The 72,089-nt window shown below is 34.5% G+C and overlaps 1 protein-coding gene and 1 non-coding gene across 2 annotated transcripts; one reads left to right on the top strand and one right to left on the bottom strand.

The window, feature by feature from the left end:
• Nucleotides 1-21,627: 21,627 nt before the first annotated feature.
• On the top strand, nt 21,628-21,735 carry LOC130959683 (small nucleolar RNA R71). Its single transcript, XR_009078752.1, has one exon. It is a non-coding gene; the product is annotated as a small nucleolar RNA R71 (small nucleolar RNA).
• A 16,415-nt stretch (nt 21,736-38,150) lies between these two features.
• On the bottom strand, nt 38,151-44,881 carry LOC130956008 (GDSL esterase/lipase At5g03610-like). Its single transcript, XM_057883027.1, has 4 exons — nt 44,682-44,881; nt 44,380-44,592; nt 41,782-42,053; nt 38,151-38,917 (listed from the first exon to the last, which is right to left on the bottom strand). Exons 1-4 carry the CDS (start codon nt 44,749-44,751, stop codon nt 38,405-38,407), a joined length of 1,068 nt encoding a protein of 355 aa, XP_057739010.1. The 5' UTR covers nt 44,752-44,881; the 3' UTR covers nt 38,151-38,404.
• Between the last annotated feature and the right edge of the window lie 27,208 nt (nt 44,882-72,089).

Here is a 72,089-nt window from a genome sequence, read left to right as displayed (position 1 = left end):
AGCCATATCCATCATCTTCTCAGCAACAGACAGAGAATTCTGAACAAAACACTTCTAATTTAGCCAATATAGTCTCTGATCTGTCAAAGGCCACTTTCAGTTTCATGAGTGAAACAAGATCCTCCATTAGAAATCTGGAGGCACAAGTGGGCCAGCTGAGTAAGAAAGTCAGTGAAACTCCTCCCAGTACTCTCCCAAGCAATACAGAAGAGAACCCAAAAGGAAAGTGCAAGGCCATTGATATACTCAACATGGCTGAATGCACAAGGGAGGAGGAGGACGAAAATCCTAGTGAGGAAGACCTCCTGGGACGCCCCTCAAGCAAAAAGGAGTCTCCTATTAAGGATCCAAAGGAATCTGAGGCTCATATAGAGACCATAGAGATTCCATTAAATCTCCTTCTGCCATTCATGAGCTCTGAAGACTATTCTTCCTCTGAAGAGGATGAAGATGTGACTGGAGAGCAAGTTGCTCAATATTTAGGAGCTATCATGAAGCTGAATGCCAAGTTATTTGGTAATGAGACTTGGGAAAGTGAACCTCCCTTGCTCATTAGTGAATTAGATACTTGGATTCAGAAAATTTTACCTCAAAAGAGACAAGATCCTGGCAAGTTCTTAATACCTTGTACCATAGGCACCATGAGCTTTGAAAAAGCTCTGTGTGATCTAGGGTCAGGGATAAATCTTATGCCACTCTTTGTAATGGAGAAGCTGGGGATCATTGAGGTACAACCTGCCTTGTTCTCATTACAATTGGCAGACAAGTCATTGAGACAAGCTTATGGGTTAGTAGAGGACGTGCTAGTAAAGGTTGAAGGCCTTTACATCCCTGCTGATTTCATAATCTTAGACACTAGGAAGGAAGATGATGAATGCATCATCCTTGGAAGACCTTTCCTAGCCACAGCAGAAGTTGTGATAGATGTCAACAGAGGTGAATTAGTCCTTCAATTGAATGGGGACTACCTTGTGTTTAAGGCACATGGCCATCCCTCTGTGACAAAAGAGAGTAAGCATGAAGAGCTTCTCTCAGTTCAGAGTCAAGAAGAGCCCCCACAGTCAAACTCTAAGTTTGGTGTTGGGAGGCCACAACCAAACTCTAAGTTTGGTGTTAAGATCCCATATCCAAACTCTAAGTTTGGTGTTGGCAACTATACAACATTGACTTGATCACCTTGTGGCTCCATGAGAGCCACTGTCAAGCTATTGACATTAAAGAAGCGCTTGTTGGGAGGCAACCCAATTTTATTTATCTAATTTTTATTTTATTGTTATTTTGTGTTTTATTAGGTACATGATCATGAGGAGTCACGAAAAAATCATAAAAATAAAAAACAGAATCAAAAACAGCAGAAGAAAAAAAAATCACACCCTGGAGGACGCACAGGCTGGCGTTCAACGCCAGTAAGATGCATCTGGCCGGCGTTCAACGCCAGAACAGAGCACCATTCTGGCGCTGAACGCCAGAAACAAGCAACATTCTGGCGCTGAACGCCAGGAATGTGCCTAGAGAAGGAAAGCTGGCGCTGAACGCCAGTAACAAGCATGAAACTGGCGTTCAACGCCATAAACATGCTTTACATGGGCGTTGAACGCCCAGAACGTGCACCAATGGGCGTTTAAACGCCAGAATGGTGTGCCAAGGCATTTTACATGCCTATTTGGTGCAGGGATGGAATCCCTTGACACCTCAGATCCTGTGGACCCCACAGGATCACCTCAGGATCTGTGGACCCCACAGGATCCCCACCTACCATATTCCCACCTTACCTCCTAATCCTAGTTTTGTGATTACTCTTCCCCATGTCACACTTCCCAACAACTTTCACCAATCACCTCAATTCATCTTCCCAATCAACCCATTCACCACTCACATCCATTCACTCTTCCCCATAAACCCCACCTACCTTCAAAAATTCAAAAACATTTTCCCACCCATTCCCACCCTCAATGGCCGAATACACACTACCCCCTCTCCCTATAAATACCCTTCCATTCTACTTCATTTTCACACAACACAAACCCCTCTTCTCCCACTTAGCCGAACCTACATCTCTCCCTCTCTACCATATTCTCTTCTTCTTCTTCTTCTCTTCTTTCTTCTATTGCTCGAAGGCGAGCAATATTTTAAGTTTGGTGTGGTAAAAGCATAAGCTTTTTTTGTTTTTCCATTACCATCAACGGCACCTAAGGCCGGAGTATCCTCTAGAAAAGGAAAAGGGAAGACAAAAGCTTCCACCTCCGAGTCATGGGAGATGGAAAGATTCATCTCTAAGAGCCATCAAGACCACTTCTATGATGTTGTGGCAAAGAAGAAGGTGATCCCCGAGGTCCCTTTCAAGCTCAAAAAGAATGAGTATCCGGAAATCCGACATGAAATCCGAAGAAGAGGTTGGGAAGTCCTAACCAACCCCATGCAACAAGTCGGAATCTTAATGGTTCAAGAGTTCTATGCCAATGCATGGATCACTAGGAACCATGATCAAAGTATGAACCCGAGTCCAAAGAATTATCTCACAATGGTTCGGGGGAAATACTTAGATTTTAGTCCGGAAAATGTGAGGTTGGCGTTTCACTTGCCCATGATGCAAGAAGATGAACGCCCCTACACTAGAAGGGTCAACTTTAATCAAAGGTTGGACCAAGTCCTTATGGACATATGTGTGGAAGGAGCTCAGTGGAAGAGAGACTCCAAAGGCAAGCCAGTCCAACTAAGAAGACTGGACCTCAAGCCTGTGGCTAGAGGATGGTTGGAGTTCATTCAACGCTCCATCATTCCTACTAGCAACCGATCTGAAGTTACTGTGGATCGGGCCATCATGATTCATGGCATCATGATTGGAGAGGAAGTAGAAGTTCATGAGGTCATCTCCAATGAAATCTACAAAATAGCCGACAAGCCCTCCAATATAGCACGGCTAGCTTTCCCTCACCTTATTTGCCATCTATGTTACTCAGCTGGAGTTATCATAGAAGGAGACATCCTCATTGAAGAGGATAAGCCCATCACCAAGAAAAGGATGGAGCAAGCAAGAGAGACCCCTCACGGTTCTCAAGAGATGCATGAGGAAGCTCATCATCAAGAAATCCCTAAGATGCCTCAAGGGATGCACTTTCCTCCCAACAACTATTGGGAGCAACTCAACACCTCCTTAGAAGATTTGAGCCACAATGTGGAACAATTAAGGGTGGAACATCATGAGCACTCCATCATTCTCCAAGAAATAAGAGAAGATCAAAGAGCAATGAGGGAGGAGCAACAAAGGCAAGGAAGGGACATAGAAGAACTTAAGAACATCATTGGTCCTTCAAGAAGAAGACGCCACTAAAGGTGGATTCATTCCTTGTTCTTTATTTCTTTCTGTTTTCGGTTTTTAATGTTGTGTTTATCTATGTTTTGTGTCTTTATTTCATGATCATTAGTATGTAGTAACCATGTCTTAAAGCTATGAATAAATTCCATTAATCCTTCACCTCTCTTAAATGAAAAATGTTTTAATTCAAAAAAACAAGAAGTACATGAATTTCGAATTTATCCTTGAATTTAATTTAATTATATTGATGTGGTGACAATACTTTTTGTTTTCTGAATGAATGCTTAAATAGTGCATATTTTTGATCTTGTTGTTTATGAATGTTAAAACTATTGGCTCTTGAAAGAATGATGAACAAAGAGAAATGTTATTGATGATCTGAAAAATCATGAAATTGATTCTTGAAGCAAGAAAAAGCAGTGAACAAGAAGAAGCTTGCGAAAAAAAATAGAAAGAAAAAGAAAAAAAGCAAGCAGAAAAAGCCAATAGCCCTTAAAACCAAAAGGCAAGGGTAAAAAGGATCCAAGGCTTTGAGCATCAATGGATAGGAGGGCCCAAGGAAATAAAATCCAGGCCTAAGCGGCTAAATCAAGCTGTCCCTAACCATGTGCTTGTGTCATGAAGGTCCAAGTGAAAAGCTTGAGACTGAGTGGTTAAAGTCGTGATCCAAAGCAAAAAGAGTGTGCTTAAGAGCTCTGGACACCACTAACTGGGGACTCTAGCAAAGCTGAGTCACAATCTGAAAAGGTTCACCCAGTTATGTGTCTGTGGCATTTATGTATCCGGTGGTAATAGTGGAAAACAAACTGCTTAAGGCCACGGCCAAGACTCATAAGTAGCTGTGTTCAAGAATCAACATACTTAACTAGGAGAATCAATAACACTATCCAAAATTCTAAGTTCCTAGAGAAGCCAATCATTCTAAACTTCAAAGGAAAAAGTGAGATGCCAAAACTGTTCAGAAGCAAAAAGCTACAAGTCCCGCTCATCTAATTATAATTAATATTCATTGATATTCTGGAATTTATAGTATATTCTCTTCTTTTTATCCTAATTGATTTTCAGTTTCTTGGGGACAAGCAACAATTTAAGTTTGGTGTTGTGATGAGCGGAAAATTTATACGCTTTTTGGCATTGTTTTTAGGTAGTTTTTAGTAAGTTCAGGCTACTTTTAGGGACGTTTTCATTAGTTTTTATGTTAAATTCACATTTCTGGACTTTACTATAAGTTTGTGTGTTTTTTCTGTGATTTCAGGTAATTTCTAGCTGAACTTGAGGGACTTGAGCAAAACTCTGAAAAAGGCTGACAAAAGGACTGCTGATGCTGTTGGAATCTGACCTCCCTGCACTCGAAATAGATTTTTTGGAGCTACAGAACTCCAATTGGCGCGCTCTTAACGGCGTTGGAAAGTAGACATCCAGGGCTTTCCAGCAATATATAATAGTCCTTACTTTATTTGGAAATTAATGACGTAACTTGACGTTGAACGCCAAGTACATGCTGCTGTCTGAAGTTAAACGCCAGAAAAACGTCATGATTCGGAGTTGAACGCCCAAAACACGTCATAACTTGGAGTTCAACTCCAAGAGAAGCCTCAGCTCGTGGATAGATCAAGCTCAGCCTAAACATACACCAAGTGGGCCCCGGAAGTGGATTTATGCATCAATTACTTACTCATGTAAACCCTAGGAGCTAGTTTATTATAAATAGAACATTTAACTATTGTATTAGACATCTCTGGACGCCTAGTCCTTAGACCATGGGGGTTGGCCATTCGGCCATGCCTGAACCTTTCACTTATGTATTTTTAACGGTGGAGTTTCTGCACACCATAGATTAAGGGTGTGGAGCTCTGCTGTACCTCAAGTTTCAATACAATTACTATTACTTTCTATTCAATTCTCTTTTATTCTTATTCCAAGATATACGTTGCACAACACTTTGAAGAATGTGATGATCCGTGACACTCATCATCATTCTCACTTATGAACGCGCGTGATTGACAACCACTTCCGTTCTACTTTAGGCCGGGCGCATATCTCTTAGATTCTCCAACAGAATCTTCGTGGTATAAGCTAGATAGATGGCGGCATTCATGGGGATCCGGAAAGTCTAACCTTGTCTGTGGTATTCCGAGTAGGATCCCGGGAATCCGGAAAGTCTAACCTTGTCTGTGGTATTCCGAGTAGGATTCCGGTATTGAATGACTGTGACGAGCTTCAAACTCCTGAAGGCTGGGCATTAGTGACAGACGCAAAAGAATCAATGGATTCTACTCCAACCTGATTGAGAACCGACAGATGATTAGCCGTGCTATGACAGAGCATTTGGACCATTTTCACTGAGAGGATGGGATGTAGCTATCAACAATGGTGATGCCTCCAGACGATTAGCCATTGATGATGGCGATGCCCTACATACAGCTTGCCATGGAAAGGAGTAAGAAGGATTGGAAGAGAGAGTAGTGAAGTAGAGTTTCAAGAGGAGCACAGCATCTCCATACGCTTATCTGAAATTCCCACTCTTGATTTACATAAGTATTTCTATCCTTTTTATTTTCTTTTTATTATTAATTTTCGAAATCCATAAACCAATTTAATCTGCCTAACTGAGATTTACAAGGTGACCATAGCTTGCTTCATACCAACAATATCTGTGGGATCGACCCTTACTCACGTAAGGTATTACTTGGATGACCCAGTACACTTGCTGGTTAAGTTGAACGGAGTTGTGGAAAGAAAGTGCTGAGTTAGTTTTTTGGCACAAGCCAAAGAGCCATTATTGCTGATCACAATTTTGTCCACCAAAACTCCACCGTTGAAAATACATAAGTGATGAAGGTTCAGGCATGGCCGAATGGCCAGCCCCCTGAATGATCAAAAGACCGAATGGCCAAAAGATGACTAATACACTAGTAAAAAGTCCTATTTATAATAAACTAGCTACTAGGGTTTACAGAAGTAAGTAATTGATGCATAAATCCACTTCCAGGGCCCACTTGGTGTATGTTTGGGCTGAGCTTGATCTATCCACGAGCTGAGGCTTCTTTTGGAGTTGAACGCCAAGTTGTAACGTGTTTTGGGCGTTCAACTCTGGGTCGTGACGTGTTTCTGGCGTTTGACTCTAGACAGCAACATGGAACTGGCGTTGAGCGCCAGTTTACGTCGTCAATTCCCGAATAAAGTATGGACTATTATATATTTCTGGAAAGCTCTGGATGTCTAATTTCCAATGCCGTTGAGAGCGCGCCATTTGGAGTTCTGTAACTCCAGAAAATCTATTTTGAGTACAGGGAGGTCAGAATCCAACAGCATCAATAGTCCTTTGTCAGCCTTACTTTTAGAGTTTTGCTCAGGTCCCTCAATTTCAGCCAGAATTTACCTGAAATCATAGAAAATCACACAAACTCCTAGTAAAGTCCAGAAATGTGAATTTAACATAAAAACTAATGAAAACATCCCTAAAAGTAACTAGATCATACTAAAAATTACCTAAAAATAATGCCAAAAAGCGTATAAATTATCCGCTCATCACAACACCAAACTTAAATTGTTGCTTGTCCCCAAGCAACTGAAAATCAAATAGGATAAAAAGAAGAGAATATACTATAAATTCCAAAATATCAATGAATATTAATTCTAATTAGATGAGCGGGACTTGTAGCTTTTTGCTTCTGAACAGTTTTGGCATCTCACTTTTTCCCTTGAAGTTTAGAGTGATTGGCATCTCTAGGAACTCAGAGTTCAGATAGTGTTATTGATTTTCCTAGTTAAGTATGTTGATTCTTGAACACAGCTACTTTTATGAGTCTTGGCCGTGGCCCTAAGCACTTTGTTTTCCAGTATTACCACCAGATACATAAATGCCACAGACACATAACTGGGTGAACCTTTTCAGATTATGACTTAGCTTTGCTAAAGTCCCCAGTTAGAGGTGTCCAGAGCTCTTAAGCACACTCTTTTTGCTTTGGATCACGACTTTAACCACTCAGTCTCAAGCTTTTCACTTGGACCTGCATGCCACAAGCACATGGTTAGGGACAGCTTGAATTAGCCGCTTAGGCCTGGATTTTATTTCCTTGGGCCCTCCTATCCATTGATGCTCAAAGCCTTGGATCCTTTTTACCCTTGCCTTTGGTTTTAAGGGCTATTGGCTTTTTCTGCTTGCTTTTTCTTTCTTTCTTTCTATTTTTTTCGCCAATTATTTTTTTATTTTTTTTTCGCCATTCACTGCTTTTTCTTGCTTCAAGAATCAAATTTATGATTTTTCAGATTGTCAATAACATTTCTCTTTGTTCATCATTCTTTCAAGAGCCAACAATTTTAACATTCATAAACAACAAGATCAAAATTTATGCACTGTTCAAGCATTCATTCAGAAAACAAAAAGTATTGTCACCACATCAATATAATTAAACTAAATTCAAGGATAAATTCGAAATTCATGTACTTCTTGTTCTTTTGAATTAAAAACATTTTTCATTTAAGAGAGGTGAAGGATTCATAGAATTATTCATAGCCTTAAGACATAGTTACTAAATAATAATAATCATGTAATAAAGACATAAACATAGATAAATATATAACATATATAAAAAACGAAAAGCAGAAAAAAATTTAAGAACAAGGAACGAGTCCACCTTAGTGAGAGTGGTGCCTTCTTGAAGGACCATTGATGCTTTTTGGGCTCCTTTATGTCTCTTCCTTGCCTCTGTTGCTTGATCCCTAGTGATTTTAGTGCTCTTATCTTTATTTGCTCCCAATAGTTGTGTGGAGGATAATTTATCCCCTTAGGTATCTCAAGGATCTCTTCATTTGTAGTCAAATATTCTACCACTGAGCTATAAACCCTTTAGATGAGTCTTTCCAGCTCCCATGACTCGGAGGTGGAAGCTTATTGTCTTCCCTTTTCTCTTTTTTTTTCTTTTTTTTTTTTTTTGAGGTTTCTCTGAATTGTTGATTTTTAGTTTCTCTTGACTTCCTCTTCAGATTCCTTTCAGGTTCAGGATCTGCTTCAATAAGAATGTTCTTGTCCTTGCTCCTGCTCATATGAAAAAGAAGAGAACAGAAAATAATAATAGGGATCCTCTTTGTCCAGATATAGAGGTTCCTTTATGTGAGTAGAAAAGAAGAAGAATAAGAAGGAGAAGAAGGAAATTCGAACTCAGAGAGAAGGGGGTTCGAATTTTAGGATGAAGAGAAGTCTTAGTAAATAAATAAAATAAATATAAAGAGATGAGGGGGAGAGAAATTCAAAAATAATTTTGAAAAATGGGTTAGTAATTTCGAAAATTAAAGGAAGAAATAAAATTAAAATTAAAATTTGAAACAATTAGTTAATTAAAAAGAATTTTGAAAAAGAGGTGAGATATTTTCAAAAATTGAAGAGGGAAAAGTAGTTAGCTGGTTTTGAAAAAGATAAAAGATAAAACAAACAAATAAATCAATTAGTTAGTTGAAAAATATTTGAAAATTAATTTTGAAAAGATAAGGAGTTAGAAAAGATTTTTGAAATTAAAGTTTGAAAAAGATATGATTAAAAAAGATATGATTTTGGAAAGATAAGATTTGAAAATATATTTTTGAAAAGATATGATTTTAAAAGATATGGTTTTAAAAAGATATGATTGAAATTTGTTTTGAAAAAGATTTGAATTTTAAAATCACAATTAATGACTTGACTCACAAGAAATCACAAGATATGATTCTAGAACTTAAAATTTGAATCTTTCTTAACAAGAAAGTAACAAACTTGAAATTTTTGAATCAAAACATTAATTTTTGATGCAATTTTCGAAAATATGATGTAAAGATAAGAAAAATATTTTGAAAATTTTTTGAAAAAGATTTTTGAAATTTTCGAATATGAAAAAAAATGGAAAAGATATGATTTTTGAAAAAGATTTTAAAAAGATAAGATTTAAAAAGATAAGATATTTTTTATTTTTTGATTTTTTTTTTGAATTTTTTTATGATGAGAGAGAAAAATACTGAAAATACTCAATGCATGAAAATTTTGGATCAAAACACATGATGCATGCAAGAACACTATGAATGTCAAGATGAACACCAATAACACTTTGAAGATCATGATGAACATCAAGAATATATTTTTGAAAAATTTTCAATGTAAAGAAAACATGCAAGACACCAAACTTAGAAATTTTTCATGTTTAGACTCTGTGAATGCAAGAATGCATATGAAAAACACCATACAACACAAAACAAGAAAATATGAAGATCAAACAAGAGAACAACTTATGAAGATCAAACACAGAACAACTTGAAGATCATGAAGAACACCATGAATGCATTAATTTTTCGAAAATTTTATGCAAGAAAAAGATGAACATACAATTGACACCAAACTTATGACTTGACACAAGACTCAAACAAGTAACACAAAATATTTTTTATTTTTATGATTTTCTAATTTTTTTTGTATTTTATTTGATTTTTTTCAAAAAACATATAAGAAAAAGAAAATAAGAAATTCAAAATTTTTAATAAGGATTCCAGGAATCTTCGCAATGTTAGTCTAAAGCTCCGGTCCAGGAATTAGACATGGCTTAATAGCCAGCCAAGCTTTCAATGAAAGCTCCAGTCCAAAACACTAGACATGGCCAATGGCCAGCCAAGCTTTAGCATACAGCTAATATTCAAATTAGTTTGCCTCTATGAAGATGGTTTTGAAGCCTCAGTCCAAAAGAATTTAGACATGGCTTTACAGCCAGCCAAGCTTCAACATGCTTCATGAAACTCTAGAATCCATTCTTAAAAATTCTGAAGAACAGGATAAGTAATATAATTTTTTTCGAAATTTAAGAATAATAATAAAAATAAAATAAAATAAAATTACCCAATCTGAGCAACAAGATGAGCCGTCAGTTGTCCATACTCGAACAATCCCCGGCAACGGTGCCAAAAACTTGGTGCACAAAATTGTGATTCATATGTTATTGCATTTTGTAAAATTCATTGCATTTTCTTTCCCTGGCAATGGCGCCAAAAACTTGGTGTCAATGCCATTGTTCACAACTTCGCACAACTAACCAGCAAGTGCAATGGGTCGTCCAAGTAATACCTTACGTGAGTAAGGGTCGATCCCACGGAGATTGTTGGTATGAAGCAAGCTATGGTCATCTTGTAAATCTCAGTCAGGCTTATCCATGTGGTTATGGGAGATTAGATAATTAAAAGATGAATAAAATAGGATAGAAATACTTATGTAAATTAATGGTGGGAATTTCAGATAACTGCATGGAGATGAATTGTCCCTTTTGGATCTCTGCTTTCCTACTGCCTTCCTTCAATCCTTCTTACTCCTTTCCATGGCAAGCTGTATGTAGGGCATCACCGTTGTCAATGGCTACATCCCATCCTCTCAGTGAAAAAGGTCCAAATGCTCTGTCACAGCACGGCTAATCATCTGTCGGTTCTCAATCAAGTTGGAATAGAATTCCTTGATTCTTTTGCGTCTGTCACTAACGCCCAGCCTTCAGGAGTTTGAAGCTCGTCACAGTCATTCAATCCCAGAATCCTACTCGGAATACCACAGACAAGGTTTAGACTTTCCGGATTCTCATGAATGCCGCCATCAATTCTAGCTTATACCACGAAGATTCTAATTAAGGAATCCAAGAGATATGCGCCCGGTCTAAGGTAAAACGGAAGTGGTTGTAAGTCACGCACGTTCATAGGTGAGAATGATGATGAGTGTCACGGATCATCACATTCGTCAAGTTGAAGTGCAACGAATATCTTAGAATAGGAATAAAGAGAATTGAATAGAAAATAGTAGTAATTGCATTAAAACTTGAGGTACAGCAGAGCTCCACACCCTTAATCTATGGTGTGTAGAAACTCCACCGTTGAAAATACATAAGTGATGAAGGTTCAGGCATGGCCGAATGGCCAGCCCCCTGAATGATCAAAAGACCGAATGGCCAAAAGATGACTAATACACTAGTAAAAAGTCCTATTTATAATAAACTAGCTACTAGGGTTTACAGAAGTAAGTAATTGATGCATAAATCCACTTCCAGGGCCCACTTGGTGTATGTTTGGGATGAACTTGATCTATCCACGAGCTGAGGCTTCTTTTGGAGTTGAACGCCAAGTTGTAACGTGTTTTGGGCGTTCAACTCTGGGTCGTGACGTGTTTCTGGCGTTTGACTCCAGACAGCAACATGGAACTGGCGTTGAGCGCCAGTTTACATCATCAATTCCCGAATAAAGTATGGACTATTATATATTGCTGGAAAGCTCTGGATGTCTACTTTCCAACGCCGTTGAGAGCGCGCCATTTGAAGTTCTGTAACTCCAGAAAATCCATTTTGAGTGCAGGGAGGTCAGAATCCAACAGCATCAACAGTCCTTTGTCAGCCTTGCTTTTAGAGTTTTGCTCAGGTCCCTCAATTTCAGCCAGAATTTACCTGAAATCATAGAAAAACACACAAACTTCTAGTAAAGTCCAGAAATGTGAATTTAACATAAAAACTAATGAAAACATCCCTAAAAGTAACTAGATCATACTAAAAATTACCTAAAAACAATGCCAAAAAGCGTATAAATTATCCGCTCATCACAAACCGAGCTTTGTGATAATAGATGCAGGTATTAGGTTGATACTTGCCCTAAGATCACATAGAGCTTTCTTGGTACAATTACCCTCTAATGTGCATGGTATCATAAAGCTCCTGGATCTTTAAGCTTCTCAGGTAAGCTTTTCAGAATGACTGCACTGCATTCTTCAGTGAGGTAAACTTTTTCAGTTTCCCTCCAATCCTTCTTATGACTTAAGATCTCTTTCATGAACTTAGCATAAGAGGGTATTTGCTCAAGTGCTTCTGCAAACGGAATCTTTATTTCAAGAGTCCTGAGATAGTCTGCAAAGCGGGCAAATTGCTTATCCTGTTCCGCTTGGCGGAGTTTTTGAGGATAAGGCATTTTGGCTTTGTATTCCTCAACCTTAGTTGCTGCAGGTTTATTACCTACAGAAGTGGGTTGGGAAGCCTTTTTAGAAGGGTTGTTATCAGCACTTGTATGTGACTGATCCCCCACTGGCGTTTGAATGCCAAGGGTGGAAGCTGGAGTGGCATTAGACGCCAACTCCTTATCCGTTCCTGGCATCTGAACGCCAGAACTGTGCTCCCTTTGGGCGTTCAATGCCAAATCCTTGCTTGTTTCTGGCGTTGAACGCCAGGAATGAGCATGGTTTGGGCGTTCAGCGCCAGCATTATTCCTCTCTGGGCTCTGGTTGTCCTCAGAGGGATTTTGAGTAGCCATTTGTTCATTTCTTGGCTTCCTGCTGCTTTGAAGTGAGGTATTTAATGTTTTCCCACTTCTTAATTGAACTGCTTGGCATTCTTTTGTTATTTGTTTTGACAGTTGCTTTTCTATTTGCTTTAACTGTACTTCCATATTCCTGTTAGCCATTCTTGTTTCTTGTAGTATTTCCTTGAATTCGGCTAGCTGCTGGGTTAGAAAGTCTAATTGCTGATTGAATTCATTAGCCTGATCCACAGGACTGAGTTCAGCAGTTACTGTTTTAGCTTCTTCTTTCATGGAAGATTCACTGCTTAGGTACAGATGCTGATTTCTGGCAACTGTATCAATAAGCTCTTGAGCTTCTTCAATTGTTTTTCTCATATGTATAGATCCACCAGCTGAGTGGTCTAGAGAAATCTGAGCTTTTTTCTGTAAGCCCATAGTAGAAGATGTCTAATTGCACCCACTCTGAAAACATTTCAGAGGGGCATTTTCTTAGCATCTCTCTGTATCTCTCCCAGGCATCATAAAGGGATTCATTATCTCCTTGTTTGAAGCCTTGGATGCTTAGCCTTAGCTGTGTCATCCGTTTTGGAGGGAAATAGTGATTCAGAAATTGTTCTGATAGCTGTTTCCATGTTTTTATGCTGTTCTTAGGCTGGTTATTTAATCACCTCTTAGCTTGATCTTTTACAGCAAATGAAAACAGTAATAATCTGTAGACATCCTGATCTACTTCCTTATCATGTACTGTGTCAGCAATTTGTAAAAATTGTGCCAGAAACTCTGTAGGTTCTTCCTGTGGAAGACCGAAATACTGGCAGTTTTGCTGCACCATGATAATGAGCTGAGGATTCAACTCAAAGCTACTAACTCCAATGGAGGGTATACAGATACTACTCCCATATGAAGCAGTAGTGGGGTTAGCATATGACCCCAAAGTCCTCCTAGACTGTTCATTTCCACTTAATTCCATGATGGAACAAGGGAGATGATATGTATGTTGATATTATTTATTTTATAAAAATAAAATAAAAATGGAATAAATAAAAACGAAATAAATAAAATAAAAAAAGAAATTAAAAATATTTTGTGAAGATTCTCGAAAAAATTTTGAAATTGAAATCTGGAATTTTTAAATAAAAATTTTGAAATTATAGTTTAAAATTAGTTAGAAAAGATTTTTTTTTTTTTGAATTTTGAATTTTATGATGAAAGAGAAAAACACACAAAAGACACAAGACTTAAAATTTTTAGATCTAATGCTCCTTATTTTCGAAAATTTTGGAGGGAAAACACCAAGGAACACCAAACTTAAAAATTTTAAGATCAAGACACAAGAAAAACTCAAGAACACCTTGAAGATTCACAAGAACACCAAGAACAAAAGAAAGAACACCAAACTTAAAATTTTTAGAAAACCAAGATAAATTTTCAAAAATTAAAGAAAAATCAACAAGAAAACACCAAACTTAAAGTTTGGCACAAGATTAAATCAAGCAAAATTATTTTTTAAAAAAAAGATTTTCAAAAGAACTGGTGCCCACTCATCAAGAATATAAACCAATGCTCTAGCCAATTGGGCAGTAAATGTAACACTTGTTTTGAAGATGTACTATTTTTATGGATAAAATAAAAAAAATTTGAAAACTAATGTTTTGAAAAAATTACAAGAAAAACATGAAAACACAGAGAACAAGAAAAATCACAGATCAAACAAGAAAAATTGACAAGAACAATTTGAAGATCAAGGAAGAGCAAAGAACACTAATACGAAAATTTTAAAGAAAAATATAAAATATGCAATTGACACCAAACTTAGAACAAGACACTAAACTCACGAAAAAATTAAAAATTGATAAAGAAAAATAAAATTTTTGAAAATTTTTTGAAAAGGGACTAAAGGAGGACTCAGAATTTAATGACTCTATAACAACAAAAATAAATTATTCCTAATCTAAGCAACAAAATAAACCTTTAGTTGTTCAAACTCGAATAATCCCCGGCAACGGCGCCAAAAACTTGGTGCACGAATTTGCAATCCGTACAACTAACAAGCAAGTGCACTGGGTCGTCCAAGTAATACCTTACGTGAGTAAAGGTCGATCCCACGGAGATTATTGGTTTGAAGCAAGCTATGTTTATTTTATTAATCGTAGTCAGGATGTCAATAAGGTTATTTGGATTTAATTGTAAGAAGTAAAAGTGTTTGGAATAAGGAATTGTTACTGTATTAATGGAGAATATGTTGGAGTTTTGGAGATGCTTTGTCCTCTGAATTTCTGCAATGTAATATTCAACTCAATTGTTTGTAAAGTTCCATCCATGGCAAGCTGTATGTAGGGTGTCACCATCGTCAGTGGCTACTTCCCATCCTCTCAGTGAAAACGGTCCAGATGCTCTGTCACAACATGGCTAATAAGTTGTTGGTTCTCGATCATGTTGGAATAGGATCCATTGATCCTTTTGCGTTTGTCATCACGCCCAGCAATCGCGAGTTTGAAGCTCGTCAAAGCCATTCAATCCTTGAATCCTACTCGGAATACCACAGACAAGGTTTAGACTTTTCGGATCCTCAAGAGTGGCCGCCATCAGTTCTAGCTTATACCACGAAGATTCTGATTAAGGAAGCTAAGAGATGCTCATTCAATCTGATGTAGAACGAAGGTGTTCGTCAGGCACACGTTCATGGATTGAGGAAGGTGATGAGTGTCACGGATCATCACCTCCTTCACAATTAAGCGCGAATGAACATCTTAGATAGGAACACACACACGTTTGAATGAAATAGAAACAATCGTATTAATTCATTGAGACGCTGCAGAGCTCCTCACCCCCAACAATGGAATTTAGAGACTCATGCCATCAAAGTGTATAAATTTTAGATCTGAAAATGTCATGAGGTTCAAAATAAGTCTCTAAAAGTTGTTTAAATAGTAAACTAATAACCTAGGTTTACAGAAAATGAGTAAACTATGATAGATAGTGCAGAAATCTACTTCTGGGGCCCACTTGGTGTGTGCTGGGGCTGAGACTTAAGCTTCTCACGTGCCTGGGCTGTTTTGGGCATTCAACGTCAGGTTGTGACGTGTTTTGGGCGTTGAACTCCAACTTGTAACCTGTTTCTGGCGCTGGACGCCAGACAACAGCATGATACTGGCGTTGAATGCCAGTTTATGTCATCTATCTTTGCGCAAAGTATGGACTATTATATATTTCTGGAAAGCCCTGGATGTCTACTTTCCAATGCCGTTGAGAGCGCGCCAATTGGACTCCAGTAGCTCCAGAAAATCCATTTCGAGTGCAGGGAGGTCAGAATCCAACAGCATCAGCAGTCCTTTTTCAGCCTAAATCAGATTTTTGTTCAGCTCCCTCAATTTCAGCCAGAAATTACCTGAAATCACAGAAATATGATTTTTGCTTAAAAACTAATAAAATTCTTTTAAAAACTAATTAAAACATACTAAAATCTACATGAATTTACCCCCAAAAAACGTATAAAATATCTGCTCATCACATGTCTTTATCTTTCCTTTAAAAAAAAAAAATTCGCCGCACGACGCGATTGCACCAGCGACGCGTCCGCGTGGCAGGGGGAGTAAAGAAAAATAAAAATGAACAGAAAGTTACGCAGGAACAGCGCTGGAGTCGTGCCAAAGGCACAAATTATCCCACGCGACCGCGTCGCATGGAAATCATGGCCTCCCACGCGACCGCGTGCTCCACGCGGCCGTGTGCCCTGCATTTTCGACGTAAAAGGGTGCACAATGCCATATTGTGCGAGAGTGGTTCTGGATTGGTGCTGGAAGCACAATCCTTGTCACGCGACCGCGTTGCCGACACGGCCGCGTCAATTATTTTCTGACGCACACTCACGCGATCGCGTGACCCACGTGATCGCGTCACCCAATTTTGGCAATTAAAATGAATCGAACAGAGAGTTGTGCTGGAGCGAGGCTGCACTTGCGCCAGCAGCGTAACACGGGTCACGCGACCGCGTGACTGACGCGATTACGTCGTCTTACCTGGCCCGCACCCACACGAACGCGTGCCTTCCGCGGCCGCGTCGCATGCGCCGCACAGCTCAACCCAATAGCCAAATTATCTTATCTTTCTCTCCTCCAAATCCTACTTTTTCTTTTCCCCCCTTCTTTCTTCTTTCTCCCTTCCCCCTTCTACCTCACCTTTCACACTCTCTCTCTCTCCCCTCCATTAACAAGGTTTTACCTTCTTCTCTTTTCCATCATCCTTATTATATTATGTATATATATTATTATTCTTTTTCTTTTCTTTTTCTTTTCAAATAATTCTTTTTCTTTCTTCTTCTTCTTTTCTTTTTACATGGTGTTAGAAACCTTTTGAGTCATTATCTATCATTATATGCTTGTGGATTATTGTAAATTGTTTGACAATTATTTTTCTCCTATTTAAGGGATTGCTTGCATGTTTCTCTTCATATTTTCTATACCCTATTCACCATGCATACTATATGTTTGTGAAAAAGCTCATGTGGCATTATGCACTTCTCTATGTTGCTATACTATTCAATGCTTGCTTTTCACAACTTTCTCTTGTTATTTTATTAATTAGATTTAATTGTCAATACAAACGTGATAGTTTGTTACAAATGGTAATCTAAACTGGACATTGTATGTTTGATATATGCTACTCATGCCTTTGCCTGCATGCCAATAAACCTCTTGCATTCCATTGTCCTACATGCACTTGCTATATTTCCATTAATGTGCTTTTCACATGTAATCCGGACCATGTGTTAATGCCATTTATCTTTATTGTGCATTGACTATCACTTACAATACCCTCTTCCTTGCTCTATCTCTTTGAATTTAATTTCCTTTCTCTTCCCTTCTTTCAGGATGGCCACTAAGAACGGAAAAGAGAAAGCTACTTCCAAACCACCAGCACGAAGAGGAACTAAAAGAGCATTAGTGGCAGAGCCTTCTTCAACCGCAGTCAAGCCCTCAACAAAAAGAGTTACGAGGATAATAAAGGTTGACGACAAGGAGAAAGCCTTTCCAGCAAAGGACACTGCGCGATTTCCCAATCGCTACTGTGAGCAGATGTTCCCTATCCTAGCAGAAAGAAACTATAACAATGAATACCTTCTTATCCTCCCGTCCAATATTGCCATCTTTGTTGAGCCGCAAATTGAGCGAAGACAATGGGGTTTCCTACGGAGACAGCCAAGGCAGGTCAATCTTTCTTGGGTAGTTGAGTTCTACTCCAACTTCTACATACCGACCCTGCAGTCTGTTTATGTCCGGCAGAAGTAAGTCCCCATCACAGAAGAGGCCATTCAGCAAGTTCTGAGTCTTCCCCCTATTCCAGCAGGAATGGACGCTTTTCAAGAAGCCACCCTTCAGCGCCAGAGATACCAATTTGACTGGGACTCCGTTCTCAGAGTCATCGCTTTACCTGGCAGCCGTTGGATCTACGGATACCACCGCAACCGCCCTAAGGGAATCTTGGCTTCTGCACTTACCTTGGAGGCTCGTGTATGGGCACAGATCATGTCCCATTACGTCTTTCCGAGCACTCATAAGTCCTCCTTCACTGCGGACATGGCTATTCTACTATGGTGCATCCTTATAGACCAACCTCTGAATCTCTCAAGACACATCCGGAATGCTATGGAGCATGTACAAATCGCGGGCAACTTACCTTTCCCCGCCTTGGTCTCAAATCTTGTCTCAACAGCCGGAGTCTCCTGCAGAGCTGGGGACACCAAAGCCAGGCTTCCACGGGATGATCAATATGTCCCTAACGGGAAATACCTTAGATTTTCAGCAGCCACTACAAGCCAGCCTACTGAGCCGGTTGAAGATATTCCTTCTTCAACACCACAAGCATCTACCACTGAGAAATTGCTCCAGCAGATACTTGAAAAGTTGGATCGGCATGAACAGAAAGCAAAGATGAGAGAGCGTCGTAACGAGCGCCGATTCAAACACCTCAAGGAGCTACTCAAGGGACGCTTCAGAGACTCAGACACCCCGGACTCCACTTCTTTTACCAGCACCGGGAGCTATGATGGTCCCGACTATGGAGATACTGCCACCAGCCCACCCCTGTTCCTAACAGATGGCACCGAGGACGGTGCAAAGCCTTAAGTGTGGGGAGGTCGGTCAGTACCTGACTTCCGGAGGTAAATTCTCTTCTCTGACACCAATAATTAGGATATTTTAGTTAGATTTTTCTTTCTTTTATAGAATAGAATAAATTGCATAGGTTAGGATAGTTGCATGCATGTTCTACTTGATTGAAAAGACAATAAGTTTCTTTTAAAAATCTATCTTTGGAACAAAATTTCACTAATTTTTCAAAATTTTTATGATAAATCTGCTTGAGTTGTATTTGGAACATGATGTTTGAGCTAAAGAACACACAACCTGTGAAAGATTTGAGCCTTTATGTATGGTTACATTATTTAACCATAATTATTTTATTCTTGTGTGTTTACTTCTCTATGATTGTAATATATATTTTGTTTTATCTTATATGTCCAATATTTATTATATTTACATGCTTGCACATGATTGAGGCCATTATTTGTTTAAACTCACTTATCCAAATCAAGCCTACCCTTTTCAATTACCCTTGTTAACCACTTTGAGCCTTTAAAACCCCATTTGTTCTATATTTTACCACATTACTAACCTTAAGCTGAAAAACAATTGCATATCCCAAATTGAATCTTTGGTTAGCTTAAGATAGAATTGTGTGTGCTAGTTAAGTATGGGAAATTGTGGGAACAAAAGTTGTTAAGGGAATGTGTCATGAAAATTTAAAGGAAATTTGGATACACATTCATGTGAAACTATAAGAATCAAAAATCTATGTGCATTGATAAGCTTTATTTATTTCAATTCAAAAAAAAAGTGATAAACAAATAAATAAGGGGACAAAATTACCCCAATGTTAAATTTAGAATTCAAAGATCAATGCACATATGATAAAATTAAAATACAAGGTTGAAACATGAGTATAGGTTGAAAAAGGGAATTATGGGTAGCTAGGCATGAATTTAAAAGTATATAGAATATATGTATATTAGGTGAGAGCTTAGGTTAATTAAAGATTCAATTTATAAAGCTCACTTAGCCATATATATATACCCTTACCTGCACCTTGGCCCCATTACAACCCTGAAAAGACCTCATGATGTTTGCATTGGTATATTAACTATTGTTGATTGGTTAGGAGAAAAGTTAGAAATATGACTAGAGAAGAGTGATTACCATACACTAGAGATTAGAGCGTACATACATTATTAGTGAGGGTTCAATGCTTGAATTTCATGTTTCCGGCCTTCATAAGCTATCTTCTTGCACTTTTATCGGTTTTATTATGATGATAGAATTAGTGAAATTTGATTTGTAATTGTTTGAAGGGCTTATTACTTTTGATTAAATGGACAATAATCATATAGTATTTATTATATATGTAGGATTGCATTGCATTTCATGAGTTTGCATGTTCATACTTATTTCCTTGTCTCCTTCAATTTAGCATGAGGACATGCTAATGTTTAAGTGTGGGAGGTTGATAAACCACTATTTATAGTTTATAGTGTTTAATTGTGTTTGTCATGATCCTTACCCACTTATTCATCAATTTAGCATGCACTTAGATTCCTTCCTAAATTATTACATGTTTGAAAATTGCTTCCTAGAGACTTAATTATTTAATTTTAATTCTCCTTTATTCCATTCGATGTCGTAATCTGTGTGTCAAGTGTTTCAGGCTTTATAGGGCATGAATGAGACGGAGATTGGAGAGGAAGCTAGCAAAAATGGAAGGAACACAAGAATTTGAGGAGATAACCAGCGAAAAGTGACGCGGTCGCATGGCTCACGCGACCGCGCGAAGGAGCGCAAATCGCGGTGACGCGGCCGCATAGCTTGCGCGGCCGCGCGGATTGGAAAGCACAAGCAACGCGGTAGCTTGGATAACGCAAACGCGTGAAGAGGAAAAGCGCAAGCGATGCGTCCGCATGGACGACGCGATCGCGTGACATGCGCGATCTGCATAATCTGCAGAATCTGAAACCAGCGATTTTGGACCCTATTTCGGCCCAGTTTTCGGCCCGGAACAGTAGACTAGAGTCGGAGAATATGCAGAAACAACGGAGACACATTCATTCAGTAGTTTTATTTTTTCACTCTCTTAGGTTTTCTCTCTATAGCTTTTAGAATTTTAACTTTCAATTGGTCTTAGCATTGGAACATTGAGAAGAGTTATTTCCTCATCAAGACTTCATCACTCTAGTTTGTTCTCTTAACTTGGTTTTATTCTTCCATGTTCTTTGTTATGTTCAATTTTGTCATTCAGATACTTTTATGATTAATTAATGCAAGGATATTTCTTTTTAATTTAATTTCAATTCCATAATCATGTCTCTTTTAATTCCCTTTCATGTGCCATGGATTCTTTATTACAATGCGTGAGTAGTTCATTACTTGATGAGGAATTGATTAAAAGGAACTCTTGAGTTGGAATGATGAAGAAAAAATTTGTAGTTGGGTTAATTGTTGGATTGCTATCCTGTCACCAACGCCAATCCCTTTGAACTAAGTGGGTTGTAACTCGTGGACAGATCTGGCATTCCAACTTGTTTGACTTTCCCTTACCTAGTAAGGGATAACCAAACAGAGTAACCATTAATTATAATCAATCTTAAAAATCATTCCATCAATGATAGATTCTAACCAATCAATTCCCAGTCAAGGCTTTTTTATTATTTAAAATTCCTCACTTAAATCCCAATTTACTTAGCTCAACTTTTTGGAATATCTGATTAATAAAACACACTTTTTTGCAACTCGTTGGAAGACGACCTGGGACTTAAAACTCCCAGTAATTTTAATTTAAACTTTCTGTGACATATTTCTAAATTGATAGGCAGATTTTTGGTGAGTTAAGAACTATACTTGCAACGTAACCATTTTAATAAATTTTAATTCACCAGCTTCTGCACTCCATCAACCATCATAGAAGATACCTATGATGCTCCATTCTGAAAGCATGTTAGAAGGACACCTTCTAATCAATTGCTTGTATCTTTCCCAAGCTTCATAGAGGGATTCACCTTCCTTTTGTTTAAAGGTTTGAACTTCCACTCTAAGCTTACTCATCTTTTGAGGTGGAAGAAATTTAGCTAAGAAGGCATTGACCAGCTTTTCCCAAGAGTTCAGGCTGTCTCTAGGTTGTGAGTTCAACCATATACTAGCTCTGTCTCTTACAGCAAAAGGGAAAAGTATAAGTCTGTAGACCTCAGGATCAACTCCATTGGTCTTAACCGTGTCACAGAATTTCAAAAATTCAGCCAAGAACCGATGAGGATCTTCCAATGGAAGTCCATGAAACTTGGAATTCTGTTGCATCAAAGAAACTAATTAAAGCTTAAGCTCAAAGTTGTTTGCTCCAATGGCAGGAATAGAGATGCTTCTCCCATGGAAATCGGGAGTTGGTGCAGTAAAGTCACCAAGCACCTTCCTTACATTGTTGGCATTGTTGTTATTTTCGGCTACCATGTCTTCTTCTTTTTCAAAAATTTCTGTTAGGTCCTCTCCAGAGGTTGTGCTTTAACTTCTCTTAGCTCCCTCTTCAGAGTCCTTTCAGGTTCAGGATCAGCTTCAATAAGAATGCCTTTATCTTTGTTCCTACTCATATGAAAGAGAAGAAAACAAAGAAAGTATGGAATCCTCTATGTCACAGTATAGAGATTCCTTGATGTATCAGAGGAAAAGAAGAATAGAAGGATGAGGTAGAGAGAAAAATTCAAACTTATAGAGAGGGAGGGGGTCCGAATTATTAAGAGATGAGGAGTGTTAGTGATTAAATAGAAAGAGATGAGAGAGGGAGTTTTTGAAAATTTTTAAATAAAATAAAATTAGAGTTTAAAATAGTTAGTTAATTAGAAAGATTTTTTAAAAATTTGTTAATGGTTTTCGAAAATTAGAGAGAGAAGTAGTTAGGTGGTTTTGAAAAAGATATGATTTAAAAAGATATGATTGAAAAAATATGATTGAAAAAGATTTGTTTTTTAAAATTGATGACTTAACTAACAAGAAATTAAAATATATGATTCTAAAATTCAAATATTGAACCTTTCTTAATAAGAAAGTAACAAACTTGAAATTTTTGAATCACAACATTAATTGTTAGCAAGGATTTTCAAAAATATTAAAAGAAAAATAAAAAAGATTTGATTTTGAAAAAGATATGATTGATATGAGATGATATGAAAAAGATAAGATTTTGAAAAATTAGTTTTAAAATTTGAAAAGATGAAAAAGATTTGGATTGAAAACAAAATTTCCTCCATGGTGTTATCCTTGCGTTAAACGCCCAGAATGGTATCCATTCTGGAGTTTAACGCCCACTTGGCTACCTCCTTGGGCGTTAAATGCCCAGCCAAGGTACCTGGCTGGCGTTTAAACGCCAGAAATCCTTCCTTACTAGGCATTTTGAACGCCCATCTTTTTCTCTGTTATTCCTCTACTGTATGTTCTGAATTTTCAATTCTCTGTATTATTGACTTGAAAAGACATAATTTTGAATTTTTTTTTTGAAAAAAAAATTTATGAGAGGGAAAAACAACAGAATGAAATTAAACATGAAAAACTAAGATCAAAACAAGGAATGCATGCAAGAACAATTTGAATGTCAAGATAAACATCAAGAACATATTTTTTTGAAAAAATTTTTTAAGAAAAGAAAGACATGCAAGACAGCAAAATTAAAAATTGACACTAGACTCAAACAAGAAACACAAAATTTTTTGTTTTTATGATTTTATTAATTTTTTTGTTTTTTTTTTTTTGAAAATTATTTTGAAAAAGAAAATAAGAAACTCAAAATTTTTAATAAGAATTCCAGGAATCATGCAATGTTAGTCTAAAGCTTCAGTCTAAAAAAGATTAGACATGGCCAGCCAAGCTTTAGCAAGACATTACATACAACAGCCAAATTGATGGGAATCAACTAGCTCCTGTGATGATAAAAGCATCATCTGAAACTCTAGAATTCGTTCTTAAAAATTATGAAGAACGAATTAAAAAGAAAATTACCTAATCTAAGCAACAAGATAAACCGTCAGTTGTCCAAACTTGAACAATCCCCGGCAATGGCGCCAAAAACTTGGTACACAAAATCATGATACACAACTTCGTGCAGCTGACCAACAAGTGCACTGGGTCGTCCAAGTAATACCTTATGTGAGTAAGGGTCGATCCTACGGAGATTGTCGGCTTGAAGCAAGCTATGGTCATCTTATAAATCTTAGTCAGGCGGATTCAAATGGTTAGGGGGTTTTGATAATTAAAAGAACGAAATAGAACATAAAATAGGATAGAAACACTTATGCAATTTATTGGTGAGAATTTCAGATAAGCGTATGAAGATGCTTTGTTCCCTCTGAGCCTCTGCTTTCCTATTGCCTTCATCCAGTCATTCATACTCCTTTCCATGGCAAGATGTATGTAGGTGGATCACCATTGTCAATGGCTACCATCCATCCTCTCAGTGAAAATGGTCCTCTACGGTTTCCCGCATGGCTAATCAGCTGTCGATTCCCGATCGTGTCGGAATAAGATCCATTGATCTCTTTGCGCACTGTCACTGCACCCCACAGTCGCGAGTTTGAAGCTCATCACAGTCATCCCATCCCAGATCCTACTCGGAATACCACAGACAAGGTTTAGACTTGTTTGGATCTCAAGAATACTGCCCATTTGATTCTAGCTTATACCACGAAGACTCTGATTGAACGGAATGGAAGCTCTGTTGTTAGGAGAGGCAACCATGCGTCGTGAACTAGGAGGCCAAGAGATATGCATTCATTCTTGTTTTCAAGTAGATCGGAAGTGGTTGTCAGGCACGCGTTCATAAGTGAGAATGGTGATGTGTGTCACTTGATCATCACATTCATCAAGTTGAGATGCGAATGGATATATTAGAACAAGAATAAGCTTGAATTGAATAGAAAACAGTAGTAATTGCATTAATTCATGAGGAGCAGCAGAGCTCCACACCTTAATCTATAGTGTGTAGAAACTCCACCGTTGAAAATACATAAGAACAAGGTTTAGACATGGCCGAATGGCCATGCCTCCCAAATAACATGCAACAATCGAAAAAGGGTTCAAAGATCTGATCCCAAGATCAAAGATGATCAAAAGATCACAGATGATCCAAAAGATGAAAATACAATAGTAAAAGGTCATATTTATAGAGAACTAGTAACCTAGGGTTTACAAAAATAAGTAAATGATGCAGAAATCCACTTCCAGGGCCCACTTGGTGTGTGCTTGGGCTGAGCATTGAAGCTTTCACGTGCATAGGCTTCTCTTGGAGTTAAACGCCAGCTTTGGTGCCAGTTTGGGCGTTTAACTCCAATTCTGGTGCCAGTTTGGGCGTTTTACGCCAGAATTTTTATGCTGACTTAGAACGCCAGTTTGGGCCATCAAATCTCAGGTAAAGTATAGACTATTATATATTGTTGGAAAGCCCAAGATGTCTACTTTCCAACTCAATTAAAAGCGTGCCAATTGAGCTTCTGTAGCTCTAGAAAATCTATTTTGAGTACAGGGAGGTCAGAATCCAATAGCATCTGCAGTCCTTTTTCAGCCTCTGAATCGGATTTTTGCTCAGGTCCCTCAATTTCAACCAGAAAATACCTAAAATCACAGAAAAATACACAAACTCATAGTAAAGTCTAGAAATGTGATTTTTTCATAAAAACTAATAATTATATACTAACTAAAAACTAACTAAATCATACTAAAAACTACCTAAAAACAATGCCAAAAAGCGTATAAATTATCCGCTCATCAACGACCTGCATCTAAAAAACAACAGCAACATATGGTTTGAGAACTAGAGGTTCTCAGTATGGTAACAGTTTCCAGTATATAAGATGTAAGGTTCTGGGACGCCAAAAGAAATCCTAGAACTTCACATCGATACAGATATTCAAGCTTAAAACAAATAATTAACTTAAACTGTAAATAGGGTATTCTAACTTAAGAGATTTCTAACTAACATAGCACTGCTATCCCATGGCCTTTGTCAGCTTAACCTCCATGCAATCCCATTGCCAGCGCCTACCGAACCTCATCAATCCCAGCAGAAAACACAGGTAATGCAGACAACTAAGCACAAGTAATATACATATACAGTAAGTAAACAAATAGCAAGTAGACATGTGATTCATTTAGGCATAACTAAAGTTAAGCAAAGCAAACAAGCATAGAGAAGATGCATATGATGAATGCCTATCATATTGGCTTGTGATATCACTTGTCGGTCTATAAATGCCAACCCGACACATCCTCCCAGATGTAGCCTTCCTGCCACACCAGGGATATAGGCCCTGCACACTCATGCAACAGAAAAATCTGCCATGCCATGGATATAGGCCCTGCACACGATTGCAGCAGAGAAGGAAACAACAACTTTCTCACCATAATTCATTCCAAGGATATAGTGCCTGGCACACTCTTGCAACAGAAAAACTGCCACGCCAGGGATATAGGCCCAACACACTCTTGCAACAGAAAAACTACCACACCAGGGATATAGGCCCTGCACACTCTCATATAATCCAATAATTTATCATTCCTTTCCAAGTTCTCAATCATCATAACCATCACCAGTTTCTAATTTCTCAAATTCATCATAAGCATTCCCATTTCACAACTCAACATTCACCAATTCAAGCTAGAAATTACACAAACCTTCCAAAACCTATATCATCGACTCTAAACTCAACTAAGATACCCTTTTTATTCACTTATTATTTTCTCCCTTAATTCAAAGCCTAAAATACTAGCAAAAGGGTTTTAAATAAGTATTACGAAAGTTTACAAGCTTGCCAAAAAGGTAAAACAGTTAAAAACAAGGTTTTAGGTGAAAAACAGGGCTTGTGCCTACGCACAAACCAGAAGGATTTCTCAATTTGTGCATATGCACAACTTGAAACACCCACTCTGTTCCGTGCATACGCACAGAGGTGTACGTGGGCACATATGACAGATTTTCAAATTTTTTACAACATCATAGAATTCAGATTTTTGACACCAACTTCTAACGATTATATATTTCTCTACAAAATTTTGATTTTTACAAAATCTATACCATTTTAAAGCTCTTTAAATTATCTTTAATTTGATATAAAATTCAATCAATTTCAAAAACTGTAGCTCAAGATATGATCCACCAAAGTTGGCCCAAATCCTCAAATTTACCAAATCCTCAACCCTAAACTAAGAGTTCATTACCCAAAATAGTATTCAAGCCATTCCACACATATCCACACACTTTCATTTATCTCAACAACATATCACCTCCCTACACCATCCAAGTATTCTACAATATAGCATCAAAACCCATAATCATCATCAACCAACAATAACATCAACAACCAATACAAATCCTCATCAACATCAATAATCATCACCAAATAATATCTAACATTAACCAGATCCATCATAATCTTTATTCCTCAAATTTATCCTTATAAAACTCACATCCTTCACCAATTGTCATCAACATCGATATTTATACTTCTCATCCATTAACCTCAACATTAGCAATCATTATCAACATTCATATTACCACAATCATCATAAACACTCATCAACATCAACCAACATCATAATATATCATTAACACCAATAATCCTCATACCTCTTATCAACATCAGAATCATCATCAATTATCATTAATTCAATTCTATCCTAAGGGGTCCATTAGCCTAAGTGTCTAGAAATATTACATATTACATAAAGAAAATTGAAACCATACCTTGGCCGATTTCCAAAATTCACCAAACACCAAACACCAAATGAAGCCACCAAGCTTGATCCAAAAGCCTCAAACCAACTCCAACAAACACCAAAATTCAATCTAACATCATACAACATACCAACATCAAACCTAGGGTTCACAAAAATAACTAAACACAAGGATTTAATGAGACCTTACCTTATCCAACGAGATTAAGAGCAAAACCCAACAATATTCCAATGCTAGATCACCCCTAAACAAAAAAAATCACAAAATCTACTCAAAAACCAAATATAAAAATGCGAAATTACTTAGGACAGAAAAATGGAGTAGGAGATGCGAGTTTCTACCAAAAAGGCTTAGTTAGAAATGACAGGCTCAGAAAGAGCGATGCGTGACCGCAAACGGCTCATCAATCGGAGCTCCGTAGTTCAAGTTATAAGCGAATCAAGATGAATGTGAATAGTAAACCCTTCCTCTCTTCTCTCAACTCAACAGTGCCCCTTTTCTTATTTGTGGGTGGAAATGAGCTGAATTGGCTTTTAAGTGAGGTATATATATGTTGAGTTTGGGCCCAACTTGGGTCCGGTCCAACCTGTTAGCGTTTTAGGTCCGTTTGGTCCACTTTGGGCCAAAATCTTAAAGATTAGTGCCTGGTTTTCAATTCTAAATTATTTTTGTCCTTTCAAAATAATAAATTCAATTTTTAAAATCTTGTTTTTCTCAATACGCGGTTCCGGTCAGACTAGAGCCCGTACTGCTGGCTTAAGTGCCGGTACGCATTTTTACAAAAATTCTCCGTAAAAGATATATTTTTCCACTTAGAAATATTCATTGAATTCAAATGTCACCTTTATATTTTTAAAAGAATACTTCTATATTTTTGAACCTATTTTGGACAATTAAATTATTATTTTATTAAAACATTTATTTTGGTTCTTACATGGTGTGATGAATTTTCTCCACCACTTTACTATTGGACATATCTTCTCCAAAGACTCTCATCTTATCAGTAAAATTTATAACACGAATAAATTATTACTCAACAGTTTTTAAGTTAGACATCTCGTACCTTTCATATTTTTTTGAAAAGACTGTACTTTGTCTTTTGGGCCTTATCTACACTTTTATATGACAACTTCAATGTGTTCCAAGTTTTTTTCACATTTTTGGCATTTGTTATTTTGTCAAATATTGTATAATCTACACTTTGATAAATTTAAGATAGGGTCAATTGATCTTTCTTGTATTTAGTAGCATTAGCTCCTTGCAAATCAAATTCAATAAAGTTCCATATATTTTGAGTCTTCAAATGAATAGATATTAAAATTTTCTATAATCAAAATTTTCATCTAATTTAAGACTGGACCACAAAACATTAAAAATATTTGTCATACTAACTCTGTAAAAAAACAAAGAACTCTTCCATATCTCATAACCTCACAAACACTTGCCATTGGATTAAACTAGCTATAATATTAAATATAAGTATAAATTTCATATTTAACCAACTCTAGGATCACTCACTTATGTAAATAACACTATTAATTTTGTTTTTCTCAAACTCACTAACAACACGCTCAAAAAAAATTAACAACTTAATATATTTTCATGCAAGAGAACCACTTATTTATACAATTAATAAACTAACATTAATCATTGGCGACAGAAACATATGGAATTACTAACTTGAATTAACACTTGGTTGATGGCATCTTCTTCGAGTCTTCATAACCTTGTGACTTGGTGAAAGCAATATGCCATGGCTAGTTAATAACTCTGACTTTTAAAATTATGCAACTATATAGGAATATTTCTTAACAAAAGCCAACATCTTTGTCTACTTGGAATTTCTTTAAACTTCCAATATCTTTTGGTAAAGGGTGAAAAGTTTGCAAGTTGATTTAATAATTATTACCAACACATTTATATATGTATCTTATTTGGACGACTCTGTTTTAATTCCAAGGAATGAGGCTGAGAGATCTTGGGACTTTGGTAAGAGTTTGAGTCTTACCACCTGATTCTGTCGGTTTAGTTATGTCTATAAATTAGAATTTAAATACAATAACAAATGTATTTATTTTTAGTTAAAGAAAATTTCGCTAATAACAACCCACTCATAAATAAATTAAAATAGTTATTGAAAGATCAGACAAATTTCTCAACTTCTCTGAAGAGGATAATATTCTATAAATACTAAATTCTAATTACGTAAACTACTCACTCTGAATAATATTATGTCATTTTTTATTCTTATTAACTTCGGTGTTAGAGTGTCTTTGCAGGTGTCTATCATTATCTTTTTTTTTCTTGAAGCCAGCATACACCTCTTCACTTCAGACAGAGGAGAACTCAATCCCTAAATAGGACGAACTATACCTCTACAAAACTTACCACACAGGAACATCACTGATGATGATGAAATAATTAAGGCTTTGGCAAATACAAGTATCATGGCTTTACCACCGACGATACACAGCGTATTTTGGGTAGTGTAATTTGAATCTATAAAGATCATGGAGCATCTCATTTTGTTCTCTGAGTGTTATGAGTGTTATTAGTATAAGGGGTCGTTTGAAAAACTTTAAAAGTTTTTTTTTTTTATTTTTTGACTTATGAAAAATAGAAATATTAATATCTGGTGCAATTTTTAAAACCAAATTATAACTTTCTAAGAAGCTATTTAAGTGTTTATAGAAAAGTTAAAAAAATGTCTTCTCTCGTAATAAAAATTTTTTATTTTTTTTAAAATAAGCATTTTTATTAGAACTAAAAAAAATACAAAATAACTTATTTATAATTTACTTTTAATATAAATATTTACACAACTAGAAAATAGATTAATACAGACAGATTTACAGACAGATTTAGTCTTTATTACAAACGAATTTTTGGTTACCGATGAAATTACCGACGGATTTTGCCTTCCGTAAAAGTCTCGTCGAAAATTATTTACCGACGAATTTTTTTCGTCGAAAAATTATCGATGGATTTTACCAGTTACTGACGGATTTTTTCTCTGTAAATTCTCCATCCATTTTCCGAAGACAATGAATTTTCCAACGGATTTTTTGTCTGTAATTACAGACGGATTTTTCGACGAATTTTTCTTCTGTAATTACAGATGAATTTTTCGACAGATTTTTTGTCTGTAATTTGAACTTTGGAAAATCATCCCACAATCTGAATATAGACAGAAAATTCGTCTATAAATCCGTCAGTAAGGTAAAATAGAATGTTTTTTTTTTAATTTTTCATTGTAAAATAAATACTTTAGATTTGTTTTCTAAATTTATTCCATCAAACACTCTGTAAATTGAAAAAAAGAAAGCAAAAAATCACATAAATAAACATAATATTCATTACATAATACCTATAAAATTAGATGTTATTTTTCAACACCATTAGCCAATATTTCACTGTCTCAATAAAAAGATGCTCCAAAAAAATAAGATGACCATCCCAATAAACAAGTTCCTCATTATAGTTACATTCCTATGAATGTAATCATATCATTAAATTAATCCCTAAAGTGCTACTTCAGGATGCTAAAATTCAACTCCACTCCACAATTAGGAGAGGGTTCTTATCAGAGTTTTCAACAGATCAAACAAGTTACAAATCAAAAGTTAATTTTCCTCATTCAAGCATGATGCTGTTGTTGTGACTTGTGAGAGGAGCCACTCCTGCAGTTGCACTTTGTTTATTCAGTTTACTTGTTGTTGGTGGCCTCCATAGATAGGGTAAGCAGCGTAGGCAGCAGCATATATGCTTGGATCATGAGGAGGAGGCAGTGCATATCCATAACCATCATAAACAGGGGCTTCGTAATAAGTGCCACTCTAGTGGTTGCCACCAAAGTCCATTCTAAACTGTTCTCCAAAAAAATACCCGTTGAGAATCATCACAAATGCAATTTAAAGATATACAACATGAAGAAAATTCAGTCAGTACTATTCTATCACTAATGTTCTAATAACATTTTTAAAAATGAATTCAGAAAACTTCAAATTTATTGATATAAGCAGCCAAGGACCAAAAAGGTTCACATCCCTTAAGTTAGGTGCGATAAATGGTACCCCTAGATAGATAATCATAAAAAATACTTGTTCTTACAGACTAAGGCCACATTTGGAGATTGTCTCCAGGATAGAAATACGAGAGACAAAACCTGTCTCGAAAAAGATATAGGTAGAGAGACAGATAAAATGTCTGTCTTAGAACAACTTTTTCTCTGTCCCTATTTTTTTAGTGTCTTTATATTTTGCATCTTTCATCTTTTTTGCATCTTCCACTTATAATGAAATACATAAAAATGAAGCTAAGCAAGAAGAAGGGAACTTAGGTTGTCGGAAAGGTTTCTCTTTTTCTTTGATGGTGGCTGTGTAGAAGTGTTAAATGATGTTGGTGGTGGAGTCATGAAAGTTCTAATTTTAGTCTGTTATTAAAATGCTTGATAGTTAAAGAAGTCATGTACAGTAATAAAATTGTATTATATTAAAATTTAAATTCTTAATATTCTTTAAACAAAAAAATGAACTGATTATTGAATTAAATTGGTTTAAAATAATCATATAGTATTGAATCTAATATAAAGAACAAAGTATACAAATTATCACGTTGACATCATTATTATATATAAGAAACAAATGAAGCTAAGCCAAATAGCTAATTAGATAGCAGGGTTGCCTTGAGTTCTTTTCTTAATATCTTGCCAATTGAAGATTTTGGAATTGCGTCAATGAAAATTACTTTATATAGCCTCTTGTAAAATACTACCTGTTCACAACAATTAAATTAAAAAATGTCATGCATTGTCTTATTAATTAATTATCTTCTTATCAAATACAATCAAATTAATCAAGTATAAATCATTTACCTGTTTAGCTATAAAGTCCTTGACAGCATCTTCAGTAATAGGATCATTTGATGACCTCACCACAAAAGCAACTGGAACTTCACCAGCTACATCATCTTTTTGCCTACATATGCATGTGTGGTCAACAACCATTTAATTACTTATTATTACTCAATAATTATTATTAGTTAATAACTAGCTTAATTAATTTCAAAGATACATATAAGATGAATTCTACTATGTAAAAAAGGATATCATTCTATATGTGTAGAAATATGGTGTATGATATGACTGTGACAAGTGTCCTACTAAAAAACAAAATCTATCTTTATTCAGTCTATTTACAAACTTAGTACAGTATAGTTTCACGTAATGAAACTATAAACAACTATGATAATGTGAGGTTTAGTAATAATTATGTTAGCATAAAATTATGGGCTTGTAAATTAAGCTTTTTTAATTTTTTGGACAAAAAGGTGAATTTATATTTTATAATAAAGATATACGTAGATACAATAAAAGTCTAAGCATACTGGCTCTCATAGATTATTTATTATTTTTTTTTCTTTTTTTTCCTTAATTCTCTCTGTAATAATATAGGACCATAAAATTCGAGAAACAAAATCTCTCTCTTCATGGTTAATTTAATCAATTAATTAACATATATATATTTATTTAAATATTATCTATATAATAAAAATAATTATTTAAGATAATAAAATTTTTAAACTTAATAAATTGTAAACAAAATTTGTGATAGATATATATAACAAAATATTTTAGGAACAAAATTATTACACCAAAGTAATTTTTATTTTGGTATATATATAATAGATTCTTTATCTACCTTTTCAAACAAAAAAAATATCTCAAAAAGTAAAAAAAAAAATAAGAATTCCTAATTCATTTTCATTATTTTTTTCATTCTAATATAAAATTACATGAAATGTTTTCTTCTTTTCAATGACATACAACTATAAAAATTGTAGCGTAAATTATAATATGATCTCTTATGTCTTAACTTTAATTTACAAATAATTTACTTACTAAATTTTTAAAATAATAAACAATTTCACTGAGTTATCAAATACTCTTGTATAATGTATTTTTTATATTTATGTTTTTTATAATTTAGTTTTAATCTAATAAAATTTAAAAATAGAAAAAAATATTTTAGAGAGACTAAAATGGCATAAATAAATATCCAAGAAGTAAACTTTCCAACACTTTTTATTTTTAATATGGAGGAGAGGTTGGTGTGTTGCAGTCTTATGGAGAGTACAGGAGCTTTACCTGCATGTGGTATTAGGGGAGTACAACTCGGACTGAGGGAGTTGAGTACAGGAACACGGAGGGTCCGTTTTCTTTTATACCAACTCATGTGTTCGAAAAATATATTTTATATACCAATTCGGATGGTCCGTTTTCTTTGTGTTGAAAAACAAAAAATACTAATCGGACAGTCCGATTTGTTAATGATAAATTTTAAATTTTTTCTCTCTCACAACTCGGACCATCCGATTTGGTAATTCAATTTTTTTTAAACAGAATTCGGATGGTCCGATTTCTTCTATCCCACATCCATGTATAGCACCCCATCCTCCATAGCAATGCATAACACACACACGTATGGCATATCTAAATTTTTTAGCCACTTTCCAAAAACATTAGCAACTTTTACAGTAAAACCACTCTTTTGTCTTTAAAAAAGAAATTAACTTATAAGCCCATAGGCCCACAATTATGCTAACATATTACTACTAATAATATATTTGTTTATCAACCTCATCACGTGATACTATAGTATCCCTATGCAGATAGACCAAGTCAAGACAGATTCTGTCCCTTTAGTGGGACACTTGTCGCATAGTTAATACACTGCATTTCTATACATGTAGAAAAATAATTCTTTCTACACCGAAGAATTCACCAAGAATTATATATGTATACTTACAGAACAACAGCTGCATCTTCAATGGAAGGGTGGCTCATGAGAATTCCTTCAAGTTTTGCCGGAGCCAATGCATCAATAAAAGATGCTAGAAAAAAAATATACATAAGCATATTATTTGTGCTACTCTATTTAATGGTAGAATGGTTCAAGTTAGATGACTTTATGAATCTTTTCTTAAATTAACAATAGATGCAAAAATCAGTCCACAGATCAAGATAAAGAGACTCAAAATATAAGTTTTGCTTTCATGTTATCTGACTCTAAAGAAGGGTTAGTATGAATGTGTCGTAGGTAAGGTTAGTTTGAATTTGGCAAGAAGCTGATTTTACAACCAAAACTTCGAATGTTAACTACTAACCTTTGCACCATGGCTCCAAATTTAAGAGTTTTGGTAGTATTGCAAGTCTGTCTCATCTAAAAATAATCTTAGACCTTGTAAAATAGAAAAAACCATGAACATACCTGATTTAGTTTCCCCTTTGTAAGAATCTTCTATAAGTCTTCCCTTATCTCCACAAGACTTAAGAAAACTTCATAAACACTTTCATATGCATGCATGATGAAAGCACAAGACAGATCAAGTCCCATTAAAAATATATCACAAGAATATATTTGCTTTCAATATCATATGCTAAGGAGCAATGTACATTACATTGCACTAGAGGTCCATATTTTCCTGCTTTAAAATATTAAAAATAAAATTAACAAATCAAATAAAAATAAATCCTTCAAAATAATAATAATAATAAAGAAAAAATATGCATCAACAGGTTCAAAAATGTCTTTTAAGTCCAAATTATACATTAGAAATGCACCGCAGCTTCAGCAATTGTTTGACCGAAAAACATGGTCTCTGCTTGAAGGTCTTTGATCCTGACTTCCAGAGAATCAAGCTGTGACTCTAATCCCATCCCTCTTTGTTTCAATATCTCAGCGGTCTCTTTGGAAGTTCTCTCTGCATAATATCCTTCTCTCAAAAGAACCTACGAATCAAAATAAAACAAAACAAAACCACTTCTCAAACATGGAAAGCAAAAATGTAGGAATTGAACAAGGCAACAACAAAACCTACCTGAATAAAATACAAGGCACCATTTATTGAAATATAAACTATATGACACATAAAATAAGTATCAAACACAATGCTTTGAAAAGTTAGAATTTGTAATATAAGTAACTTACAAATAATTCAGGTTCTTGAGGCCTCCCAAAGAATTCGGTATCTCACCACTAAAATTGTTATTGGAGAGATCAAGTGTCTGAAGCTTTTCTATGCTTCCAATTGCTGTAGCAATCTGATCGGAAATTGCATTGTTCTGAAGCAACCTGTACCAATTAAGCATCACTGTAACTGCATCTACTTTGAGTGAATATAAGTTTATAATAAATCAATGCACCAAAGAATTTGAAAATAAAGATTCATTCAATCAATAAGAGCAAAGGCAACTGATTCAGAACTGAACCAACATCCAAAGCAAGAACTACACAAGAGACTTAAACGAAAATCCGAAAAACTTACACAGATTGTAAGTTAGTAAGTTTCCAATCCAAGGAGATAGAGTACCAGACAAGTTCTGACTAGGCATTCCCCTGATATAAAAATAAAAGATCTTTAGAAGAAAGAAAAAATAATTCAAACTACTCAAATTTGTTTGGTTCATTTTCCTATATAAATATCTTAAAACTTGTTTGCTACTTTCATAAAACACTTCAAAATCTAAACCTACAATACTGAAACAGAGCCATCAAGGTTACAAGTAATCATCCTCCAACTGCAAGGATCAATAGAATTACTATCCCAATTCTCCAGGACATTGTGAGGATCATTCAATTCATTCTTTATCGCCATCAAAGTTAGAACTGTTCAGTGAAAAAATAGAAAGAAGTGTAAGAACTAAAACCTCCCATCAATTGATTCACTTGAGAATATGCCACTATGTAACAGGTAATTAGGAAGTACTTAAGAGTTAAGATTCTCAAGGCAAAAAAGAAAAGGAAATAACAAGTCACAGAATAGCATCATCATCAATCTTTCAGCTATCATTCCTAGTAATTTCCAGCATAATTAACTTGACCAAAGATCAAAATGAAAAAGGGAAGTGGGGATGAAAATTAAAGAAAAGGTTAACCTTTATAATTTATGCCAGAAGGAGAAAGAACAGCAGCAAAAATCTCCATCATCAACAGAAGAAGTGAACATAATAGCCATGAAACCAATCTGCTTTGTTCCATGCTGTATTCTCAATTCAGTAACAATGTTTTCCTCCACACACAACAAAAAAAAAAACGCACGATTATAATTTTTTTAACTATATGGACTTATTTGAAAATTGGTTACTATCCAAACTGAATATTATTCTATCGTATATATGCAGGAGGATTTAAGTAGAGACAAGCTTACCTTGGTTAGCTTTATCATCAGTAACAAAATTTGCGCTTTCTTCTGATGGCTTTATCACCAATAGAAAAACTGCAGGTGATTCATTAGTAAGACATATGGAATAGAAGAATTGCAGCTAACAGAGCTCTAAGCAGGTCACTAAGTTCAACCCTTGTAAAGCATAATTCTTAATTATATTCTTTTAGAAGGATCACTAACACACTGCAGAAAGAAGCAGCAGCAAAAGAAAAAAGATAGTGCAGTGAAAGGAAACACCAAAAATTGAAAAACCATGAGAAAAAAAGTTTCAACAACAAATTTTAAATCAAACTAATTACTAAAATAAAAAAAAACAAATCTAACTAAAACTAATCTAATCAAAACCTAAAAATTCACTAATCAGAAAATAAATCTAACTAAACTAATTACTAAAATCAAACTAACTAAACAAAATTTAATTGAACTTAACAGAAATGAAAAGAATTTTGAAACCAAAACCTGGAAGCATTGATTAGAGGAGATGATGGCTGCGGCGCTGAGAATATATGCGAACCAGAACTGAGTGGGGATAAAAGGAGAGAGAGAGGTGCGGTGGTGGGGACAGACGCTGCTACAGGTGGCGCCGGCGTGCTGGAACTCACCTGAGACGAAGAGAACAAGAGCTTGAGCTTGATTTGTTTTGCGAACGAGAAAGAACGAGAGAGACAGGGGCTGTGTTCTACTGGTTCAGTGTTTAAAAGAGAGGAGAAGAAGGAGAAGGTAGCTGCGGTGGTTAGGGTGGCGGCGGTGGCGCCGTGATTGAGGAAAGAAGAAGAAGAAGTTCATGCGACGGAGAAGCTCGTTGAAGGAGAGAGGAATAACTCGTTTGATCTGTGATTTTGTGTGTGTGAAAGGAGCTCGATAGGACGGGATGAAGTTAGGTTTAAATTAAATTACAGATGAATTTTTTGTCTGTAATAATTTAATAAAACGCAGCGTTTTGTCCACTTAATTATAGACGGATTTTCCGTCTATAATCATTTCCCACGAAAAAATTAATTTTTCGACAGAATTATCGACGGATTTCTTTTTCCCTTTGTAATTTATGCTAATTCATTTTTTTTATTTTTCAACAAAAAATCTCTCTAAAATTCCGTCTGTATTTTTATGGGATAAAATCTGTCGAAAATATCTGTCTGTAATAACTAATATTCTAATAGTATTATTGTTTAAATAATTTTTTTAAAATGAGCTTAATTAAACTGTTTATCTAAATTGAGTTTAAGTCTTATTGTTAGTTTATATTTTGCTTTTAAGTCTTATAAAATGTATAGTATGCTCATTATGTCTATGCTTATAGGTTTTGGAAGTTTGATGTAGTATACCCAGGCTGGAAATGACACAATTACCCTAATAATAATTGATGAAACCAAACGGTGATAATATATATAGACTTTAGATTCATGACTAGTCAAACCTAACCTTATTAATTTTACATTTCTTATGGACACCGTACCGATGAAGATCAGATAGCATGGCACTATAGTACAGTGTGTGCATAACTCTTAACAACGTATTCATTTTAAATCAATTTTGTTAGTTTGGAACAATAAAATGATGAACATTCTATTTGCACATTGCAGAATTAACATAAAACACTAACTTAGCTTGAAGAGACAATCAACAAGTACAACTGAAAGGGCACATGTGTTGACGTAACATAAAGAACAGGCCAAGCTAAGCTAAACTTAATTTAATTGAGCTTACATGTACCAATTAAGCAACAACGCAAGCATGGATGCAGTCCGTCAGTTCTCCTCTATCTATGTAATTCTAGAACTGAATTCCTTGAAGAGCATTCATGGTTCTTAACTTGTTATACACGGCATGCCACCCGGCCTGCGTGGGGTGCACCAGATCCCAAAAGAAGGCTGATTTGGGATCGTCGCAAACCCTATACATCTTCACGTTATTCTCATCCACACTCCCACATGAATACTTGCTGTTTACGCCAACGCAGCACGGCCGCAACTGGTTCTGGATGTTGTGCGTCGTAGGGTGGTTTAGGACGGACATGAAGCTGTCGTAGAGGTTGAGAACCGCGAAGGACGACGACCACGATTGGTTCAAATTGGTAACTGCTTGGTTCAAGAGGTTGTTGTGGAAAGCCACCAAGGTGTTGGAAGAGGCGTTGCATTGTTGGAAGGACGAGAAGGCTGTGACCTGAGGGAGGCATCCAAGGGGTTGGAGGCTGCCAACTATGATCTTCTTTACCCCCAATGCTTTGATCCGCATCAGATTCCTTGTTGTTTGATTCACCACTGACGCCACGAAATATGGTAGACCCTGGAACAAGTGCCAGTGTCCCCAAATCAGATTATGTTAACTAAAAAGCCTTAAACAATAAACAAAAATATATACTTAATAATACTCTCACTTAAGAAATAGTGTAAATTACTTTCTTGACTTATTTAATACAATTAATTCTTTTTACGCAAAGAATCATTACTTCCAAATTCTATTAGAATCAAATCCCACAAAATTTTCTATTGTTATATCTATAATTATATAATTTTTTTTAAATAAAAACTTCAAACTCTTATATTATTAACTCTAAAATTAGTCCCAAATCACCATAGCATATTTTATAAAAGAAATCTAATAATCTCAAATTCAATCGGTCTCAATTTATTAAAAATAAAAAATTCAAAATGTGAAAATAAAAAAATAATAAATAATAAATAGTCTCAATTTGTTACGTCGATTATAGACGTTATATATTTTAAATAATAGATATTATATATATGAAATTTTGAATGTTGAGTTAGAGATATTTTAACAATTTTTATACAACTCATTTTTTCAAGTGGAAATAATTTTTGATAGCCAAAGCTAAATGGGATGTGATAATTTTAAGAACACTTAGAGCGCTATCAAAAATAAAATGCGACAAGGATGTCTGTGCAATAGATAAGGGAGAATGTCACGATAAATTTTAGAATGTTAGATTTAACGGTGTTTGTATAATTTTTTGAAGAGTTTGAGAATGCTCTAAATGGTTTTGGAATATTTTAGAATGCTCTAGAAGGTCGCAAAACACCCTAAAAGGTTCTAGAAGACTCTGAAAGGTATAGAATATTCTAAAAGAGTGTGGATGTATATAGAAGTATAAAGAGTAATATATAGAATAATCTAGAAATATTTAAAAAAATTGTGATAGGATAGATATTTGTAGTGAAGATTTTGTATGATCAATCTGGACCGATTAGATTTAATCTTAACTATTCATTGAGGAGGTGGATTGCTATAAATAAGAGGTGAGAGTTAGATTTTAGAGTGTAAGTCATTTGTAACAAACACTTGAATAATAAAGTATTTTTTTTTTTACCAAAGGTTCATTTCTCTTATGTTCTTAGCTCTCTTCTTAAATATTGAATGTTAGGTTGATTTAGTATTAGCTCAAGAGGTTAAGTAAATTCAAGCGTCAACACTATAAGGTTGGAGTGTGTTTAAAGTTGTGACAGTGTAGATAGGGTTGGAAGTGAGTCAGAGTTGAGTCAAGTTAGACTAAGCTCAAGCTCAACTCACAAAAATTGAGCTTGACTCACAACTCCACTCATTAACAATTGAACCTATTTCTTAAGCTCAAACTCGGCTCATCGAAAACTTACTAGCTGGCTCGAACTGACTCAAATAATAGGAACATAATCGATAATTCCGTATCAATAAATTATAACTTATATATTTTAAAAAATATTTTAAAAAATCAATTTTATATATTGTTTATCTATCAATAATTTATAAATTTTTTATTTATATCCTACATCAAAATTATATATAAAAATAAATATAAAATTTTAAATAATTAAGATCGTTAAAATATATATATATATATATATATATATATCGAGCTATTAAAAATCGAATTCGAGTTAGCTCATAAGCTACCTTAACTTACTTCCAGCCCTAAGTGTACATCATAATTATTAAATTGGGCTCAATCAACTAAATAATATCAAAAATAAAAAAAAATTTAATTATTTTAGATTAAATTTTATTAATTACCAAATATTACTATAGAGAATCTTACAAGGCAGAATATGTAAAAGGTATTCACATATCAATTGAATGGAGCATTTCTTGACGGTTGAATTTTATTTCTTAGTTATTTTTTGGATAATTATTCATATAAAAATATTTTTATTAAAAATAATAACTTAAAGATATATGTATTATGTCAAATAATTTAACTAAATATATTAAATTGTTTTTTGGTAGATAACTATTGTCTTTACGAAAAATGCTTTTATGTAAAGAGTAGTTATGTGATTAGAAATAAAATGAGCTTTATTATATTTATGTTATAACTTATAATACATCAATAATGTTGAAAAAAGAAAGGATTAGTAATGTTTTAGAGATAATAATATAAAAATGTTTTATTTAATTTAATATTTATAATTTTATATATTTAAGATTTATAATTATATATTTATTATATTTTTTTTGGTGACTATATATTTATTATATTTAATATTATTTAATTATATCAACAATAATTAAAAAATAAAATAAATAGTAATTAGGGAATGTAAAATAAGACAACTATTTTCTGTTGATATTCAATTATCTTCAAATGTTTTTTATAATAAAAATAAATGGATTTTTTAAATGAATTAATTATGGTAATATCTATTAGGTAGTTTTTGAAAACTTAATGTACAAAATAGGTAATACTATATTTATTGTTTTTGAGGAAAAATTAGCTAATAATATTTAAAAATATTTGCTAAAAATATATTATTTAACTATTAAGCTAAAGATATTAGATTATTGACTAAAATTAATAGCGAATATAAAATAAAATTACTAGTTCTTGAATTTTTTTGTAAAAAATAATAATCTATTAATATATCGCAATATAAATAAACGAGAAGGGTTATAGGGTCATTAAAATTTATTAATTTTGGTCATCAATTATTAAAAGTGTAAATTGAAGTATGTTATTAAATTATTAGACTAAAAGAATAAGATTAATGCTAAAAATGATTATCAAAAAGAATAAATTCCGATAAACTACATCTAGTATTTTGTTAAATAAAATAGAATAAAAATTTCTCATTTATTTTATAAAAATATGTTTATATAAAGATAATTTGTTATGTGGCGGAGGCTTTGAAGCTAATGTCGCCAAGAGAGAGTAAGTTTACCTGAGGAGAGGCATGAGTGGCAAGGTAGTGACTATAGTCGTTACCAGCAACAGAGACAAGAGCGATGGAGTTGGTGAGATCAGAAGCGGTGTAGAGTCCGTCGTGGATGAGTTGCTCCAACAATTGGATCTGTGTGGTCATGTTAGGCCCTGGAGTAGACGTGTCAAATACGCCAGTTCCACCCACTGCAAAGTTCATGCCGTACTTCAGCTGCTGCGCCATTTGCTTCCGAAATCTGTATGGCACAGGTGTTTTCACTCCCAGGTACTTAGCTGCACCGCAACCATGCATGTCCATGACAAAAACACAGTAACACACACACAATTAAAGATAGGATAAAAATAGGATACATATTATAAAATCTAAATAATATATAAATTAAAAATTAATCATCAAATTTGACAATTAGTTATTATATATTTATGTATCTATATATATTGTTTAATTTATTTTTAATATGTATTTCGTATTTTAAAATATATTTTATATTAATAATTAATTTTATAGTTAATTTTTAATATATACTTTGATGTGATTGTTATAAAGTAATAAAACTGAAGAAGTAAAGCTTGTTTCTGTGAGCTTATTTTAATTCATATTAAAAAAAAGTTGTACAAAATATTCATGGTTGGAACTTAGCTACACGTCGGTTGAACAGTGTTTGAGAATGTAAACTTATGAATAAAAAAAGATAAAGTATTAAATTGGTCTTCTATGTTTGGGCGTAATTCTGTTTTGATCTTTAAGGTTTAAAGTGTCCTATTTGAATCTAAAAAAGTTTTATTTAACATCAATTTAGTCCCACAGGGAGATCAAAGTTGAATAATTAACGGAATGTCCTACATAACAACAGTACAAGAATAAAATCGATAATATGGAGAACAAGTACAAATTTCAGAGGCACAAAATCAATCGTTGATGCATCAATACGTTTATTTATCATTCTTTTTAGTTCTAAAGAAAATATTTTATTTATATTATAAGAAAAATAATAAATAAATGTATTAATGTATCAACGGTTGATTTTGTACCTCTGGAGCTTGTACTTGTTCTTTAGATTATCAATTTTGTTCTTGTATGTTGTTATGTAGGACATTCCGTTAATTATTTAAGTTTGACCTCACTGTGTGAGACTAAATTAATACTAAATGAAACTTTTTTTGATTCAAATAGAACACTTTAAACCTTAAAGACTAAAACAGAATTACACACAAACAAAGGGGAACAATTTAATACTTTACCCATTACAAAATTTACCTTTTTGTGTGAATACGTTTTAAACATAAAAATATTTAGAAATCGTTATAAAACCAATTTTTTAATCCTCTTGATATGTAAAGATGATCCCAAAACTTATGAAATTTAGGGCCTGTGTCAGACCTTTCACCCCTTAAAATATGTGAACCAAATGTCTATGGTTTTTGTAACTAAAAAATAATAGTGGAGAGATTGATATCGTTAATGGGCGCGGATTAATGGGTACGTCAGCGCCATTCCTTAGAATGCTTTAGTTTAGAAATTGATGTTGTAAAGCCTGTAAAGGACGACTGATAATAAAAGCTAAAGGTACCTTGGGATATGAAAAAATAAAGAAGGATATCCCAAGAGCCAAAGGTGTATCACTAGTGCTAAGAAATATATTTGCAAGTTAGTGCAGAATCATATATTCGTAACAATCATTAATGTCATTAACAATTACTGTACCATATATTAATCTCCCCACAGGAACAATCCGCACTCTAATTAAAACCTACGGCACATTTTAAACAGCAATTTATTTGTCAATCATCATGTCAGTATGGGTAAAATACGATCAGAGGACATAGTAATTCGAAAACACGATGACTAATAAAGACCTGAAAAGGGGACCGCCAATGGGAAAAAGAGCGATGACTAATTGATTTCCAATAGAAACGATAAGACAAAAGCGTTCTGGGTCCAATAGCTTGGTGTCACGCGAGAAAGCAAAGAAAGAAAACGTACATGCTTCTAATAATTCATTATGATTATGGAAAAGGAGAAATATAGGTAACGCAGAAAAGAATGTGCTAGGTAAACCATCAAAACAGAGTTAAAATAACAAATATATAAAAATAAAAAGGGAAAAATAAAAGTTGACACAAAGAACCACAATAATATAATGGGGTAATTTTTTTTTCATAGCAAAAGAAAGAACAGCACGACGTTGGAATAGAGTGGAGACTGAACGTGAAAAGGAAAAGTGGGAAGCCAGCAGAGAAAGAACCCCACCATCACACAGCTTCCAAGTTCTAATATCGATAATAAAGAGTACTAATATATGCTAGCATTAGCAAATTAAAGCGCCATTTAGTATACTATATATTTACTTTATATTAAATGATGCTAAGCAGACCAAAAAGCAAAACTTTTGTTGGGAAAGAAAGCTAAAGATAAAATAATAAGCAACAATCATATATATGTTGAAAAAGAAGTAAGCACCACTTGTAGTTATTTTTGCAAGGATTTCTTTTTTTTTTTTTCTTTAAGCTTATCACTTTATTACCCTAAAATAATGTTATGTGAGTTTAAGTCGTACATTAATTATATTATAATGATAAAGTAATAAGCACAACATACCAATGTAGTCGGTGAGGACCCTTCCGTCGGAGAATCGACCGGCTGGCTTGCCGGGAAAGGTGATGCCGTAGGGGTCTTTCCATGAATTGGAGAGACTTTTTCTGATGTTGCCGGTGTCAGCATATGAGTCTCCAAAAACGAAGAGTTTCTTGGTTGGTTCACTGAGTTGGGGATTTTGAAGGCTATTATTAGCCTCTGCTTGCATCCTTTGTCCTAAAGAATAATAACGAGTTAAGAAAAAAGGAACCAGTATATAGCGACATATATAAATGCTTTGTATATTTGTTTTTATTTGCTTATACCTGAGAGAAATAGAATTGAGAGAAGAGAGAGGAGGGGGAAGAGTTGCTTGTGTAGTGATAAGTCCATCATAGTATGGAGGTAGTGATGAAGTAAAGTCAAATATGTTTTGAGGGAGGTAACAGAGGCGAGAGCAGAGGAAGAAGTGAGGGAGGTACGTGCTATGTATACTTGAAAGATGAAAGTTAGTAGGTGCTAGCTGAGACTGGGAGATGGAAATAAACCCATGGACATGCCTTTTATAGTGAGTGGCAAATGTGAGTCTCCATATTTGAAGTATAGTGACTAGTGAGGGAAATCAATTTTAATATGAAAAAAACATAAAGGGTTATACATTATTTTTGTTTAAATAGAAAATATATGTGTAAATTCAAAAATATATTTATCAATTGACAGATATAGAAAATTTATGTTAGGGACAAAAATAATATACATTACTATAAAAAGATATATTAATTTAAATTTAAAAAAATAAAAATACACATTAATTACTCGAATAAAAAAATTCAAAAATTACATATAATAAAATAAAGCAAAAGATATTTTTTGAAATATTTTTTATTATTATTTTTAAAAACAAAAAATATATATTTTAAATTAGTAAACTAATCAATTGACTTTAAAAATTTACATGCAGCATAGTTACCTATAATAAAATAGAACAAAAGATAAACAAATAAATAATAAGGATTACTAAATTGTGAATAAAATAAAACATATAAATTCATGAAAAGAATAAAAAAATTAGATTAATACTTAAATTATAATTGTTTGAATTAAACTTTGCAATTGAAAATATAAAAAAGAGAAACAATGAAATTGAAAGATAAATAGAGTCCTAGAGAGTTATATAAGAAAAACAGAGAATTTAAAATTTACATTTTGATGAAGAGAAGATGAACCACCACTACTAGAAAATGAATAGAAAAAAGGAAGTTGAAAATATGAAACTAAGAAGAGGGTTTAAGAGAATAAAAGAGTGGTGACGGCTGGGATTTGAGAATGGGAGAAGACTAAGTTAACTAATAGTTAAAATGATAGAAAGATAAAATGGGTTTGAGACTTTAAATAATTGGGCTAAGTTTATTTTTAACGGGGTAATTTAAAATTTAAAATGGAGACATATTATATAGGGTAATTTACTTGAATAAAATAAAAGAGAGAAACGTTTATTCAAATGCAACAATTACAATTCCTTTACTTACGTATTCTCATTCATTATTATGTAAACCGTGGTAAGTTACCACGTTTTACTATATACATAAATCGTGGCAGGTAAACACGGTTTATGTATGAGACGGAATGTGTATAAACCGCGGTAAGTAACCATGGATTATGAAGAGAGAAATTTGATCATAAAATCCTCTTACTTGCCACGGTTTATGAAGGGATATATAAATGCAAAAACTTTTGTTACGGTTTATGAAGAGAAAAATTCTATAAATATGAATGAGATGATAACAATAATAATAATACTGATAATAACAATAATAACAATAATAATAAAAATAATAATAATAAAAATAATAACAATGATAATAATAATAATACTAATAATAACAATAATAACAATAATAATAATAATAAAATAATTTGAATTGTATTAATATATTTTTATTTTTATTCAATTTAATTTTATTTAAATAATTAGAATTTTAAATTATAAAATTTGTATTAGTTTATAATTTAAAATTTAAATAGATATAATTTAAATTAATGATTTATAAAATTGTATGTATTCGTATTACTGTATTCATATGATTAATTATATTTATTCAATTTAAAAAAATAACGGTTGTTAATTTTTTTATTTAAAGACATTCATATTATTTTCAAATTAAAAGAATATACTTATTTAAAATAATATGATTATATCTATTTAAATTTAAAAAATTTTAAAATAATAAGAATATGTTTATTTAAAATATTAAAATTTAAAATTTTAAATAAACCTACTTATATTAATTTTAAATTTTATTTAAAATAATATTAATATGTTTATTTAAATTAAAAAATTAAAATAATAAGAGTACATTTATTTAAAAAAAATTTAATTTAAAAATAATATAAGCGTATTTATTTGTTAGTTAAAAATTAACAATCGTTATTTTTTTAATCGAATAAATATAATTTAATTATATGAGTACAATAGTAAAAAAAATCATATGAGTACAATAATACGAATACATATAATTTTATAAATTATTAATTTAAATTATGTCTATTTAAATTTTAAATTACAAACTAATAAAAATTTTATAATATAAAATTCTAATTATTTATATAAAATTAAATTAAATAAAAAATAAAAATATACTAATATAATTCAAATCGTATTAAAACGTAAATAAGTTTACTGAGTCCATAAATAAATAAAAAATCTGATTAACATTGAACTGATCCAATATATTAGATAATTTTATTTTTTAATAATTTTTAATTTAATTTTGGTTAAAAAAATTATATAGTAAACAATTAACTACAATTTCTCAATTTAAATTAGTCAATTTATTTTTAAAATAAGATACAGTGAAACATCAAACATCATAGCTATCATCAATTGGTTTTTTAATTAAATCATTTGTATAAAATAAACCGATTTTTTTAAACCAAATGGTAACACATGTCATTCATCCAAAAACAACTTCATGTGAAGTCGACTGCAGGTGAGTTTCCACCATTTATACACTTCCAAGCATAAACCATGGTAACTTAGGGGATTTTATGCTCACACAGTTTACTCATAAACTGTGAGAACCTAGCACAATTTTCACCTACTTTATTCATGCATAATCCGTGGTTACTTACCGTGGTTTATGTACATTTTTCTTATTCATAAATCATGCTTACTTGTCACGGTTTATATGTAAATAGTAAAATCGGGGTAATTTTTTACAGTTTACATAATAATAAATCAGGACACACAAGTTAAGGTATTGCCATTGTTATATTTGAGTAAACATTTCTTCTTTTCATTTTATTCAACCTATTATATATGTATATTTTAAAAAAAAAATTGAAATAAGAGTGGGGGCAAGTGCCCCTATAAAACAACGTAGGTGCGTCCCTAGTATTGACTATAATTCTATAAGGCAAAATTAATAGCACAATTAGTTAGTTTTTGTTTTTAGAGGCTGAAATTAGAATTAAAAAATTAGAATTTAATATTGTATTTGATAGTTAGAGATTGAAATTAAAATTTTAATTTTAAAATATAAAATTCCAATGCTTTAGTATCGGAAAAGTTTAGGGGCCAGCAGTTTTATTGAATTTTGGCCAGCATGTAACCAGCAGAAAAATGTGAGCCATTGGATGAAATCTCACACCAATCTCACACCATCAAATCATCATTGATGGCCAGTTGATGACTAACAATCACAAAAATTACTAACCCCCCTAGCATTGCTCCTTTAGTATTTTTAGAAAGTAGAGTCATAAGGTACTGAAATTTCTAAAATCGAGGATCGAAACTTTAATAATATTTTTTTAATAACTAAGAATATTTTGGTAAATATTCTCATTTTATATTTATATTTATCTTGAATCAAATAGGATATTAAAACAAAACTTAATTATGTACATACATTTTATACCAAACATAATACAAAGACTTAATTTAATTTCAGTCTTTTTTTTTCAATTTCTGTCTTTCAATCTCAGTCTCTCTTTCAAACACAATATTAATGTCTGCACCCCAACCATTTCATAGCAAATAATGTCCTCATTTATCTCTTATTATACATTAACTTTAAAATATAAATATAAATAAAAAGATATTTTTATTTAATTCAAATAAATTATAAAAAAACAAAGATAAGATTAAAAATCTTAATTTTATATTTTAGTTCAAATTCAAATAAATCTTCTCTTTTTTATCTAAGAAAAATATATAAAATTATGAAAATTTTAGAGAAATTATACTCATGAGGATAGAATAAAATTTGAGATAGAAGATATGAGTATCAGACGATAACCATTTTGTTTTTATTCCGAGTAGATCCACCACTTAAACTATATACTTCTTGAGAAGAATGATAGAAAAGTATTAGAATAACAAAAAGAATCTAAATATAGTATTTTTCAATCAGGAAAAAAACATATGATGGGATACCAAAAGAAGTTTTGTGAAAGGTTTTATAAACCAAGAGAATAAGAATTGCATATATTTGTGCAATTAAGAATATGTACAATGAAATTACAATTAGGATAAAAACTCAAGGTGGTGTAATAGAAGAGTTTTTTCTATAGGACTATACCAAAGGTTATCTATCTCTAAATTCACATCTTTTCACATTGATTTAAGAAGTACTTACTAAGTATATTCAGGAGCTCGTACCATGTTGCGTGCTTTTGCCAATGACATCGTCCTTATGGAAGAATCCAGAGAGGATTCAAATAAGAAGTTAGATTTGTGAAAAGATACTTTTTTGGTATATAGTTTGTTCATCATAAATCGCAATAAGATGGAATATATGGATATAAATTTAGTCCACTGAGAAGAAATACTAATACATAAGTAAAAATTAGAAAAAGTATTCTACCACATTAAAGAGTTTTAAGTATATTAGGTATATTATAGAGGAAAATGAAAAAATGAAGAGGATATAAAACATACTATCTAAGTAGATTGGTCAAAATAAAGGAGCGTGTTTAGTTTTATATGTGACAAAAGGGTGGATACCTCTTCAACTTAAAGATAAAGATTATCGCATTGTTATTTAACTAGCTATATTATATGGAACAGATTGTTCGGCAGCAAATGGCGAGTATGAACATAAGTTAAGTATGATAAAAATGAAAATGCTGATATGAATGAGCGACACACATATATAGAGAAAATAAGAAATGAAGATTTATATAACGAAGAAATTTCAATAAGAGCCTATTATTGAAAGGATAATAGAAACTTGTCTAAAGTAGTTTAAGTATGTGAAAAGAAGAGCATAATCTTATCTATATAGTCGATTTTATCCAGTAAAATAAAATTTTATTGTTGTTTGATTTATCAATTTAAAACAAAGTTGTTAATGATCTCATAAAATTTATTACAAATCTCACATTAATTCATTAACATCTAAGAACTTACCATCGAATGTGTTTATTTTTATGAAGTGTCTCTAAATAGATAGTCTTTCAAAAAGCATAAGAAACCTATGAGCAGGACACTTTACTGAGTTGTTATGTTTGCATATTGAACACGACACTCATCGATATTCGTTCGACACACGTGTCTGCTGTATCCAATCGTATCCTAATAAAAAATAAAAAATTCTTTTTCGAACACGCTTGTAAGCACCTAAATATTATTACGTGTGAGCATGTTCAATCTTATTCTTAACATGTATTCTTAAAATGAATTTAGAAACAATATATATTATTATCTATTAAAATAAAAATATTTTAACTACTTTATAAAATTAAAAAAAGACATTAAAATAGTTAAAAAATTATTTTTTATTTTAATATTAATAAAATATTATTATAATTTATCTAAAAGAATACTTTATATATATTTTATATATATGTCATGTCCTTTTATTTTATAAGATTTTAAAATTTGTGTGTCCTGTATTGTATCGTATCGTATCATATCTTATGTTCGTGCCAATGTCCGTACATCATAGATTCATAGTAAAAGACCAAACATGAGATTTTCAGAATTTATCAAATTATAATGATATAACACTTGAAAATTTGAAGTAAAATAATAAATGTCTCAGCCTAATAATTTGGTGTTATACCCTAAATCTCTAATAATTCGTTATTTCAAGCATGTTTTTAGATATGTTTATAAGCATTGGTGAAAAAATAAAAAACAGAAAAACAAGCATTAAAAATAAGACAAAAGAAATATAAAGTCTGTCCCGGAAAAAGTTTTGCCACATTGGATCTATCAAATAAGCAGATTGAATTTGCAAATTTTGTTTCCAGATCTATTAATCGATCCTATCGAATATGTTATCCAAATTTAGATACGAATCTAATTCACAAATTGAACGCGTCCGATCAATTTTCGGACACCGCAATTTTCAAGGGTACGAGGGCGTGGACTGCTTCATTTCATTATTTTTTTGGTGACTTCTTTATTTCATTATTTGACATAAAATCAACTCCTTTTGATCAAGAGTTGCGAATTACGAGAAAAATTTAAGCATTAACAGAAGGTATTGTTTTTGTTTTCAGTATTTTTAGCTAATTAATAATATATTCTTAATTTATATTTTTAAATATTATTAACTAATTATTAATTAAAACTAATAAATTTTGTTATTTTTTAATAATTTTTGTGAATTAACTGAGCCAAAATCATTTAGATGTAATTATTATTTTTAAAATTTAATTTTAGTGTATTATTAAATGTAAAGCAATTTTATACCGCCACTTGGTTTGATAAAATTTTTATTTTTTAAAAATAGTTTATAAAAACTAATTTTTAAAAGTTGTATTATTTATAGTTAATAAATTAAATTAACAATAATTTTTAATAAGTACGAATAAATAATAATTACATTTGGTAAAATAATTTTTAAAATTTAAAAATATTATAATAAGCATAAATATAAGTTAAATTTAGAAGTTAATTAATGTATAAAATTATACAATTTCGCTATATATCCAACTTTTTTAGACAACTAAATCCAATCAAATTGGTTCAAACCTAATAAAAATTAGTTTCATTAATGAGAGCGTGTAAACACCCTCCAACTCCCAACGGCATTGCGCGCTTCTTCTTTGCATTCTTTTTTTTTTCTTTGCACTCCTTCCTCTTCTTTGCATTCATTCTTCTTCTCTGCATGCAGCTATTGTGTTTTTTCTTTTTTTTTTTTCATTTTTCTGGTAATTTTTTGTAGCAATATGTATATATTTTTTTTGTTTGATTTTTTTCTTTTTTTATTTTTATTTTTGTTAATAGGGTAAAATAAAAAAATTATGAGAGACAAGAAAAGAAGAAGATGATGATGATAACGAAGAAGATGATGAGGAGTTTTGAATTATATAGAACTTATTAGAAAATAATACGAAATTTCTTAACAATAACATTGAAATTTTTTAATTTTGACACCAAAATTTAACTATACAAAAACACAGCCGAAGAGAAGGAGGAGAAATTCTGAATTGTTATTCTTACTTTTTCTTAGGAGTATTGCTTCTCATATTAGACTTGAATAAACATGTATTATAATCTTATTTAATTGAATGGATATAAATAGTAAATTGCATACTAAAAGATCACAAAATAGTACTGAAATTACTTGAATGAACATGTTTGTATTATGTTGTAATTTTATTTAGTTGAATGGACGTAGGTTCACACTTATTGGATTAAATTCTTGCCAAAAACAAAAAAATATTGAAATTTCTTAATTTTGACACCAAAATATTACTATAAAAATACAAAAATTTCTTAATTTCAACACCAAAATTTTGTTACAAACACATAAATATTTTCTTATACTACTTCAATGAGAGTTTTTTTTCTTCTCCTACTTACTAACTAAAGATAATGAGAAGGAATATTCTAATTTAATGTTTTATTCTTGTTAGGTAATCATGATAATCAAGATAACGAAGAATAAGAGGAGGATGAATTGTTGTTTTAAATTGTTATTTTTACTTTTTTTTAATAGTATTACTTCTCATATTAGACTTGAAGAACATGTATTATAATCTTATTTAATTGAATAAATGTAAAAGGTAAATTGCATACTAATAAAAGATCATAAGATAATACCGAAATTACTTTAATGAACATGTTTGTATTTGAATATCATAATTAGAGGATAAAATCAGAAAAAAATCAATATAATTTATTAGGATATTATTTTATAATTAGCATACTCATTAATATACTCTTAGTCTATATATTGGTAAAAATCTTGTAATCACAAGAGAAAATATAACAAATGATAATTTTTTAAATAATTCTTCTTTTCTTTCCTAAACTTTTTGTACCATGGTAACATGGTATCAGAGTAGAGTTAGGTTCTAGAAACACAAAATCAACTATTTCTGACAAATTGACATTACAAATTGCAAATATGCTACGCAACAGTCTTGGAATGTGATCATCACAAACTAATTCTGACAATTTGCCAATTGGTTTCAAATTAAATGGAGATAATTATCTATTATGGGCAACTCTGATGAAAAAAGTAATTGGTGGAAGAAAAAAGAAGAAACACATAAAAGAAAACTGTTTTAAGATTGTGGGTTATCCCGATTGGTGGAAAAATAATCCAAAGTCATCGAGAAATCAAAGTAAGGGTGCTGCCACTGTGAGCACCCCAGAGGTCACCAACAGTAGTGGCGAGGTCAGAAGAGAGGAAGCAAATCGTGATGGTAAGGCAGCAGCGGTGGTAAGGGCAAGAACTACTTAACTCCTTGGCTGCTCAGCCCAGGCCATGACTCAATATGAAAGGGAGACTTAAAATCAAAATTCAATTAAAAAAATAAATTAATAGATTTTCGATTGTGGGACTATCGATACTATGACTCATGACCTCCATGATTTTAACAGCTTGACTATACCCTCAAAAGCCCATATTGAAACAGCTAGTGGAGAATTAATTGATGTTAAAGGAGGAGGCTCCATTACTTTTTCAGAAGAATTGAAACTAAAAAATTGCCTCTATGTCCCTGCACTATCATCAAAATTATTGTCTATTAGTCAAGTAACAAAGGAACTAAATTGTGTGGTACTCATGTACTCTACTTTTTGTCTTTTACAGGACACTCTTACGAATGAGATCATTGGGCGTGATACTGAGCGAGAAAGCCTTTCTACGTTGATGAAGTAGCATACCAGGGTCATGCCATGCTTGCTCACGGAACTGTTACTAGGCAACTTTGATTATGGCACAGGCGTCTCGGACATCCTTCATTTGGGTACCTCAAGTTTTTATTTCCTAGTCTTTTTACAAGTAGCACTAAACCCCTCAAATGTAAAACTTGTACTCGTGCAAAAAATCACAGAGTTTCATTTTCTCTAACCAACATTAGAGTCAATTCCAGTTTTTCTCTAATACACTCTGATGTGTGGGGTGCAGCTCCTATTTTCCATAATAATTTTCAATATTTTGTGTTATTTGTGGACAATTTCTCTCGCATGACTTGGGTATATTTTATAAATCACAAATCTAAAGTGCCTGATAAATTCTTTGCATTCTACCAAATGATTCAAACTCAATTAAACAAAAAAATCCAAGTACTTCGCCTAGATAATGGTGGAGAATTTATAAACCAATCAATGCGCGATTTTTTTTATAAAAAATGGTCTTATCTATCAAACTTCCTGCCTAAATACACCCCAACAAAATGGTGTGGCTAAGCGGCGAAATCGTAAGTTACTTAAGATGACCCGAGCCATGATTTTTGATGCAAAAGTTCCAAAAACCTTTTGGCTAGAAGCTATAGTAACCTCTGCCTACGTATTGAATCGCCTACCTACCCAAGTTCTCCACCACAAAACACCCTTACAAGTCTTGACTACTCAGACTCTAATCCCACTTATTCTAACCTTACCACCTCGAGTATTTGAATGTTCCGTCTTTGTCCATATCCCCAAAGTCAATAGAACCAAACTTGATCCTTGTGCAGAAAAATGTGTTCTCGTCACCAAAAGGGGTACAGGTGCTACAATCCAATCACTCGTCGTATTCATGTGACCATGGATTGTGATTTTTTAGAATCCAAATTTTACTTTAGCCGCCAACATGACACTCAGGGGGAGAACAATAATGAACCACCAAGTTGGCTAAATAACCTTTGTTGCCCAGAAACAGTTCAAACAGATCAAGTACATAGAGCCACCGAGCATACTTCACTCTCAACGTAGAAAATAACTCGATACATATAACCAATGAAAGTCCTTTTGAGAATGTCAGACAAGAGGTAAGTGGTGCACGAAATTGTGATCTCTAATATTGGCTTCAACTTGGTATGCGCGTTTATAACTTAGCACTTTCTTCACAACCTCGCACAACTAACCAGCAAGTGCACTGGGTCGTCCAAGTAATAAACCTTACGTGAGTAAGGGTCGATCCAACAGAGATTGTTGGTACGAAGCAAGCTATGGTCATCTTGTAAATCTCAGTCAGGCGGATAATAAATGGTTATGGAGTTTTCGAATAATAATAATAAATAAACTGAAAATATAGATAGAAATACTTATGTAAAACATTGGTGGGAATTTCAGATAGGCGTATGAAGATGCTGTGCTCCTTCTGAATCTCTGTTTTTCTACTGCCTTCATCCAATCCTTCTTACTCCTTTCCATGGCAAGCTGTATGTAGGGCATCACCGTTGTCAATGGCTACATCCCATCCTTTCAGTGAAAAAGGTCCAAATGCTCTGTCACGGCACGGCTAATCATCTGTCGGTTCTCGATCATGTTGGAATAGAATCCCTTGATTCTTTTGCGTTTGTCATCACGCCCAACAATCGCGAGTTTGAAGCTTGTCACAGTCATTCAATCCCTGAATCCTACTCGGAATACCACAGACAAGGTTTAGACTTTCCGGATTCTCATGAATGCCGCCATCAATCTAGCTTATACCACGAAGATTCTGGTCAAGGAATCCAAGAGATATGCGCCCAGTCTAAGGTAGAACGGAAGTGGTTGTCAGTCACGCGTTCATAGGTGAGAATGATGATGAGTGTCACGGATCATCACATTCATCATGGTGAAGTGCAACGAATATCTTAGAATAGAAATAAACTGAATTGAATAGAAAATAGTAGTAATTGCATTAAAACTCGAGTTACAGCAGAGCTCCACACCCTTAATCTATGGTATGTAGAGACTCCACCGTTGAAAATACATAAGTGAAGGTCCAGGCATGGCCAAATGGCCAGCCCCTAAAATATGATATAAATTCGAAAATAAGGAGAATGACCTATGGTCAAAAGACCGAATGGTCAAAAGACACTGAATACAATAGTAAAAAGTCCTATTTATACTAGACTAGCTACTAGGGTTTACAGAAGTAAGTAATTGATGCAGAAATCCACTTCCGGGACCCACTTGGTGTGTGCTTGGGCTGAGCTTGAACTTTACACGAGCTGAGACTTCTTTTGGAGTTGAACGCCAAGTTGTAACGTGTTTTTGGCGTTCAACTCTGGTTCGTGACGTGTTTCTGGCGTTTGACTCCAGAATGCAGCATGGAACTGGCGTTGAGCGCCAGTTTACGTCATCTAATCACGAATAAAGTATGGACTATTATATATTGCTGGAAAGCTCTGGATGTATACTTTCCAACGCCGTTGAGAGCGCGCCATTTGGAGTTTTGTAACTCCAGAAAATTCATTTCGAGTGCAGGGAGGTCAGAATCCAACAGCATGAGCAATTCTTTGTCAGCCTTTTATCAGAGTTTTGCTCAGGTCCCTCAATTTTAGCCATAAATTACCTGAAATCACAGAAAAACACACAAACTCATAATAAATTTCAGAAATGTGAATTTAGCATAAAAACTAATGAAAACATCCCTAAAAATAGCTAGATTATACTAAAAACTATCTAAAAACAATGCCAAAAAGCGTATAAATTATCCGCTCATCACAACATCAAACTTAAATTGTTGCTTGTCCCCAAGCAACTGAAAATCAATTAGGATAAAAAGAAGAGAATATAATATAAATCCCAAAATATTAATGAATATTAATTCTAATTAGATGAGCGGGACTTGTAGCTTTTTGCTTCTGAACAGTTTTGGCATCTCACTTTCTCCTTTGAAGTTTAGAATGATTGGCATCTATAGGAACTTATAATTTCAGATAGTGTTATTGATTCTCCTAGTTAAGTTTGTTGATTCTTGAACACAGCTACTTTTATGAGTCTTGGCTGTGCCCCTAAGCACTTTGGTTTCTAGTATTACCACCGGATACATAAATGCCACAGACACATAGCTGGGTGAACCTTTTCAGATTGTGACTCAGCTTTGCTAAAGTCCACAATTAGAGGTGTCCAGAGTTCTTAAGCACACTCTTTTTGCTTTGGATCACGACTTTAACCACTCAGTCTCAAGTTTTTTCACTTGGACCTGCATGCCACAAGCACATGGTTAGGGACAGCTTGATTTAGCCGCTTAGGCCTGGATTTTATTTCCTTGGGCCCTTGATGAGCGGATAATTTATACGCTTTTTGGCATTGTTTTTAGGAAGTTTTTAGTAGGATCTAGCTACTTTTAGGGATGTTTTTATTAGTTTTTATGCTAAATTCACATTTCTGGACTTTACTATGAGTTTGTGTATTTTTCTGTGATTTCAGGTATTTTCTGGCTGAAATTGAGGGACCTGAGCAAAACTCTGATAAGGAGGCTGACAAAGGACTGCTGATGCTGTTGGATTCTGACCTCCCTGCACTCGAAATAGATTTTCTGGAGCTACAAAACTTCAAATGGCGCGCTCTCAACGGCGTTGGAAAGTAGACATCCAGAGCTTTCCATCAATATATAATAGTCCATACTTTATTCGAGTTTAGATGATGCAAACTGGCGTTCAACACTAGTTCCATGCTGCATTCTGGAGTCAAACGCCAGAAACACGTCATGATGCCAAAAACACGTTACAACTTGGCGTTTAACTCCAAGAGAAGCCTCTGCACGTGTAAAGCTCAAGCTCAGCCCAAGCACACACCAGGTGGGCCCTGGAAGTGAATTTCTGCATTAATTACTTATTTCTGTAAACCCTAGTAGCTAGTCTAGTATAAATAGGACATTTTACTATTGTATTAGACATCTTGGTTTCGTTTTTTATCTTAGCATCCATCTTTGGAAGTTTAGTCCTTAGACTTTGGGGGCTGGCCATTCCATGCCTGAACCTTGATCACTTTTGTATTTTCAACAGTGGAGTTTCTACACACCATAGATTAAGGGTGTGGAGCTTTGCTGTACCTCGAGTTTTAATGCAATTACTACTATTTTCTATTCAATTCAGCTTATTCTTGTTCTAAGATATCCATTGCACTTCAACCTGATGGATGTGATGATCCGTGACACTCATCATCATCCATCCTTATGAACGCGTGATTGACAACCACTTCCGTTCTATCTTAGAACAAGCGCATATCTCTTGGATTCATTGATCAGAATCTTCGTGGTATAAGCTAGAATTATTAGCGGCCATTCCTGAGAGTCCGGAAAGTCTAAACCTTGTCTATGGTATTCCGAGTAGGATTCAGGGATTGAATGGCTGTGACGAGCTTCAAACTCGCGATTGTTGTGCGTGATGACAAACGCATAAGAATCAATGGATTCTATTCCGACATGATCGAGAACCGACAGATGATTAGCCGTGCTGTGACAAGAGCATTTGGACCTTTTTCACTGAGAGGATGGGAAGTATCCATTGACAACAGTGATGCCCTACATACAGCTTGCCATGGAAAGGAGTATGAAGAATTGGATGAAAGCAGTAGGAAAGTAGAGATTCAACAGGAACTAGCATCTCTATGCACTTATCTGAAATTCCCACCATTGAATTACATAAGTATCTCTATCTTATTTTATGCCTTATTTATTATTAAATTCGAACCCTTTATAACCATTTAGAATCCGCCTAACTGAGATTTATAAGATGACAATAGCTTGCTTTATACCAACAATCTCCATGGGATCGACCCTTACTCACGTAAGGTTTTTTTCTTGGACGACCTAGTACACTTGCTGGTTAGTTGTGCGGAGTTGTGACAAAGTGTGATTCAAGTTTGAGAGCACCAAGTCATTGGAGTCATTGTTGATGATCACAATTTACGCGCACCAAGTTTTTGACGCCGATGCTGGGGATTGTTCGAGTTTGGACAACTAACGGTTCATCTTGTTGCTCAGATTAGGTAATTTTCTTTTCAAAATGTTTTCAAAAATCTTTCAAAAATTTTTTTCTTTGTTTTCGTTTTTTCCAAAAAATTATTTTCGAAAAATCCAAAAAAAAATTATAAAATCATAAAAACAAAAAATATTTTTTGTTTCTTGTTTGAGTCTAGTGTCAATTTTTAAGTTTGGTGTCAATTGCATGTTTTAAAAACTTTTGCATACTTTTTCGAAAACTCATGTATGGTGTTCTTCATGATCTTCAAGTTGTTCTTGGTAAGTCTTCTTGTTTGATCTTCATATTTTCTTGTTTTGTGTTTTTTGTTTTTCTTATGCATTTTTGCATTCATAGTGTCTAAGCATTGAAGATTTCTAAGTTTGGTGTCTTGCATATTTTTCTTTTCTTGAAAATTTTTCAAAAAATAAGTCTTGATGTTCATCTTGACATTCATAGTGTTCTTGCATGCATCATGTGTTTTGATTCATAATTTTCATGTTGTGAGTCATTTTTATGTTTTTCTTTCTCATCATTAAAAATTCAAAAATCAAAAAAGAAAAAAATATCTTTTCCTTTTTTTTTCTCATAAATTTCAAAAATTTGAGTTGACTTAGTCAAAATTTTTTAAAACTTAGCTATTTCTTATAAGTTAAGTCAAATTTTCAATTTTAAAAATCCTATCTTTTCAAAATCTTTTTCAAAAATCAAATCTTTTTCATTTTTCTTTTATGATTTTCGAAAATTTAAAATTATTTTTCAAAATCTTTTTCTTATCTTTATTTCAAAATTTCGAAAACTTTACTAACAATTAATGTGATTGATTCAAAAATTTGAAGTTTGTTACTTTCTTGTTAAGAAAGGTTAAATCTTTAAATTTTAGAGTCATATCTTTTAGTTTCTTGTTAGTCAAGTAATCAATTTTAAATTTTAAAAATTAAATCTTTTTCAAAATATCATTTTCAATCATATCTTTTAAAAAAATATCTTTTTTCAAATTATATCTTTTTCAAAATCAATTTCAAAATATATTTTCTAACTTCTTATCTTTTTAAAATTGATTTTTAAATCTTTTTCAACTAACTAATTGACTTTTTATTTGTTTTAAAATTTTTATCTTTTTTAAAACCACTTAACTACTTCCTCCTCTCTAATTTTCGAAAATTCCTCACTCTTTTTCAAAACTTTCTTAATTAACTAATTGTTTCAAATTTTAATTTTAATTTTAATTCTTCTCTTAATTTTTGAAAATCACTAACCCTTTTTCAAAATTAATTTTCGAAATTCTCTCCCTCTCATCTTCTCCTATTTATTTATTTATTTACTAACACTTCTCTTCATCTCAAGAATTAGAACCTATCTTCCCCCTTGTGTTTGGATTCTTAACTCTTTTCCTTCTTCTATTCCTTTCTTCTTCTACTAACATAAAGGAATCTCTATACTGTGACATAGAGGATTCCTCTTCCTTTTTTGTTCTCTTCTTTTTCATATGAGCAGGAACAAGGAAAAAGGAATTCTTGTTGAAGCTGATCCTGAACCTGAAAGGACTCTGAAGAGAAAACTGAGAGAAGCTAAAATACAACAATCCAGAGATAACCTTACTGAAATTTTCGAACAAGCAAAGGATATGGCAGCCGAACCCAACAACAATAATGCAAGGAGAATGCTTGGTGACTATACTACACCTACTTCCAAGTTTGATGGAAGAAGCATCTCAATCCCTACCATTGGAGCAAACAATTTTGAGTTGAAACCTCAACTAGTTGCTCTAATGCAACAAAACTGCAAGTTCTATGGACTTCCATCAGAAGATCTCTATCAGTTTTTAACTGAGTTCTTACAGATCTGTGAAACTGTTAAGACTAATGGAGTAGATCCTGAAGTCTACAGGCTCATGCTTTTCCCTTTTGTTGTAAGAGACAGAGCTAGAACATGGTTGGACTCACAACCTAAAGATAGCCTGGACCCCTGGGATAAGCTGGTTACGGCCTTCTTGGCTAAGTTCTTTCCTCCTCAAAAGTTGAGCAAGCTTAGAGTGGATGTTCAGACCTTCAAACAAAAAGAAGGTGAATCCCTCTATGAAGCTTGGGAAAGATACAAACAGATGGCCAAAAGGTGTCCTTCTGACATGCTTTCAGAATGGACCATTTTGGATATATTCTATTATGGTCTATCTGAATTCTCTAAGATGTCACTGGACCATTCTGCAGGTGGATCCATTCACCTAAAGAAAACGCCTGCAGAAGCTCAAGAACTAATTGACATGGTTGCAAATAACCAGTTCATGTACACTTCTGAGAGGAATTCTGTGAATAATGGGACACCTCAGAGGAAGGGAGTTCTTGAAATTGATGCTCTAAATGTCATATTGTCTCAGAACAAAATGTGACTCAGCAAGTCAACATGATTTCTCAAAATTTGAATGGATGGCAAAATGCATCAAATAGTACTAAAGAGGCATCTTCTAAAGAAGAAGCTTATGATCCTGAGAACCCTGCAATAGCAGAGGTAAATTACATGGGTGAAACTTATAGAAACACCTATAATTCATCATGGAGAAATCATCCAAATTTCTCATGGAAGGATCAACAAAAGCCTCAACAAGGCTTTAATAATGGTGGAAGAAATAGGCTCAGCAATAGCAAGCCTTATCCATCATCTTCTTAGTAACAGACAAAGAATCCTGAGCAGAGCACCTCTAACTTAGCAAACATAGTATCTGATCTGTCTAAGGCCACTTTAAGTTTCATGAGTGAAATAAGGTCCTCCATCAGAAATTTGGAGGCACAAGTGGGCCAGCTGAGTAAGAAAATCACTGACACTCCTCCTAGTACTCTCCCAACAATACAGAAGAGAATCCAAAAAGAGAGTGCAAGGCCATTGATATAATCAACATGGCCAAACCTAGAGAGGAAGGGGAGGACGTGAATCCCAATGAGGAAGACCTCATGGGACGTCCCCCAGACAAAAAGGAGTTCCCTATTGAGGACCTAAAGGAATCTGAGGCTCATATAGAGGTCATAGAGATTCCTTTAAACCTCCTTCTGCCATTCATGAGCTCTGAAAACTATTCTTCCTCTGAAGAGGATGAAGACGTAACTGGAGAGCAAGTTGCTCAATATCTAGGAGCCATCATGAAGCTGAATGCCAAGTTGTTTGGTAATGAGACTTGGGAAGGTGAATCTCGCTTGCTCATTAGTGAACTAGATACATGGGTTCAGCAAACGTTACCTCAAAAGAAACAAGATCTTGGTAAATTCTTAATACCCTATACCATAGGCACCATGACCTTTGAGAAGGCTCTGTGTGACCTAGGGTCAGGCATAAATCTTATGCCACTCTCTGTAATGGAGAAGCTGGGGATCATTGAAGTACAGCCTGCCACATTCTCATTAGAAATGGCAGATGAATCACAAAGACAAGCTTATGGATTAGTAGAGGACATGTTAGCGAAGGTTAAAGGTCTCTACATCCCTGCTGATTTCATAATCTTAGACATTAGGAAGGAGGAGGATGAATGCATCATCCTTGGAAGACCCTTCCTAGCCACAGTAGGAGCTGTGATTGATGTTGACAGAGGAGAGCTAGTCCTTCAATTAAATGGGGACTACCTTGTGTTTAAAGCTCAATGATCTTCTTTTGCAACCATGGAGAGGAAGCATGAAAAGCTTCTCTCAATACAGAGTCAAACAAAGCCCCACAATCAAACTCTAAGTTTGGTATTGGGAGGCCACAACCAAACTCTAAGTTTGGTGTTAAACCCCCATATTCAAACTCTAAGTTTGGTGTTGGGAGTCCACAACATTGACCTGATCACCTGTGAGGCTCTATGAGAGCCCACTGTCAAGCTAGTGACATTAAAGAAGCGCTTATTGGGAGGCAACCCAATTTTTATTTATCTAATTCAATTTTTATTTTTATTGTTCTTTTATGTTTTATTAGGTTCATGATCATGTGGAGTCACAAAACAAATACTAAAATTAAAAACAAAATAAAAAACAGCAGAAGAAACAGCACACCCTGGAGAAAGGGCTTACTGGCGTCTAAACCCCAGTAAGGAGCATCTGGCTGGCGTTCAACGCCAGAACAGAGCATGGATCTGGCGTTGAACGCCAGAAATATGCAGCAATTTGGCGTTTAAATGCCAGGATTGCACCCTGAGGAAAGCTGGCGTTCAACGCCAGAAACATACTGCAGACTGGCGTTGAACGCCCAAAACAAGCTTAGAACTGGCGTTTAACGCCAGAAACAAGCATCAATCTGGCGTTAAATGCCAGGATTGCATCCAGAGGGCATTTTACACACCTCATTGGTGCAGGGATGTAAATCCTTGACACCTCAGGATCTGTGGACCCCACAAGATCATCTCAGGATCTGTGGACCCCACAGGATCCCTACCTACCTCAACTCACCTTCTCTCTCTTTTTCACACAATCCAATAAAACACTCTTCCCCAAAACCCTTCACTAATCACCTCAAATCTCTCTTCCTTATCACCTCTTCACCACTCACATCCATCCACTCTTCCCCATAAACCCCACCTACCTTCATAATTTAAAATCTCTTTCCCACCCAAACCCACCCTAAATGGCCGAACCAACTCCCTCTCCTTTCACTATATAAACCTCTCTATCCTTCTTCATTTTCACACACCATAACCCTCTCTTCTTCACCTTAGCCGAAACTACACACCTCTCCCTTTCCTCCATATCCTCTTCTTCTTCTTCTTCTTCTTCTTCTTCTCTTCTTTCTTCTTTTGCTCGAGGGCGAGCAATATTCTAAGTTTGGTGTGGCAAAAGCATAGCTTTTTGTTTTTCCATAACTACTTATGGCACCTAAGGCCGGAGAAACCTCTAGAAAAGGGAAAGGGAAGACAAAAGCTTCCACCTCCGAGTCATGGGAGATGGAGAGATTCATCTCTAAAGCCCATCAAGACCACTTCTATGAAGTTGTGGCCAAGAAGAAGGTGATCCCTGAGGTCCCTTTCAAGCTCAAGAAAAATGAGTATCTGGAGATCCGACATGAGATTCAAAAAAGAGGTTGGGAAGTTCTTACCAATCCCATTCAACAAGTCGGAATCTTAATGGTTCAAGAGTTCTATGCCAATGCATGGATCACTAGGAACCATGATCAAAGTATGAACCCGAATCCAAAGAATTATCTTACAATGGTTCGGGGAAAATACTTAGATTTCAGTCCGGAAAATGTGAGGTTGGCATTCAACTTGCCTATGATGCAAGAAGATGCACGCCCCTACACTAGAAGGGTCAACTTTGATCAAAGGTTGGACCAAGTCCTTATGGACATATATGTGGAAGGAGCTCAATGGAAAAGAGACTCAAGAGGCAAGCCGGTTGAATTGAGAAGACTGGACCTTAAGCCTGTGGCTAGAGGATGGTTGGAGTTCATCCAACGCTCCATCATCCCCACTAGCAACCGATCTGAAGTTACTGTGGATCGGGCCATCATGATCCATAGCATCATGATTGGAGAGGAAGTAGAAGTTCATGAAGTCATCTCTCTTGAATTCTACAAAATAGCCGAAAAGTCCTCCACCATGGCAAGGCTAGCTTTTCCTCATCTTATTTGCCATCTATGCTACCCAACTGGAGTTATCATAGAAGGAGACATCCTCATTGAAGAGGACAAGCCCATCACTAAGAAAAGAATGGAGCAAACAAGAGAGGCCATCTATGGATCTCAAGAGATGCATGAGAAAGCTCATCATCAAGGAATCCTTGAGATGCCTCAAGGGATGTACTTTCCTCCCAGCAACTATTGGGAACAACTCAACACTTCTCTAGAAGACTTGAGTTATAACATGGACCAACTAAGGGTGGAACACCAAGAGCACTCCATCATTCTCCATGAGATTAGAGAAGAACAAAGAGCAATGAGGGAGGAGCAACAAAGGCAAGGAAGAGACATAGAAGAGCTCAAGGACATCATTGGTCCTTCAAGAAGAAGGCGCCACTATCACTAAGGTGGACTCATTCCTTGTTCTTATTTCTTTGTTTTTCGGTTTTTAAGCTTCATGTTTATCTATGTTTGTGTCTTTACTACATGATCATTAGTGTCTAGTAACTATGTCTTAAGGCTATGAATAATTCCATGAATCCTTCACCTCTCTTAAATGAAAAATGTTTCTAATTCAAAAGAATAAGAAGTACATGAGTTTCAAATTTATCCTTGAAATTAGTTTAATTATATTGATGTGGTGACAATACTTTTTGTTTTCTGAATGAATGCTTGAACAGTGCATATTTTTGATCTTGTTGTTTATGAATGTTAAAATTGTTGGGTTTTGAAAGAATGATGAAAAAGAAAAATGTTGTTGATGATCTGAAAAATCATAAAATTGATTCTTAAAGCAAGAAAAGGCAGTGAAGAACAAAAGCTTGCGAAATATATATATATATAAGAAAAAGAAAAAGCAAGCAGAAAAAGCCAATAGCCCTTAAAACCAAAAGGCAAGGGTAAAAAGGATCTAAGGCTTTGAGCATCAGTGGATAGGAGGGCCCAAGGAAATAAAATCCAGGCCTAAGCGGCTAAATCAAGCTGTCCCTAACCATGTGCTTGTGGCATGTAGGTCCAAGTGAAAAGCTTGAGACTGAGTGGTTAAAGTCGTGATCCAAAGCAAAAAGAGTGTGCTTAAGAGCTCTGGACACCTCTAACTGTGGACTTTAGCAAAGCTGAGTCACAATCTGAAAAGGTTCACACAGTCACGTGTCTGTGGCATTTATGTATCCGGTGGTAATACTGGAAAATAAAGTGCTTAGGGCCACGGCTAAGACTCATTGACGACGGGATTTTTGCCAGTATAGAATTTCATAAAAACAGTCGCGTTGTAGATATAGTCTCTAAACCGACAGAAATCCCTTCGTACAAATATTTTGGTTGTCACAAGTAACAAACCCCTTTAAAATTGATAACCGAGTATTTAAACCTCGGGTCGTCTTCTCAAGGAATTGCAGGGAGGTATGTTCTTATTATTGGTTATGAGTCTGTAAATTGGGGTTTTGGAAGTAAGGTGCGAATATGTTATATGATAAGTAAAATAAAGTAATACTAATAAAATCTCTTGGCAAGGTATAAGAACTGGAGGTCCTATCCCAGTTATCCTTATCAATTGTGATGAGAATTGGATTCTTCTCCCACTTTGTTAACCTCTAACTATGAAGGTAAGTTAAGTGGATGAATTAATTCCAATTCTCAACTAACAATGAGTTTGATAACTCAAGAGTCACCAATTATTTAACCAAGGCCAAAAGGGGAAAAACTAAATCTACTAGAATAACAATATCCTCAGATTGGGAATAATAAAAAGGAACAATCATAAACTGAAATGCTTCAAATATCATTAAATAAAAATATTCAAATCTTAACATGGAAAAGTTCATAAATTAAATTGGGATAAATAAAAATAAAGAACCTGGGATTGAGAGTCACTCTTAAAACTAAGAGAAGTCCTAAATCCTAATCCTAAGAGAGAGAGGAGAGAACCTCTCTCACTAAAAACTACATCTAAAAATATGAAAAGTGAATTATGAGTGAATGATAATGAATGGATGCATTCCCCCACTTTATAGCCTCTAATCTGTGCCTTCTGGACTTGGATTTGGTTCAAAAACGGCCTCAGAACTCGTTATGAGCGTTTTCTGCAATTTCTGGTGCGTGGCCTCTGTCACGCGTCCGCGTGGGTCACGCGGTCGCGTCATTCGAAGCTTTTCCTTGCCACGCGGTCGCGTCAGTCATGCGACCGCGTCATGTGCGTTCTGCTTAAGGTGCGCGGTCGCGTCAGTCATGCGGCCGCGTCCATGTGATCGCGTCGTCCATGTGATCACGTGGATACCAGTTCCCTTAAAGCTCCATTTTACTTTCTCCTTTCCTTTTAGTATGTTTCCTTTTTCATCCCTTAAGTCATTCTGCCTTAGAAAATATGAAACTACTCAACACACTAATCACGGCATCGAATGGAAATAAGAGAGGATTAATAATAAGCAAATATAAGTCCAAAGAAACATGTTTTCAATCAAAGCACATAATTAGGAAGGCAAATGTAAAACATGCAAATAGTATGAATAAGTGGGTAAAGAGTTGATAAAATCCACTCAATTGAGCACAAGATAAACCATAAAATAGTGGTTTATCAACCTCCCCACACTTAAACAAAAGCATGTCCTCATGCTAAGCTCAAGAGAAACTATAAAGGAATGAAGAGGAATGGTAGAATGCATGAGATGCAACCTATGAATGCAACTAAATGCAAAATGCTTCTACCTACTTGGTTAAAAGTAAACAATTCTTTTAGGAACATACATGAAATGGATTTCACTAATTCAAATCATAAAAAATGAAGTACAAATAGACTTGCAAGGAGAAAATAGCTCATGAAAGCCGGGAACAAGGAATTGAGCATCAAACCCTCACTGGTAGTGTATACACTCTAATCACTCAAGTGTTTAAGGTTCGATTCTCTCAATTCTCTATTAACCTTGCTTTCTAAGGCTTGTTTTTCTTATACCAATCAACAAAAAATTTAATGCATAAATACACATATCAAGAGGTCTTTTAAGGGTTGTAATGGGGTTAGGGTCAAGGTAGGATTGTATTTGGCCAAGTGGATTAAAATCTGAATCCTTAATTAACTAAAGAAACTTTCCCACCTAACTTAAACAATCCATGTAATCATAATACAACATCTAACCATCCATTAACCATGTTTTCCACATATTCATGCATTCTAATTTCAAGTACAGTACATATGCATTGCCTTCACTACTTACTTTGGGGCATTTTGTCCCCTTTTATTATTTGCTCTTTTTCTTTTCTTTTTCTCCTTTATTTTTCTTTTTCTCTTTTTTCTTTTTTAAAGCATATGATTAAAGTATTGAATGCATGAACATATTCTCAACATTCTTTCACATTTTCAGAAAATTCTAACATACTCAATTCTCAAACCAATTGTTTCCAAACCCACTTTTCCCACACTTAATTTATGAGCACTCTCACTAGTCTAAGCTAACTAAGGATTCAAATTAAGGACATTATTGTTTTCCGCTTAGAGTTAATGATGTGCTAAAGTAAAGAACAAAGGGGTAAAATAGGCTCAAATTGGTTTGCAAAGGATAATGAAAGGTAAGGCCATGTGGGTATGTAAGCTAAGTGAAACAAAGGCCTCAATCATATAAGTGCATGCATACATCAAATTATGGAAATATAGAATTAAGCAAGACAAAGATCACAATTTTAGAGAGAAAAATACACACTAAAACAAAATTTTTGGTTGATAAAATGCAACCAATTCAAATAGGCTAAAAAATCTCACAGGTTTTGTGTGTTCGAGTTCTAAACCATGTTCCAGTATAATATCTCTTCAAACAAGTGTAACATTAAATTTTATTCAAATTAGTGAAATTTTCTAAAAGGTTTCTTGAAAAAGAAAATATTACTTTAACCAAGTGGTAAAATATGCACAAAAATCAAACAAACATGCAAATGCAACAATGAACAAACAAATAAAATAAAATATTGGTGTTGAGTCAAGAAGTAACTAACCCATGGAGATCGGTATCGACCTCCCCACACTTAAAGATTGCACCGTCCTCGGTGCATGCTGAGATGTGCAGGTGGACGGGTTGCTCCAACTGATGCTTTTTGATGACAAGTCATCATATACCCATTTTTCAAGCTAATTTCACTTGTTTTAATAGTCTTTATGCACTTTCTTGCATCCTAAGTAAGTGATTTGGAGTGAAAATGCATAACTTCTTTAAATCAAACAACCACCATGAAATTAATGTTAACTCATGAGGTTTAAGCTGAATTTAATTGATTTTTAATTGATTTATAAGCCTTGTGAATTTAGTGATACTTGGAGTGGTTGTTTTGGTTTATTGTAGGTGAAGAAAAGAAGAAAAGAGGAAAGCGTGGCTTAAGAAAGCGTGGCCCAAGGAGAAAAAGGCGTGGCGCATAAAGGAGGAGTGCAAGCATTGCCCTCCACAAGGGCACACTGCCCTCTAGGAAGGCAACATAAGGAAACAAGGCTTGAGAGGCAACACTGCCCTGCCCACGACAAGGGCAGAGCACAAATTAGTGCCATGAATCAAGAAGAACAAAACACTGCCCTGCCCTCCTCAAGGGCAGTATCGGGCTCACCAAGGGGAGAAATTCAAAGAAAAAGTTCACCATTGCTTGCCACAAGGATCGAACACGGAACCATGAGGAAACAAGAAACTAAGCCTTACTTTGGTGCCAAGAAAATCAAAGAAAAGAGGAAGCGTGCGCGTCACACAAGGATCGAACACGGGACTTCATTTTGGAAACATTGCCCTGCCCTCCGCAAGGGCAGGGCAGCATTTTGTTGTGGCACGGCCAGCGCACCAAACTGGTGCACCAAGGAAGTCTCGGCAGCACCAGCAGCACGCACGGGCATCATTCTGGCGCACCAAAAATTCCTACCCTGCCCTCCACAAGGGCAGGGCAGCTTCCTGCAACACCAACAGGCACGCATCAAGGCACCAACGGCCGCACGCATCATTTTCTGCCCTGCCCTCCACAAGGGCAGGGCAGCCTCCTGGAAGCAAATGTTCTTGGGCCAAAAATTGAATTAAAAATCCAATTTAATTCATTTCTTCACCAAATCAAAAGCCCATCCAAATCCCAAGATCCAATAATAGAAAGTGTATAAATAGGAGCTAGTTTGATGTAATTAGAACTTTTTTGGCTTTGAGCTTTGAATATTCACTTTTATTTTGCAACTTTTAAATTTTCTTTGAGAGACTTCACCGATTTTTCTGAGAATTTGGGAGGAGAATTGATCTCTCTTCTTCCTGGTTCTTGCTTGAGCATTTTTACTTTTCTTGTTTGAGTCTTGGGTGTTAAGAATTGAGGAAATTCTGTCTCAATCTCCACTCAAGAGCTCTTTAATTTCTCTTCTGCATAATTGAGTTCAATTACATTCCCTTTACTACTTCTTCTTCAATTTCTTGTTAATTGCTTTGAGAATTTGGATCTGGGAAGGCAATTGAGATCTAGACTTTGCTATCTAGTCTCTGGAGTCCTGAGATCACATTTTCCTTTTGGTTCTTCTGTGAACCTCTGCTGCAATTAATTTCCTTACTGTTTGAGTTCTAATTACTTCTAATTCAATTTCTGCTCTATCAATTGTTGCAATTCAATTTCTCTTTGCTTAGATTCTGATATCCTAGTCCCCAAATCCCTTTTTCATTCAAGCAATTTATATTCCTTGCACTTTAAGTTACTACAATTTACATTTCTTGCACTTTAAGTTTCAGTCATTTAATTTCTTGTTCTTTAAGATTCAGTCCTTTTACTTTCAGTTCCTTTTAATTTCTGCAATTCTTCCCTTCCCCCTTTACCTTTCCTGTTGTTTATTTACTGTTGGATACCAAACACTCAACCAATACTTGATTCGCTTGACTAAATCAACCACTAAACTAAAATTGCTCAATCCTTCAATCCCTGTGGGATCGACCTCACTCATGTGAGTTATTATTACTTGATACGACCCGGTACACTTGCCGGTGAGTTTGTGTCGGATCGTGTTCCGCACATCAAGTTTTTGGCGCCGTTGCCGGGGATTGAAATAGATTGACAATGATTAAGTGAAGTGGAGGTCTAGATCAAGCACTTTTTCTTTACTTTTAACTAACACACTAACTGTTTGAATTTTTGCTCAAACTAACTAAAAATTCATTCTAGCAATAGATTGAAGTTTCATTGATTTTCTGGGTCTGTGTGTTTCTTATTGTGTGTTTGCATGTCAGGTACAGGTAGAGCCTCCCATATTCTCTCTGAAATTGATCAAAGAACTCTTCAAAGAATAAGAAGAGCTGAAAGAGGGAAGAACGTCATTAGAGAGGAAGAATCTGAGGAGGAATTCCAAGAAATGGAAGGAGATCCATCAAATCCCAATCAACCAGAAGGAGGAGCCAACAATAATAATCCACAACAAAGAAGAGTACTGGCTTCCTACACATTTGCAAATGCTAGACATTGTGGGAGTGGCATTCTTACCCCCAATGTCAATGCAAACAACTTTGAACTAAAGCCACAGCTCATCACACTGGTCCAAAACAACTGTTCTTTTGGAGGAGGACCATTGGAGGATCCGAATCAACATTTGTCTACCTTCTTGAGGATTTGTGACACTGTCAAAACCAATGGTGTATCTCCTGACAGTTACAAGTTGCTGCTCTTTCCATTCTCTCTCAGGGACAAAGCCACTCAATGGCTAGAAACATTCCCAAAGGAAAGCATCAACACTTGGGATGACTTGGTGAGCAAGTTCCTTGCCAAATTTTATCCCCCTCAAAGAATCATAAGATTGAAGACTGAGGTACAGACATTCACTCAAATGGAGGCTGAAAATTTATATGAAGCATGGGAAAGGTATAAGGCACTATTGAGGAAATGTCCACCAGAGATGTTTACTGAGTGGGATAAGTTGCAGAACTTCTATGAAGGACTTACTCTGAAAGCTCAAGAGGCACTTGATCATTCAGCTGGAGGCTCATTACAACTCATGAAAACTACAGAGGAAGCTCAAAACCTCATTGATATGGTGGCCAACAACCAATATTTCTTTGCTCATCAAAGACAACGCCAACCATCACAAAAAAGAGGAGTAATGGAGTTGGAAGGAGTGGATTCAATTCTAGCTCAGAACAAGATAATGCAGCAGCAGATTCAACAACAGTTTGAGCAAATGGCCAAAAGAATTGATGGCCTGCAAGTAGCATCAGTGAGTGCCACAAGCCAACCATCAACCACATGGGTGCAAAGTGAAGAAACTTAAGAGGAGCAACAGCAAGAGCAAGTCCAATACATGCACAACCAAAATCCTGGAACAAATGAAGTTTATGGTGATACTTACAATCCATCTTGGAAGAACCACCCCAACCTCAGATGGGGAGACAACCACAATCAAAGCCAACAACCATGGCAAAGAAACTCAAGTCAGAACAATTGGAAAAGCACAAACCACAACCCCCAGCCAAACACTAACCAAAATACATACAGAAAACCACAAAATAATTACCCCAACTCTAACCATCACCTACCCAATAACCACCCAACTAACCAAAACACTTATCATCATCCAACAACATCCCAAAACCAACCAATTTCACAAGAATCCCAGAGGATCACTAATCTAGAGCTGCTCATGGAGAAAATGATGAAGAACCAAGAATTGACAACAAAGAACCAAGAAGCTTCCATGAAGAACTTAGAAAGGCAAATTGGACAAATCTCCAAACAGATTTCTGTTGAAAAACCATCAAGCTCACTACCAAGTGACACCATTCCTAACCCAAAAGAAGAATGCAAAGTTGTGCAATTAAGGAGTGGAAAGACATTGGTGGATAGCAACCAAGGAGTAACCAAGAAACTTATGGAGAATGACAAAGAGCCAACAAAGAATGGTGAAGCCAACAACAAGGACATGACAAGCAAGAATGTTCCAGAAAAACTCACAGAGGAAAACAACCAACCACAGAATCTAAAGAAAGGAAAGCAGATCTTGGAAGAACCGAATCCAAGACAACATCAAGTGGAGAAGAGCTTAACACCACCACTACCGTATC

Source organism: Arachis stenosperma, chromosome 10 (genome assembly GCF_014773155.1).
Source record: "Arachis stenosperma cultivar V10309 chromosome 10, arast.V10309.gnm1.PFL2, whole genome shotgun sequence".
NCBI lineage: Eukaryota > Viridiplantae > Streptophyta > Magnoliopsida > Fabales > Fabaceae > Arachis > Arachis stenosperma.
This window is presented reverse-complemented; position numbering and strand designations above follow the sequence as displayed.

Coding starts and splice junctions, on each gene's coding strand:
- LOC130956008 (XM_057883027.1), bottom strand. CDS start 44,751: ATGATGGACTTATCACTACACAAGCAACTCTTCCCCCTCCTCTCTCTT. Junction 42,054..44,379: donor GGTCCTCACCGACTACATTG/GTATGTTGTGCT, acceptor GTTGCGGTGCAG/CTAAGTACCTGGGAGTGAAA. Junction 38,918..41,781: donor CCACTCATGCCTCTCCTCAG/GTAAACTTACTC, acceptor CACTTGTTCCAG/GGTCTACCATATTTCGTGGC.